This window comes from Cynocephalus volans, chromosome 13 (assembly GCF_027409185.1).
Source record: "Cynocephalus volans isolate mCynVol1 chromosome 13, mCynVol1.pri, whole genome shotgun sequence".
Taxonomy (NCBI): domain Eukaryota; kingdom Metazoa; phylum Chordata; class Mammalia; order Dermoptera; family Cynocephalidae; genus Cynocephalus; species Cynocephalus volans.
The window spans coordinates 13,793,899-13,865,987 of record NC_084472.1 but is presented as its reverse complement, the minus strand read 5'-3'; positions in this window follow the sequence as shown (position 1 = coordinate 13,865,987).

Sequence of the window (72,089 nt, the reverse complement as noted above, 5' to 3'; positions counted from 1 at the left end):
ATTCTTTTGGCACCCTAGAGGGCAGATTTTCAGCAAGTACCACTGGTGAGGCACCTTAGCAACTTCCCTGCCATCCAGAGAGCCATGGCTTTGCCCTTTCCAGTGTGGTCTGGATTTCAGCCTTGGATGGGAGGACCCTTCTGTGGTTATCCTATTTTGTCTTAGGAATACTGTTGGCTCCTTATATTGGCTACTTCTGTGTTCTTAGGAATTCTGTTTAACTCTTATTAGTCAATTCTCCAACATTCCAATTCCACACTAAAAACTCTATGTTAAACTTTTCTTGCTCATATTACTATGTAGTTTCTGTCTCCTGACTGGACCCTGACTGATATGGCATTGACCTTGCAACCTCAATCATCAGTGGCCACCCTGTTTTCCTGTATAAGACTGATTATAATGAGCTCTTTCTTGTGTCTAAATAGCTCTTACCCATTTGAAAAAGACTCAAGGTAAAGAAAGCACCTTTATTCTGAATTATATTATTTCTGGAAATCCAAAACATTTATGGAAAATAGTTTCTGGTTTCTCACTTGAGTAGGAGAATTCTTAATGGAACACAGTCAGAAAAAGTATGGGTCCTGAAGGCAGGAATCTGACCAACTTTTTCCCTTGTCAGCAGGCAGCTGGCACTAGCTTTATTCTTTCTTTTTTCCCATTTTCTCTTTTCTCACTTTTATCCCTGAGTAGCTAAGAAGTGAAAGAACACTATAGGATTGAAATTAGACTATATGGGACCAGGGAGTCTGGAATGAATTATGGCAAACAGAAGATTGCAGTTTTCCAGGCAAATTTGAACTACTCCAATGCAGACATCGGTAAGGTAAACCTCCAGTAAGGCTGCCTGTAAATGAATGTTGCGGCACTTTCCTGGCAAACCAGGGCCAGTTCTCTCCTTTTTCATCTCCATTTCCATATTTCACATACTCCAGATGCTCACTGTCTTCCCATAGATGACATGTTCCATAATCCTCAACAGCATGTGGTCTGCTCTACTTCTTTCTTGACGAATTCGTTCTCCACAATCTTAGTACAGATTTTGACTTAAAGTGTGTTTTATCTGATATAAGTATAGCTACTCCTGCTTGCTTTTGTTTTCCATTTTCATGGAATATCATTTTTTATACCTTCACTTTCAGTCTATATGTGTCTTTATAGTTAAGGTGTGCTTTTTATAGTCATCATATGAATGGGCCTTGTTTTATTATTCATTCAGCCAGCCTATGTCTTTTTAACTGCAGTGTTTAATCCGTTTACATTCAAGGTTATTATTGGCACGTGAAGTCTTACTCCTGTTATTTTGTTACATATTGTTTGTTCTTTTCTCTCTTTTTTATTGTTTGTCTTTGCAGTTCAGTGGTTTTCTGTATTAATAAGGTTTGATTTCTTTCTCTTTCCTGTATGTGTATCTGCTGTACCAGTGAGTTTTATTTTTTTGTATGTTATAATGATGGTAGTTATTGAACTTTTGTTTCCAGATATAGGACTCCCTTAATGATTTCTTGTAGGGCCGGTCTAGTGGTAATGAATTACCTCAGGTTTTGTTTGCCTCTGAAAGACAGCATTTCTGTTTCTGAAGGTTAGCTCTGCTGGGTATAACATTCTTAGCTGGCAGTTTTTTTCTTTCAGTACTTAGAATATATTGTCTCATTCTCTCCTGTCCTGTAGGGTTTCTGCTGAGAAGTCTTATATGTGACTTGACCTCTTATATGTGACTTGACACTTTTCTCTTGCTGTTTTCAGAATTCTTTCTTTGTCTTTATCTTTAGACAGTTTGACTGCAATGTGCCTTGGAGAAGGCATTTTTAGGTTGAATCTATTTGGGGACTTTTGAGCTTCCAGGATTTGAATGCTCCCAAGACTTGGGAAGTTTTCAGCTATTATTTCATCAAACCATTTTTCAACATCTTTTTTGTTTTCTTCTCCTTCTGGAATGCCCATAATGGGAATATTTGCTTGTTTACTAGTATTCCATCAATCTTGTAGGCTTTATCCATTCTTTCTTCTTATTTTTTCTTCCTTTTCTTCTTTTTGTCTTTTTTCAATTTTTTTCTTTTGTCAACCCAGGTTATTTAAAAACAGCTATCCTCAAGATCAGAAATTATTTCTTCTTTTATTCTAGTCTGTTGTTGAGACTCTCAGATGTATTTTTTTATTTCATTTAATAAATTTTTTAATTCCAAGATTTCTGTATGATTTTTTATGATATCTCTCTTTGTTAAATTTCTCACTTAGATCATGAATTGTTCTTCTGCTTATGTTGGATTGTTTATCTGTAATCTCTTATATCTCAGTGAGTTTCCTTAAGATTACTAATTTGAATTTTTTTTCCCAGTAAGTCAGCAATTTCTAGTGCTGGGATTCATTATTGGAGCATACTGTGCTTCTTTGGTGGTGCCATATTTCTTTGTTTTTTCATCTTTCTTGTTTCCTTCATTGATATATGTGCATCTGGTGGAAAAGCCATCTTTTTGAGTTTTATAGAGTGGCTTGGAAAAATACTTTCATCTCCAAATGTGTCCTAGGGTTTAAATTGGCTTTATTCTGTGTAGGTGCAGAAGTGTAGACTCTGTGTAATTTCTTCAGCTGTAATCCACATTTGCTATGTCTACATTTCTTCAGCAGCCTAGATTTGAGAGGTTTGTGGTGGCAGTGGCACAGTTGTGTTGGGGTTGGGCTCACTGAGTTGATTCTCAGGCCAGGGGTGTACAAATGCAAAGGAGGAGTCAGTTGTCTCAGGAAATGGCTCACTGGGCATGGGGTTGCTGTGTTGATTCTCAGGCTGTATTGTGGGTGTGTGGTGTGTCAGGGTCTCTAGAACTGGTATGCCAGTGGCAGGGCCACTGTGTTAATTATCTGGCCAGTGGCAGGCCTCCACGGGCATGTCAGCTGGACTGTTTCTCACTCAAACGTGTGGGCAGGTGATGGCTCATAGACTCGGGATGGGTCTCTCTGGTACATGACAGCTGAGCTCTTTCTCTGAGTTGGGGGCACAGGCACACTTTGGGATGGATAGCTGGGTGTGGGTCTGCTGTGGGCTGGTTGAGTGAGCTACTCCTTGGGGCCAAGTATGAAGCTGTGCTTTCTTTGTCAGTTTGGGAGCAGGTCTGCCAAGGGCAGGGCTGCTGAGCCACTTCTTGCGCAGTGGGTAAAGCCACAGGTTGGGCCTGCTGAGATGGGGGCCAGCCAGTCACTTCTCAGGCAATGGGTGAGACCAGAAGGAGGGCCTGCAGAGAGAGCACCTGGCCATTACTCTTTTGGCTGTGAGTGAGCTTCAGTAGGCAAAATCATCTGCCCACTTCTCTGAGAGGGCTCTGACACACTTTAGCTCTGTTGGCTCAGGGGTGTGTTCTTTAGGGTAGGGACCTTATGAGGTGTTTTTCTGGGCTGGAGGTGCGGGTGCATAAAACTCAGTCAGTTTGGGGGAAAAGGGAGTGGTCTGCCAGAGGCGGGTCTGCCTGTCTGATCTCTGGCTGGGGGTACGGGGATGTGCCAATTCAGAGGCATGTAGTTGGTTTCCCAGTCATGCAGGACTGGAATTACAGCCACTCCTGGCTCTAGACTCTAAGCCACCAGGATCAAAGTGTTGTAGCCTCTCTGTGAGTGCATTGGTATGATGAGGATGCCTTAGGCTGAGGAAACACAGTGGTTATTGGCCCCAGGGCAGAGTGTGCTCTCACGGTGACTCTGGTTTCAAGATGGCACTGTACTCTTTCAGCTTGGATCATGAGGATGGGGGGTGGGGAGTGCCCACTATGCACTCCTGTTCTGAAGCAACGCAGTGCATGTATTCCAGGCAACTCCCCACAGTTAGCTCTGGACTTGCAAGGGCTATGGAATCCTCCTGCAGTAGGAACTACAAGCCTCTGTGATGAGGATGGGGGTTGGCGTGGGCCCTCTGTGTACTCCTGCAAGAGAAAGTTTCTCCTGGGCTGAGCTTGTGGTGGAGATGTGGCATCTGAGGCCACGTGCCTTTGTCTTCTCTCTATGCCACCATTGTGAGCTTCTATGATCCACAGGGTCTTGCCAGTCTCCTGCTGCACTCTCCCACTCTCTCACAGATGCTCCTGTCAACCTTTAGCTGTCTATTAGTTGTTGTGATCCTTTCCTGTGGGTGGAATACACCAGGCATCTCTCATCAGCCATCTTGTCTCTCCTCTGGGACAGCCCCAAATTAACTTTAATTGATATAGGTAGATGTTTTTGAGAAGGGGACCTAATAACATTTTTTGCTCAACCTAAATACCTCCTCCTTCTCCATCATGCCCATGCTATATTTCTGAGGGGAGAACACTGATGAAAAATATTGGTAATTAGCTTGGAGCTGCATGCCCCTAAAACCTTACTAGTTTTACTAGTTACCTGAACAAATAAATGTTATTATATTCCCTTTGAGCGGTGTAAGACCAAAATATCAGGCTTAATCTTTTTGCCAAAAATTGGTAAAAAGAATACTAAAAATTATGGGCTTCTAGTTCATCTTTTGATGTGTGCATTTATTTCTGACAAACATTGCTTTTGATCATCTCATATCTCCTGCAAAGTTGATAGATTCAAGTAATTGTTTCTCTTTCCTTTATGCAATGAGGTAGTTAAAGAGTTAACTAAGCTGCTCAAGCTCATGGCCCATCTAGGCATCAAAAATAGTTAGATTCTTGAGTCTTTCTATTTCATCACACTGTTTTCTATCAGGGGATTTTACTTGGAATTTTTCAAATACATGACCCATTTTAAACTTGCAGGTTGGATTTATGAACTAAGGAAAATAATAATTTACAGGAGAGAGATTTCAAATTCCTATTGATAGGAAGAACTGCCTTAAAGTGGCACAAAAGATCTCAAGAGGGTTTCAAAATCAAATTGCAAGGCTTTTTGAGTCTTCTGAACATCAAATGATTTTCACAAAAAGAACATACTTCTAATCCGAAGGTTAAAGAAAGCAAGGTGAAATGCAAGGACTATTGGCAGAGGCTGTTCTGAAAAATGTGGAAGAACACATAAGCAGAAGAATGGATTCCTTTAGAATATTTTAGTCTATATTTTAATATAACCGTATGATGATTTATCTCCATATTTTGATTTGGAATATGCAAATTAACCAGTAATTAATTTTCTACTGTACATTCTTGTAATTAAGAAGAGTGGTATATATTGAAAAATTAAACAGGAAAAATTTTTAGCACTTTATACATCTGGATTTGTTAGATTAACCCTGTTTGATAGATTTTTTAAAAATTCATTTGATGAGGCAATGTAGGGTGGATGATAAGTTAAGCTTTTTTCAGGCACGGATGAATAAGAAACAATAATTCACTCGTTCATTTATTCATGTATTAATTCTGGAATATCCTTTGCATAGGGAAGAAAAGTAATCATACAATTCATTTCATCAGGCTTTTTATTTTTATATTTCTTTCTTTTCTTAATTATGTATAGATACATATATATGTGTATGTGTATGTGTATATATATATTGCATATATAGTGTGTCTAAAATATATACACATACACGTTTCCTTAAGATCTACCCCAACTTTCCCCTCACACAAAATATATGCAATGTATATACATGTACACACACACACACACACACACACACACACAAAAACACACACACAGAGCTTGTTTTAATTGTAAGAGTAGCAGAGGTCCAGAACAATTTAAATTTCTAACCTTAGCAGACCTGTTATGCCAAGGTCAGGTCACTAATTTGGAAGGAGTAGAACACCCCCTACAGTTGAACTGATGAACTCAAGTATCTTAAATTGCAAAATTTTCCTGGACCCTCTGGGCCTGCAGAAGTAAGATATATTTTTTCCAACTGAAGATTAGTTCTCCCACCTTGTTTGGAGACAGCATAGAGACTTTTGCCTTGCAAGATTACTCACGTCCCTTCAGAATCTACTCACACTTTCCCTCCTAGTCACCAGTGACAAGAAGCACTCAAAGACATTGAGTCACCAAGTTTCTATGAACTCTTCCTAATTAAAGATTAGTACTCCCACATTGTTTAAAGATGATGCAGTCTTTGCCTTGCAAGGCAAACCATGTATCCTTAAGATTTATCCCAACTTTACCCCCATCCACTAGATCCATTACTGGGTCAAGTCACAACATTTTACCCAGCTAGGGAAAGTCTGGGCCTGCTAGGGGCAAAAAAGTACTATTCACCAAAGGAACTGCAGAAATAAACATGTATAAGTGGGCACTGGAACAATATGTTTGGGACTGGATCCTAGGAAGTTGGGTTAAGGAAGACAAAGCATAAGTTGGATAAGAAAGATATCAATATGGGCACATGCTTCAGTAATACAGGATTTAATATACTCGCAAGGACCCCTGGATATAGTACTATACCTTTTAGATTGGCCCTTAGAGACCTCAAATGAGAATTACCCACTCTAAGTCTAATAGAAAAGCCAGAAATGCCATGGCAAATATGGAAGAAGGATTCAGAAGGCCCAAAGAAGTAGGCACACTAAAATGGACATACTACATACGGCCAGAAAACCCACCAATCAGTTGTTTTCCATGAGAATGCCCAGAAAACATTCCAGCCACCAAAGCAATAAGAAGTGTGCCAAAGAGGGATGGACACACATGGTTACCAAGAGGTAGGCCAAGGCTGGCACAGAAGATGTTACAGAACTGGGATCTCTGGTAGAAATGTATTTGCAAGATCCCAGACGTCAGTGCCTAACATGGTAGTGCTTAACTGTCAGAAGCAAGGTGGAATAATTATCATAATGAACAGAAAGTGTGGAGTGATAGCCAGAGGAGTTGAACTATAGAGAGTGCTAGAGATAGTTAATAGAACACAGTATTTCTAGAACAAGACAAATGAAAGCTTAAAGGGTATACATACAAAAATATATAAAATATAACCCCCCCCCAAATTTGAATTAAAATGGGTTTCAGAAGTACAATTTTTGCTAGAGAAGATTAACACAGCCTCAGGTAACCATTGATCTGGTAAGTGCATTTTTTCCCCCCAACCCCTGTCAAGAAAAGAGACTAGAGCAGTTCACATTTGCATGGGAGGGATAACAGTACACATTTATGGTTTTGCCCCAGGGCTATGTTAATTCTCCTGTCTGTCACACCATTGTCTGAAGAGACCTAGACCGAACAGTCTGGACATTTTGCTTAATGTTGCATTTATTGACGACATCATGTTAGTCATATCAGATTAACAATAAGTATTACGTACTTTGGAGGGTTTGCTTTTGTATAGTGGGGGATGAGCCCGACAAAGATTTAGGGGCTCAACAGATCACTGAAATTTTTAGGGGCCCAGCGGAAATCCTTTCCAGAATAAAAGACAAATCATTACATTTTGCACCTCCCAACACTAACAAGGGCTGGTAGGATTTTTTTTTTTTTTTTTTCATTCTGGAGACAGCACATTCCACACTTGGAAATACAGCTTTAATTCTCTTGCCAAGTTACCCAGAAGGATCCCAGTTTTGAATAGGCTCTAGAACAGAAAAGGGTCTGCACTGGGTCCAGGCTGCAATGCCAGAAGTGCTACTGCTTGGACCATACGATCCAGCATTAGAGGTATCTGTGGTGGGAAAAAGACATTGTATGGAGTTTACAGAAAATGCCAAATTGGAGAATACGATGAAGAGAGCTACAGTTCTGGAGCAATACATGCTGTTTGTATCGGACAGTTATCATTTGTTGAACAGTTCATGGAGGGCTATTTGCCCATCCTGAATGTGATTATGGGTCACTTGACCGTGGAACCAGAGATCATAGATCCAGAGCAGCCCATCATGAACTGGGTTCTGTCAGACCCTCCAAATGATAAGGCCAGGCAAATTCAGCAGCAATTCATTGTTGGACGGGAGTGGTACCACTGGGGTCTGGCATGAGCAGTGAGCATTAAATTCTATTTGGCTGAGGTGGGTAATTTTCTTAATGGCAGAACTGAGAAAATACTGGTGCATGCATACAATTTTTAAATTGTAAATTTAAGGAGCTTGAGGAAAGGAATGAAGTGATCTAACAGATTCCCCTTCATGACTGAGACACTTTTTCTTTTAGGTGCTGGCTGTTTTGGGCATTACATTATTTTTAATTTATTTTGAATAGTTTACATAGTACAGGAATTATCTTTTTCTGAAGGCTTGAAAGAACTTATAAGTAAACCAGTGTGGAACTAGGATCTTTTTTAGAGAAAGGTTGATATATATACTAAACAGAATAAATCACTTGAAAATTATCCCTGTGATATAAAAAAAAATTAATGTATGAAAAAGGAAACATAATAAATCTAGTGGGATGGAAGTAAATTGTTCCACAAATTAGGAAAATTTACTGTTTGGAACAAAATCAAATCTTGCTTGAAAAATCTACACTTAATATACTTTCTTCTTGAGTCAAATTTGGTAATATATTTTCACACTTTTGTTAAGTTTTACTAGTTATATAGAGATTGATATATTTGACACTAATTTCTAAATATCTTTTATATCACTTGTATCTTCTTTTATTTCTAACGTATTTAGTTGGGTTGTGATTTTATTTTTCCTTGATCAGATTTGCTAATGTTTGGTCTGTTTTATTGTCACTCACCCTACCTTCCTCCACCCCACACACCTGCTCCAGTCATCCTGCTCTTGGTTTATTAATTACTATATTTTTCTGCTTTCTTAATTATTGATTAACCTTTTATTTTTGTGCTGAGCACTGTACTAAAGATTTTGCCTTTGTCACATTAACTTATTTATTTTCTATCTATTGATTTCATTGGGTTTGTTTTGCTTTTCTTTTTCTTAAATTCTGTGTTGAATACTTAATTTATTTAAAATGACCTTTCCCATAGAATGTTATTCTTTAATAAAATAACATTATGAAGACATTAAGAGTGAATCACTAATCAAATACAGATGTATAGATTTTAAATGAAAAATATTGTTTAGAGCAATACTTAAAACATATCTAGATCTGGGAGCACTTGAGATCTAGCAGGGAGCAGACTTGCTATTTTAATATTAAAATTTTTTTCTTAACCAAAGATTTTTTTAAAATTTCGAATGTAATTTTATATACAATCAATACAAGTTATAAGGGTATGTCTCTTTAACTGGAACTGGGGTGAAAGACTCAGAGGTGTGACAACTGAGTCCTGCTTTTTACTTCACATTGTCATCTCAAAGGGACCTTAATGCTTCTTAGACGTAGTATGATCTCTTTCATCCTTTTTAGTTTACAGATGTGGAAACAGGGAACCAAAAATTTATTTCTTGCTGTATGTTAATTACTACATCCTGTTGCTTAATCTGATCGTGGCTTTCCCTATTCTCTACTTCCTGGTACACTTTCTAATATGCCAAAATACTTGAGGAGCGTCCAGCCAATTTTTGTTGTCTAGTTTGGCAACTTTAGAGATGTTACTATGGCAAATATTACTTAAAGTTCCTTAAAATTTTGCTCATAATTTCTTGAAGAGATAGCATCAATTTGCCATTTAGAACAAGCTCTCTTTGAGCATACTTTGACCACACACCAGTATCCAGTTCCCATGGATTATGATGACAATTCACATTTGCATGAAGGAAGATCATACAATTATCATCATTATGATCATTGTCATCACCATGGTAGTCACTTAAGTATAAGCTGGAGTCCTATGTGGTTTAGTTTTTGTACAGAGTTGCATTCAAAGAAGCACTGTCTTCAACCAAGAGTAATTTAAAAGAAATTTCAATATTTATTTGCATCTCTAGAATAACATTAAAGGGTATTCAATCTACAACCCACAGCAACGTAAACCTCAACACATCTTAAAAGCTGTTTTCCTCTCCTAAAATACCCAGCACCGCATCTGCTCTGGTGTTTCTCACTCTCCCTGAAGTCTGTATAGGTTTTGTGTCTTTATTTTCCCCCCACTTTTCTCTACATTATTACCTTCCACCCCTCTGCACCCACCATTATTCTGAATCTGAATCATAAAAGCCTGAGAATGGAATAAGCAAAGATCAAATTCTTTTCAAGGGAAAGTGAACAAAGAAAGAAATGCAATGAAATAAAAGCAAAGGAAAGAAAAGAAAAGAGAAACAAGCCCTCCTTTCTTTTAAAAGATTCGGTGGGAAAAGCATGGGAAAACTCATGCAGGAATACATTTTGCCCTTATCACTTAAGCAGTTATATACATGTCAGCTCATTCAATCCTCATGGTAACTGTATAAAGTAAATAGTGTTATTACAATTGCTATTTTGTTGTCAGGGTAACTGAGACTTGGAGAGATGAAGCAATGTACTAGGTCACCTCACTTTTAAGCAACTTGCTATACTATTGTATGAAGTTTCCAGATTTCACAAAACTTAACAACAGTTATTTCTTCAATTAGAATATACATTTTGCTTATGACCCATTTTTTTCTCCTGAAATGTAAGCCCTTAGAAGCAGACCTTTGCTTAACATGAATCTTTATCAGGTTTCTTATATTTATACATGAACCATTCTGATGACTTTGTTTTGGAACCTGGCTTCTATCAAAACTTTCTCTTGTTATTCCAAAAATTTAAAACACATTTTTTACAGAATGGTAGAACTGATTCTTTATTCAACTATTGGGATATTTTTACTGATTCTGGTAAATTATATAGAATGAGTTTTTTGGGTTTTTTTTTTTTTTTTAGCAGATAAAATTAGTATGGTGAGGTCCTAGAGGGTGTATCCACCAGCATGAGAGTGTGCTCACACACCTCGGTCATTCTTAAACTAATATTGGAGTGTTGAGAGAGAAAGGCAAGGCTTGGGGAGGAAGCAACAAAGATGCTATCTTGCCGTGGTAAGAGAAAAGAAAATTTATAACTTTCTAAAGAGAGGAAATTACAATTGTAACCTCTGGCACGAAGGAGGAAGAAACATACTCATTGTGGACATGTGAGCAACATGTACATCATGTGTAATAGATGTCATACATTATATACTGTAATTAAGCAGATTTCTTGGCTTGTGAATTAGGGAAGTCTTGTGCAGAGATGCTTGAGAGTGTAGGGCATAGAAAAAGAAATAGGTGCCTGCTTCAATCTGCGTTTCTCAGGACCCTGACATGCACGATGAAATCTGCTTCGGGAATGTGAACAGCAAACTCTTACTATTCCATCCACTACTTATCTAAGTTCATATCAAGAGACTAAACATTCCCATGGATATGGGCAGACAAATTGGAAAATAATTTTTGAAAGGATAAGTTCTATGATGTCTTTACTTCTAGGAATGCTCAGAGTTTTCAGAAGAGCTTTTTTAGTTACTGTGTCTACCAGTCAGAGGCTCTGTGCTCTGAGTGTAATGGGAATGCTCTGTTCTCTGTACACAGTCACTACTGGTCAATCAGTACCTTTCTACATTTACAATTCAGAAGGATAAAGCCCATGTGTACTGGTTTTAGTAAGTGCCTGAAACTGGGTGCATGGTGTTCTCGGTCATCCCCTAGGTCTTTGTAGCTGACTTCATAGGCTGTGAAGGAAATGGGAAAGGCAATTCATATCTGGCTTCCTGCTGCATCCATGTCTGTGTGGTGCTTTACGTACATAATCTCATTACATTCATAAAGACACAGGAAGTAGGTGTTACTATCCCCACCTCTCATATAAAGAATCGAGAGAGTTGATGTGCTTCATTCAGGCTCACACAGATAGTTAAGAGGCCGATTGGAGATGGAATTCAGATTTGCCTGATTCCTCAGCCTTTGCTACCCTAACCTGCGAAATTCCAAAGGATCGATTCTACGTATACATCCTGGGGTGCCTTTCATATGTTAGTATCAAATACTTGTTAAATAGTTGTGGTATTTCTCTAGGGGAAATGATTGAAGGTCAAATATTAAAATTTGATCATATAATTAAACTTCATTTCTATTTATGTGTTTTAATTCGACTAGTTAAAGTAAAATAAGAGCAAAGTATAATTGTTTTCTCCTTTTCTTTTCAATCCTCACAGAACAACAGAGTAAGCAAACAACAAAAAGTAATGTGGGGGGAATGCACAGAACGAACTAACATCAGGTGTAGTTTTCATATATACTTTTAAAAAGTCACAGATACATTCAACAATAATGATGACTGGATTTAAAAGAAAGCATCTGTGGTCCCTTGACTTCTGACCCTGCTGCAAGAGTCCTGGATGTGTCAACCTTACCAATGCAGGGGCTTCCCACCGTCTCCCACCCAGTATTAGAGAAGATAGATCTGTAGTGAGAAGTGAGACTACATCTCAATCAGAAGAGTGCTTTACTTTGTGGGAAAAACTAATCTAAAGGCTGTAGTACTTATTCTCAAGAAATTAGTACTTAAATAACTGACTTGTGTTGGAGTAGAGTGTTGAAAACTTTTCACGTGTTGGCCATTTATTTCCTCTGTGTGTGTGGCTCGGTGGTCGTTGCTGGGCTGGGTGCTTGTGTTCTTCAGTAGAGTACCTGTTAAACATTTTTAACATTTTGCCCATTTATTAAACAGTTGTTCATCTTTTATTATTGATTTATAGTTTCTTATATTTTCTAAATTAATATAAAAATAACTATTATTAATATTAATAAGTAGTTTTTAATATTAACAAAATTAATATTCTATTAAAATTTTTTTATTGGTTATGAATGTTTGTGAGATACAAAGCTGATTGTCACCCCTTGTGCCCGTGATGTGGGGGCCAGATTCATACTGGCTATATACCCATAATCACAAATTGCATTTGTACCCCATGTCCCCCACCCAATTATCCCCAACTTCCCTCCCCCTCTCCCCATCCCCTTCACTCCACTTTGTAGTCCATAGAATGTTCTGTCCCTCTGCAAGTACAACTCACCACTGTGGTCTTTCTTTCCAGGCCTTCTAGGTATTATAGGTATTCTTTGGTGAAATAAGACCTTTACTTGTTAATATCAAACTTTGTCTCTGATTGTGGGTACTTTTTGTTTTCTTTCCATTTTGTACTGGCTTATTTTCTGTTCCCACCACTCAAATTCTGCACTGGAACTAATTTGTTGTCCTTTCCTTACTTCTAAAATGGGGGAACTTCCTGTGGGGACCAGCACTTGAGCCCTGTAGTTGAGTTAAATTGCTGCTTTGCTGCTGATTCCCTGGGAAAGGCTTTTTGTGCAGCTCAGGTTTTAATGGTTGACTTTATAGGAACTTCCAGCTCTCGTGTGATCCAGTGCACCTGGGTTGTGTAGAAACACTGGTCTGGGCCCGAGTCTTTTCATCAAAATGCACCCCATGCAATTCTATATTCCTGACCACTCTCCTGAGTGGTCCTATGCTGATTGCGGGGCAGATCAGCTGTCTTGCTGTGCCCTATTATTCTCCTGATGGCCTGTCTCCCCCACTGCCCATGCTGCAAACACTTCCCATGAGATGGGCCATGCTCCAGTCCCTTGCGATGACTCACCAGCCTCTGAGTGGCTCCTTTTTTTTTCAGTTGTTGTGGTTCCTCAGTCCTATGTGGGTTCACAGGAACCCTATTAGTGGTATTACTGGCCTGGGGGCCACCAAGGCCTCCCTGCTGCCTCCAAGCAACTTCATTCAAAAGGTACAGCTGCAGCTTTTTGCCAGTTCCAGCCTGAAAGCAGCTGGGATTCAAAACAGTTGGAGTGGTTTTTTTCTTTCTCTCATATGGCTTCTCCCAACTTCATGCACTCCATAAGTTTCTCCTCCTCTTCCCCTGAGCTTAGCAACCCCAGCTTGGCTGTTGTTGCTTTTTTATAGCTGTAAATTGGTTGATTTGTGGGAGAGGGTGATGCTGGGGACCTTCTATTCTGCAATTTGACCAGAAGCAATATCTAAATCAGAGTTTGCAGGCCAAATGCAGCCTGCCATCTGTTTTTTATAAATCAAGTTTTATTGAAACACAGCCATATCATCTATTTATGTATTGTCTGTGGTTGGTGGATCTAAAGACTACAGTGTTGAGTAGTTACAATAGAGGCCATATAGTCCACAAAGCCTGGAATAGATAGTTTGGTTGTTCACACAAATAAATTTCTGACCCTTGTTCTAGAATGACATGTTAACAAAATAGTGTTTTACAATCTATAAATATGGTATATCTTTTCATTTAGTATACTTTTCTTTTAAGAATATTTGGTAGTTTTCAGTGTAGAGATATTACACATCTTGTATTAAATTTATAACTAAGTACTTCATGTTTTCTGATGCTATTGTAAATAGCAATGCCCTTCAAATTTAATTATTTTCCAGTTGCTTGCTGTTAACATGTAGAAATACAATTGCTTTCTTATATTCACCTTGTATCCTAAGACCTTGCTAAATTTACTTATTAGTTCTAGTAGTTGTTTGTAGATTCCTTTGAATTTTTCTCATAAAAAGTGGTTTGTGAATAAAGCCAGTTTTACTTTTTTTCCTTTTCAACCTTTATGCTTTTTGTGCTTTGCTCTTTGCCTTATTGCACTGACTAGGACTACCCATACAATCGCTTCAAAGTTATGGAAGTGAACATTCTCATCTTGTTCCTGATGGTCAGGTGAAAAATTATTTATATTTTCCCATTAAGTAAAATGTTAGCATAGTTGCTTCTTTGATGAGGATTTGGGGTTTTTTTTAGTATACCAATTGTATGATTTTGTTCTTTAACATAGTGAATTATATTGAGTCATTTTCAAATAATAAATCAACCTTGCATTCTTAGATAAATACCACTTGGTCGTGTTGTAATGCAGTACACTGATTTGATTTGCTAATTTGTCTATGTCCTTTAGTGCTATTGGACTATAATTTTTTTTTTATAATGCCTCGTCAGGTTTTGTTAGAAGGGTTATGCCGACATCATAAAGTGAGTTGCGAAGTGTTCTCTTTCTGTTTTTCCAAAGAGATCGTGTAAGATTTATCTTGTTTCTTCCTTCAGTGTTTGTTAGAATTCACCAGTGGATCCATTCAAACGTGAAGTTTTCTTTGTGGGAAGATTTTAATTATGGATTCAATTATTTACCTCATATAAGTTAATCACATATTTCTCCGTGTCAATTATGATAAGTCGCAATTGGCAAAAATTTATTTATTTTATTGAAGTTGTTGAATTTATTGGCATGATGTTGTTTAACATATTTCTTTGTTATCATTTTTGTTTTATATGTTGTGATACTCCCTTTTCATTCTTATACCAGCAGTCTGTGATTTCTCCCTTTTTTTCTTCATCAGTATTATTAGGATGTTATTATTTTTATCAGTCTTTTAAAACAGATTGCAACTTCTGAACATGTTTTCTCTGTTCTTTGTCTTTTGGGCATTTAATTTTTTAAATATTTATTTATTTGTTTATTTTTATTTTTGTTTATCAGTATACAGTGTAGTTGATTTTCATGTCCTTTTACCAATTCCCTCTTTTCCACCTCCCTCTCCCTGCCCATCAACATCATATCTGTTTACTTATATTAACAAGTTGAAGGAATTATTGGGATTGTTGTGTCTTCTTCCCCCCCCCATTTATTTGTTTGTATATCTATTTATTTATTTTTATTAGCTCCCACAAATAAGTGCAAACAGGTGGTATTTCTCTTTCTGTGCCTGGCTTATTTTACTTAATATAATTTTCTCTAAGTCCATCCATGTTTCTGAGAATGGTACTATTTCATTTTTTAAAAAATAGCAGAGTAGTATACCATTGTGTAGATATACCACATTTTCCTTATCCACTCATCTGATGATGGGCATTTAGGCTGGTTCCAACTCTTGGCTATTGTAAATAGTGCTGCAATAAACATGGGAATACAGGTATCCCTTTGAGGTGATGATTTCCATTCCTTTGGGTATATACCCAGCAGTGGGATAGCTGGGTCATATGGCAGATCTGTCTGTAATTGTTTGAGGAACCTTCACATCAATTTCCATAAAGGCTGCACCGTTTTGCAGTCCCACCAACAGTGTATGAGAGTTCTTTTTTCTCTGCATCCTCATCAGCATTTATCATTCACAGTCTTTTGGCTATTAGCCTTCCTAACTGGGGTGAGATGATATCTGAAAGTGGTTTTGATTTGCATTTCCTGATTGCTGAGTGATGTTGAGCATTTTTTCACGTGTCTGTTGGCCATTTGTATGTGTTTCTTTGAGAAATGCCTATTCAGCGCCTTTCCCCATTTTTTAATTGGGTTACTTGATTTTTTGCTCTCAAGTTGTTTGAGTTCCTTGTGTATTCTGGATATTACTCCTTTGTCAGATGTATATTTTGCAAATATTTTCTCCCACTCTGTTGTTTGTCTTTTTGCTCTGTTAATTGTTTCTTTTGCTGTGCTCATATCATCCCATTTTTAATTTTTCCTTTGGTTGCCTGTGCTTTTGGGACTGTATTCATAAAGTCTATGCCCAATCCTACTTCCCGAAATATTTCCGTATGGTTTTTTAAAGGATTTTTATAGTTTTTGAATGTATATTTAAGTATTTAATCCATTTTGAGGTGCTTTTGGTATTCAGTGAGAGGTACGGGTCTAGTTTCATTCTTCTACATATGAATGTGCAATTTTCCCAGCACCATTTACTGGAGGCAATCTCTTCCCCAGTGTGTGTTCTTAGTGCCTTTGTCAAAGATCAGATGGGTGTAGGTGTGTGGATTGATTTCTGGATTCTCTATACTGTTCCATTGGTCCGTGTGTCTGTTTTTGTGCCAGTACTATGCTGTTTTGGTTACTGTAGCTTTGTAGTATAAATTTAAATCAGGTTGAATTATGCCTCCAGCTTTATTTTTTTTGCTCAGGAGCTTTGGCTATTTGTGGTCTGTTGTTATTCCATATGAATGTTAGAATTGTTTTTTTTTTTTTCTGTTTCTGAGAAGAATGTCATTGGAATTTTGATGGGGATTGCATTGAATTTGTAGATCATTTTGCATAGTATGGACATTTTCACAATGTTAATTCTTCCAGTTCAAAAGCATGGGATATCTTTCCATCATCCTGTGTCCTCTTTAATTTCTCTCAACAGCGATTTGTAGTTCTTATTGTAGAGATTTTTCACATCCTTGGTTAACTTTATTCCTATGCATTTTATTTATTTATTTATTTATTGGTGACTATTCTAAATGTGCTAGCTTTCTTGATTTCTTTTTCTGCTAGTTCATTCTTGGAGTATAAAAGTGCTACTGTTTTCTGCATATTGATTTTGTATCCTGCTATGTTGCTGATTTCATTTATCAACTGTAAGAGTTTTTTGTAGAGTCTTCGGCTGTTCTATATGTAGGATCATATCATCTGAAAACAGTGACAATTTGACTTCATCTTTTCCAGCCTGAATGCCCTTTATTTCCTCTTCTCTGATTGCTCTGGCTAGTACTTCCAACACTATGTTGAATGGGAGTAGTGAGAGTGGGCATCGTTGTCTTGTTCCTGTTCTTGAGGAAAAGCTTTCAACTTTTCCCTGTTCAGGATGTTATTGGCAGTGGGTTTGTGATATATGGCTTTAATTGTGCTGAGGTACTTTCTTTCTATATGCAATTTATAAAGAGTTTTTATCATGAATGACTGTTGAATTTTGTCAAATGCTTTTTCAGCATCTATGGAGATGATCACATGGTTTTTGTATTTGATTTTGTTGATGTGTTGTATCACGTTTATTGACTGTTATGTGTTTAACCAACCTTGCATCCCTGGGATGAATCACAGTTGATCATGGTGTATAATCTTATCAATGTGTTGCTGTATTATATTAGCTAGTACTTTATTGAGAATTTTTACATCTATATTCATCAAAGATATTGGCCTCTAGTTTTCTTTTTTTGTTGTTTCTTGTCAGGGTTTGGTATCACGGTGATGTTTGCCTCATAGAAAGAGTTTGGGAGAATGGCCTCTGTTCAATATTTTGGAATAGTTTGTAAAGAATTGGTGTTAATTCCTTTTAAAGGTTTGGTAGAATTATGTGGTGATGCCATCTGGTCCTTGGCTTTTTTTTTGTTGGAAGACTTTGATAACAGCCTCAATCTCTTTGATTTTAATTGATCTGTTCAGATTTTCTATGTCTTCTTGGTTTAGTCTTGCTAGTTTGTGTGTGTCCAGAAATTTATCTGTTTACTCCAGATTTTCAAATTTTTTGGCATGTAATTGCTTTCAGTCATTTCTAATGATTCTGTGTATTTCTGAGGTATCAGTTGTAATATCTCCTTTGTAATTTCTAATTTCTGTTATTTGTGTCTTCTCTGTTCTTTTTTTAGGTAGCTTTGCTAATGGCTTCTCAATTTTATTTATCTTCTAAAAAACCAAACTTTTTGTTTCGTTGATCTTTTGTATCATTTGGGGGATTTCTATTTCATTTAGTTCTGCTCTCATCTTAATTATTTCTTTCTGTCTACTAACTTTGAGTTTGGATTGTTCTAGTTTTTGTAGTTCTTTAAGGTGAAGTGTTAGGTTGTTTATTTGCTATCTACCCATTCTTCTGAAGTAAGCATTTATTGCAATAAAATTCCACTTTATTACTGCTTTTGCAGTATCCCACAGGTTTTGGTATGATGTGTCATTATATTCATTAGTTTCAATGAATTTTGTGATGTCTGGTTTAATTTCTTCCTGGACCCATACGTGATTAAGTAGAATGTTGTTTAATTCCATGAGTTCAGTTTGATTGATTTCTAGTTTTAATCCATTGTGGTCTGAAAAAATACTTGGAATAATTCCAATTTTTTTGAATTTGTTGAGACTTGTTTTGTGACCTAACATGTGGGCTAGCCTGGAGAATGTTCCATGTGCTGATGAGAAGAATGAATATTCTGAGGTTGTCGGATGAAATGTCCAATTGGCCTAAAGAATTGTTTAGATCTATGTTTCTCTGTTGATATTTTTGCCTAGATGATCTGCCCAATATTCGGAGTGGGGTGTTCAGGTCCCCTACTATTATGGTATTAGTATCTGTCTCTTTCTTTTGGTCTAATGGTGTTTGCTTTATATATCTGGCTGCTCCAATGTTGGGTACATATATACTTGTGATTGTCATGTCTTCTTGCTGGATAGCTCCCTTTATCATTATATAGTGGCCTTCTTTATCTTTTTTATGATTTTTTATTTAAAGTCTATTTTATATGATATAAGAATAGCTACTCCAGTTTGTTTTTCATTTCTCTTTGTGTGGTATATCTTTCTCCATACTTTCACTCTTAGTATATGTGTGTCTTTACAGGTGAGGTGAGTCTCCTGAAGACAGCATATTGTTGGGTCCATCTTTTTAATCCAATCAGTCAGTTGTGTCATTTGAGTGGGGAATTTAATTTTTTTACATTAAGATTTATTATTGAAAGGTGTTGATTTACTCCTGGCATTTTATTGATTTTTATTTGGATGTTTTAGATATCTTTTGTTCCTTTCTTTCTGATTTACTGTTTTACTGTTTTTCTTCTATGTTTGCTGGCTTCTTGATATGGGAGATAAACTTCTTTTCTCTTTATTGTTTGCATTTTTGTTTTACTGGTGGATTTTGTTCTTTCTTGAGTATTCATGGTAATGAAGGTTGTTTCTCAGGTACCAGCCAAAGTACTCCCTTGAGAATTTCTTGAAAGGCTGATCATGTGACACTGAATTCCTGCAATTTTTGTCTGGGAAATATACTATTTTTCCTTCATCTCAGAAGGATAACATTGTTGAGTAAAGTATTCTTGGCTGACAAATTTTGTCTTTTAGTATTTTGAATATATCATCCCATTCTCTTCTGGCTTTTAGGGTTTGTGATGAAAGGTCTGCTATTAGCCTGACAGGAGCCACCTCTTAGGTGACTTGATGCTTCTCTCTTGCAGCTTTTAAAATTCTCTCTTTGTCTTTGAGCTTTGCTAATTTGACTATAACATGTCTTGGAGAGGACGTTTTTGGTTTGATTATATTTGGGGATCTTTGAGCCTCCTGAATCTAAAGATCTGTATATCTCTCTATACCTGGGAAGTTTTCTGCTGTTGTTTCTTTGAATATGCTCTCAGTGCCTTTTCCTTTTCCTCCTCTCTGGAATACTCATGATTTGGATATTTGAGCACTTAAAGTTGTCTCGTATTTCTCCTAGATTTTTTTCAATTTTTAAAATTATTATTCTTAAAGTTTTGTTTGTCTGCCTGTGTTATTTCAAACAGGCCATCTTCAAGATCAGAAATTCTCTCTCTTCTGCTTGTCCTACCCGGCCATTTAAGCTCTCTGTTGTGTTTTTTATTTCATTGAATGAATCCTTCAGCTCTTCAAGCTGTGCTATATTCTTTTTCAGGGCATTGATTTCTTTGTACACTTCCTCTTTCAGGTCCTATATACTTTTTCTCATTTCATTCTATTGTCTAACTGAGTCTTCTTGTATCTCATTTAGTTTCCTTAGAATTGTCACTTGAAATTCTTTGTCAGTCATTTCAAGGATCTGGTTCTTGAGAGCTATTATATTCCTCTCATGGTGTCATACTTCCTAATTTTTTCATATGTCCAGTATCTCTCTCTTGGTGTTTGGTTCTGGAAGAGAAGTTACTGTAGAGTGGGGTTAGCAGAGAGAGTTACACTTACAAGTTTGTTTTATAATGATTGTTGAATGGATAGTTTTAGTATTAGATACAGGAGATACCATAGCGTAGTCTCTGTGAAGGTATTTTGTCCAAATTCAGTTTTGGAGTTGTGTGAGAATTCTTCTGTGACCTATTCCCTAGGACACTTATTATTTTTTTAATGATGTTGGTGACTCTGTATTGGATTGTCAAGAGATGGGCAACCTTTCAAAGTCTGGGTAGTAGCTTCTTGGAGTCTTGTCACTCTTAGGTTATAGTTGGTGCTCTTGGGCAGGACTGTTGGCACTGTGACTATCTTACCCTGACTTTATTAGGTACACTGGGATATACTAGTACTTCTTGATTTGAATGGGTGACTCTGAAGTGTTTATCTTTTTTCTTTCCTCTTTCTCTGGGCTCCACTGGTGTCAGTCCTTCTGTCTATGCCAATGAGTGGTCACCAGTAAACCAATGAAGTAGCAGTGGCTGCTGTTTTGGCAGCAAGCTGTCTTTATAGCAGCAGTTGCTGTGGTAGAAGCTGTAATGGTCCACCCTGGTGTCTGCAGCAGTGGCAGGGAGTATTGCTGGTGCTTGGTTACCTGTTGCTCTCTCTTGGCCTCTGCAGTGGTGGGGTGGGCATCTCATGGGTGGGGTCTCACCTTGCCAGGGTCCTGCAGAGGGTGCTGGGTCAGTTATGCTCCCTTGGGGCTTCTGCAGTGGTTGGTGGCACTTCATTTATTACTGCTCTTCCTTCATTACTTTTTCCTTTCTACTTTCTTTGGGTTTAATTTCCTTTCTTTTTCTAGTTTCTGAAAAAGAAGCTGTAAATCATCTGATTTACAAACTTTTTTCTTTTCTTCTATGAGTACATGGAAATACCTCATGATAAAAAGTTTCTAATAACAGTCTCTATAACAGGAACCAGGGATTCTTGAAGAAATGGGTGATTGGATTGGGGCAGGAATTATACAAGATGAGCTATCCTGTAGCACCAAAATGTAAGGAAAGTACATAAAACAAAGCTCCCTTTGATGGGGTCTGTCAAAGTCAGACAGGAACCCACTGAAAGAGCTCTCAGTGACCCAGCTGGAACAATCTGAGCAAGTAAATGAATCAAGTAGAACTGGATTCTAACCCAACATATAATATAAATGTCCACGAGTACCTACTAGTATAAACAAATGTTTATGTTTGCAAATAAGTGGAAGAAGAGACAAATATTCCAGAGAGAAAAAAATTTCCAAATAATTTCCATACATACTCCAAACTCAAGGTAGTAGAACATAACTCTCTACTCTTTAAATGTAAGCTATATATGGTGACTTTCTTCTGAAGAGCAGAATATGGATGGGGGAAAAAAAAGATTACCTTTATACTGTAGAAACCTTATGAGCACTACCTTAGTCAGGTGATTAAGGTCAACACATCAGTGAAAATCATGTTGATAATATCTACCCTTGGCATAACGTGATGAAAATGTTACTTTATCTCTGTGATCTTACTCCACCAAAATAATAACCCCAGTGTAATTATGAGAAAAATACTGGACAAATCCCAATTGAGGGATACTCTACATAATACCTGACCTGTACTCCTCAAAATTGCCAAGGTCATAACAAGGATAGTCTGAGGAATTTCCACAGCCAAGAGAAGCCTAAGAAGACACGACAAATAAATGTAATATAATATCTAGGGTGTGCTCCTGGAACAGAAAAAGGGCATTAGGCAAAAACTAAGGAAATCCAGATTAAGTATGGACTTCAGTTAATAATAATGGGTTATATTGCCTCATTAATTGTAACATGTGTATAAAAGATGTTAATAAGATGGGAAATGGCACGGGATATATAGAAACTCTCTCTACTATCTTCACATTTTTTCTGGGAATCCAAACTTTTTAAAATGTTTATTCAAAAACATAGTAAGTCAGAAGATTTTTCCCATATTTCAGATGAGAAAGCAGAGCTTCAGAGAGTTTGAGAAACTTGCCCAAAGTCAGGTAATCAAACAGTAACTGGTGAGTTGGGAGTTTGCTCTATGTCTTTGGACTAAATGTCTTATTTCACCACCTCACATCATGTCTTCTATTCGCCACAACCCATTTTACTTCCTTCTACCCACTGTCAAATTTCTTTTCCTTGTCATTCACAGATCTTCCAATGTTTTCATGCATTTTAGTCCTTTCTGCTATGGAGAAACACCAGAAAATATAAGAATCCAGTTATTGTAATTTGGGTTGTCTCACTTTAAGAAAGTGAGACAAGGAAAGGAAAATGCCAGTAAATTGTGTGTGATGAACAGATGATGCTTCAGGCAACTGGGATCAACCCCACTTGGGATCCTCCCAGATACTATGTGGGGCATGTCTGAGTCATTTCTCTGGGGACAGGGAGGTTGTCATTTATCCACTGGCTCCCTCCTCCAGCAGTTGAAATTTACTCGGTAGGGATTAACATCCCCATACCTGGTTTCACAGTTCTGGAGAAAACCACCATTCAGAAAAGAAGAGAGATTCAGGGTATTGAAGTAGGATGCTCTCAGCCTGCTAGCAGCTAAGTAGCTGCAGGAGAACTCAGGCTGAAGGGATATGGGGTGCAGTCTGCTATACCACACTGAGGAATTTTGGATGTGTGATCCTTACAGACATAGTTACATTCTAATGCAAAGGACATTTTTATTTTTTATTTATTTATTTATTTATTTTTAATTTTTTTTTTCCTTTTTGTGACCGGTAAGGGGATCACAACCCTTGGCTTGGTGTCATCCGCACCGCGCTCAGCCAGTTAGCGCACCGGCCATCCCTACATAGGATCCGAACCCACGGCGGGAGCGCCACTATGCTCCCGGCACCACACTCTCCCGAGTGAGCCACAGGGTCGGCCCCAAAGGACATTTTTTAACACAAAGGCATACATAACAGATTCCAAATTCAAGACTATGTAGAGCAGGTGTTGGTTAACCAAGGTTGGTGGGCCAAACTGTACTCACTGTCCATTTTTGTAAATAACATTTTATGGTAATGTAAATAAAGTTTTATTGTAACAAATTTACTGTAATATTTTTTTCTATATGACTGTCTGTGACTGCTTTCGCACCTACAGTGGCAAAGTTGAGTAGTGTCAGAGACTACATGGCCCAGAAATCCTAAAATATTTACTATCTGGCCATTAAGGGAAGAAGTTTGCTGACCCCTTATGTAGAGCTTAAATGAGAAGAATTTTAGACAGGGAACCCCTCCCTCTGCTGCACTGAATTCTCTACTGTAGGTGACAACTACTTGCCCTTTTAGTACAATAATTGCTGGTCTGTGGGATCATTTGAGCTTTCTGAGAACTGGTGCTGTCTATTATACAGTTGGTAGAAAGTTCCCTATTGCCAGTTTGGATAGTTTCCCTGAAGTGATGATGGAGTACAGATCTCTTGGGGCCCTTTCCAGTTTAAGCTCTGATTTTGGGAAAATGTACTGTGCTGCCAATGAAATGAAAGTATACTCTTGGAAGATCAGTTACTAATCTATAAATATTTCTTCACATTAGGCAGATGCTGCACTCTATGGGGAGGGAAAAAGCACTCTCCATGCAGGCTGAAGTGTCATTTGAGAGTTGAGGAATCTGTTTTGAAAGGAAATTTCAGAAGAACTTGTTACAGGTAATAGATCACAATTTATGGGCTATTTCTCCCTTTATCACCACAAAGAGACAATCTCTAACACTTTACTACCAGTTCTCATTATCTTTGGTTTACTGGAGAAGCCAAATGTGCTGTGCAAATAGGTAAGAATATCCTTTAGCAGGATGATACATTTATAGAATGCTTAGTTATTGAGGCACTCCCACGGCATCAGCTAAATTCAGCCCAATCCAATTGATGCAGAGTAGATATATTAAACCCACATTTCTCAAATTAGGAAACACTCTGCTACCTGAATTGTCAGTGCAAAAACAGAAAGTTCATACAACAGCCACATTATGGCAAGCAAAACTGATGGGGACTCTTTTGTAAAAAAAAATTCTGATTCTTTAGAAGGACGGTATGAAAATATAAAGATACAGGATGATTAAAGGGAAATAAGTAATTCCCCAGGGTTGCATGCTCATGTAATGTGATTTCAGCTTGGAAGTTGTGACTGAGCCATCAACATATAGAGAGTGAAATTCCAAAATGAGGGGTCAAATCAAGATGTCAATTTTCGGAGGTAGTTATTATAGAATGTGTTTCATGACTCTTTGGCTTTGAACCTGTAATAAGGGCATAAAAAAGATAGGCTTCTTTAGTATAGACAGAAGATTTAGTGAGGAAGGTTTAATAGAAAGCCGGTGATTCACAGAGACAGAAAGCGGAATGGTGGTCAACAAGGGTGTGAGAGAGGGGTAATGGTAGATATTGTTAATTAATGCCACTGAATTGTACATTTAAAAACAGTTAAAATGGCAAACTTTGTGTTATATATACTTTACCAAAATTAAAAAAGAGAGAGAGAGAGAATGCTGCTGTTGTACAGTGAGGTCCCCCCTCCGCCAAAGGGAAGAAGCGAGGGTGTGTTTTCCTTACTTCAAGTACAGCGAGGAACCACCTTCTATGTCAATGTCTACTTTATGGTCACACAGATCACTCCAGTCAGTGTGGTAGGAGAGTGCACAAGGACATGCAGAGCAGGTGGTGAGAATAATTGGTCGTCACCTTGAAGACTGACTCCTGGATAGACTTTTGTCTAAAATTGATGGACAGAAAAGTTTTGATTTCTTTAATTTCCATTTTAATACTAGGTAATATTTTCTTATTTTCTGAAATTAAGACTTTAATCAAGATGTAAAATTAGCTTTTGAAGAGCAGGCTTTGAAGATCATTGGAACAACTTTATTCTCCTGACTTCGCAGTGTTATTGCTAGAATTCCTCCTACTTTGCCAAGGTTTTTAGATGAGTAGAAAAAGGGGTGCGAGTATTAGAACCATTCTCTCCTTTTAGTTTTTACACTGATGGTTTGTATCACAACTATTTCCACAGCACATCCTGAGTTACTTCAGGGATTCATACTTCTTGATAGAGAGTACTATGGTCTACTGTTATTGAGCTCCTTCTATGTAGTGAGGCGCTGTGCTAGAGGAGCCAGGTGGCTCTTTACTGCCAGGTACACTCAGGTTACTTCTAAGTCCCAGACTCTCCCTTGCACAGGTTTCTTTTTTCCTAGCACAGGATTTGCTTGCTCTTCTTTCTATGTTAAAGTTGCCATTTCCCACTCTATTTCCTGACGTTCCTCTTTCCTCATTAGAAGTTGCTTTCTACCTCTTTACTTTACCTTAATACGAGCAACTTGAGTCAATTTGTTTTATTTTTTTTCAATATCTAATTACTACCGAGAAATATATTGCAGGTGCTAACAAATAAAGGTAAGTCACCAAGGTACCAGTAATCTTAGGAAATCTTGAGACCTAAAAGTAGTAGAGGTGACTCTCAGTTGGCATTGGAGGTCAGTCAGAAATAACTTTGGATTCCATAGTGATCTGCTGAAGGTAGCTTCAAAGGTCTGGGTAGTCTCTGCTGAGATTCAGTCTGGGAGGTTTAGCACACCTGCTCTGTTTCTTCCAGGCCAGTCCCCCTGGTGTCCCTCTCTGGGTGAACATGGCACTGCGATTTCACCTGGCTTTCCTGGCTGTGCAGTGATTTATTTCTTTTACCTTTACTGGCAGTCCTTTATTTGTTTGTTTGTTTTGCCTAGATATAGAGGCCCTTCTACAGAAAGGCCAGGACATGCATAGATCTTTACTTCTCCCATGCAATTCTGCAAAGATATTTTGGTAATGGTTTTCAAAAAACCCAACTATATATTTACTCATTTATTCATGTCTACATTCATTCATCAATTATTTAATAGACATGTATTATGTATTTATTAATGCAAGAAGGGCTGGACAATCAGTTCAAAAGGAAAAGAAGGTTCAAAGGGAAAAAAGATAGGACACCTGCTCTGGAGAGATTACTTCTTTTTTTTTTAAAAAAGATTCTCTCTCTCTCTCTCTCTCTCTCTCTCTCTCTCACACACACACACACACACACACACACACACACACACACACACACACACACATAAACTTTCATGCACAGAAGCTTACCTTGAATATTTCTTTACTAGATAAAGAGTCACAAGACCTCAAATTGGGCTGATAGAGTTTGAAGCAGAAATCTCGGAGGTGCTAAAAATCAGATCTGGGCTTTGCAGGAAATAATGATAACACAGGAAGTAAAATTTATATTGTAGGTCCTCATTAGCAGCATCTGCTCTTCTAAAATAACCAAATGGAAACATTCTCAGAATGTTAAAGCTAAAATGAGTAGACCCACAAAGGACTGGAAGGGAAATGGACCTTGGAGATAGCCAAGCTTAGTCCTGTTTTACTGAGAATGGAGCTGACCCCAGGAGAGATTAAATAGTGGAGATTGGATTTTGACTCAGCTCTGCCAATTTCTCAGTTTGATATGCTTCTCCTCATGCCTCATCTTTGCTGCTTCTCTTTAGAATAGTCAAGAGAGATTCAAGCCAATGCTACAGAAACTTACTGAGTGCCACTATGTGCCAGGAGTTAGGTGAGAGACTTGACAAGACCTAGTAAGACTTCTTCCTTGCCATCATGGATTTTATAGTCTGGTGGGGAGACTGACATGTACACGCACAATTATGTGATAGGCAGAAAGAGTTAAGTGCCATTAATTAAAAAGCAGACAGAAAGGGCTGGACAATCAGTTCAAAATGAAAAGAAGGTTTAAAGGGAAAAAAAGATAGGGCACCTGCTCTCCCTTCTGTGGGGGGATTCCAGAAACAATTTTTGAGATTAGATCATATTTGAGTGGGAAACTAAACACTCTCCAAAATTGTGGCTGCATTTTGCTTAGTTTCTTGCAGAAAAATGATGCAGCAAGAATTTTGTAGTTCTCTGCAACTTGGCTGTTTAGCTGAAAAGACTCTTAAATAGCCCTTGTGGGCACGTGCTCAGTAATGAGTTTAGAGACTTGAGCCAAGTTGTTATAACAGTCACTTCACACTGTCAGCCATGAAGCAATTAGAAGCTCTTCTTGGCTCTTTCTCGTGTGGCCAGGTCTTATGTATCAAACAAGTATGTTGAGCTTCTCTAAGGACTATGAAATGGGATCAGAGGAAACGATCACAGATGATGACACGTCTTGGACATCTAGAGCTAAGCATTTTTTAAAAAACACAAAATGTGTAATATTTTATATTAAGGATGCATCAGAGGTAATGAATCATTTTTCTATTAACAGTCATTGAAGTGAAACACATGCTTTGTCTGTAAGCTTTTTTTTTTCTTTTAACTTGACGTTTTGGTCAGTTAACAAGTGTGGGGTAAACATATTGCTATTGTTCTGTCGTCAACCTCATTGAACTCAGTTTTCTTTCTTTCTTTCTTATTTTCACTCATTAATTGAGTCACAGCACAGAAGTTAGTGGTCTGATAATGAGAGAGACTGATCTTGACAAGTAAGAAACTTTACTCCTCTGCCTTTAATTCGTTTATACTTAAACTATTCCTAATGTTTTCCACCCATGATGAACTAACACTACTTGTCTGGATTAGGTAGAGCTATGAGCCTCCTATTTTCTCTTCACTTGTTAGTAAAAATAAACAGCATTATATTAGGTAACACGTTAAATATTTTGACTTGTCTTTACATGTGTATTCAAACACTGCTTCTGTTCCAGACTTTGCCTACTGCGCCAATGTAGTGGCAGTTGTGTAAAGCATATGGGATAAAAATAATAGTAACAAATAGTGAATGAACATGTGGTTCCCATGGTCTGAGGGACCAAACATGAGGAATACGTGCAGGAACACCTGCTGACCCTCGTCCCCACACTCATGGTGCTCTCGGGTTGCTTTCAGTGGCCTGAATGGTTAACCTAGGAAGAAGTTGCCCAAGACTCCAGTTTCCTGCAGTCTTCTGTTATGCAAGGAAAGGATACTAAATTACAGAAAACCATTTATCTTAGCTCTACCCAATAGAAATATCATGGGTTACTAAAAAAATCTTAGTAAACTCATTAAAACATAAAAAGAATAGGTGAAATTAATTTTAATGATACATTTTAAACTAGTATATCCAAACACAATATCATGGCATGTAATCTATATAAAATTATCAATGAGTATTTTACATTCTTTTTTCTTTGTTCTAAGTCTTTGAAATTCAGTGTGTGTTTTACACCTAAAGCACATCTCAGTTCAGAAGAGCCATTTTTCAAGTGCTATTCTTCAGAGTATGAGCAGTGTGGGAACTTGCTGAGGTTCCAGTGAGAGTCCTAATGTCAGGAGGAAGGACCAGGCAATGGATGGTAATTTGTCCTGTTAGTTCGTTGCTTTTATTTTTCAAGAGTTAATTCAGCCCAACAGAGCATGGCTGTTCCTGGCTACTTACTAATTTCTTTGTCTTTCTGGTTTTGAATTTTTTTTTTTTTTTTTTTTTTTTTTTTTTTTTTTAGTTTACAAAGAAGAGAAATTTATTGGCTCGTGGTTCTATAGGCTGGGAAGTCCAAGACTGAAGGGCAGGCATCTGGCGAGGGTCTTCTTGCTGCATTATTCCAAGGCAGAAAGGCTAAGAGAGGGCAAGACAAAGCAAGACATCAAAGCCTCAAGCTTTTTTATAATCGTCATTAATCCACCCATGAGACTGGAGCACTCATGACCTAAACACCTCCTATCAGACCCCACCTCCCAACCCTGTTGCACTGGGGATTAAGTTTCCAACACTTGCTTTTTGAGGGACACATTTAAACCATAGCAGCCACTAATGCACAGTCGGGGTGGGGGGTCTGGACAAGGCCTCTCGGAGCTGTGGACGTGCATGGGAGTGAATGATGACCCGGGGGCTGTGCTGAACTGCAAACTGTACGTACACAGCAGCCGCCCTCCTCACCAGCAAAGACAGCACCAAACATTACTAAGTTATGCCTCAGCAATAAAAGAAATCTCACATTTATATTCTATCAACCAGGAATTTTCTCATATACTGGTGAAGAGTATAGTATATAGTACATTAATAAATGTTTTCTCAAGCAAAAATAGGTTCAATTAAGCAGTTACATGAGTTGAACCTTTTCCAATCAACCAACCAAGATGTAGTCATTAGAGTACATGGTGATAAAAACAAAAAATAGCAACAATATATGTTTTCATGTTGTCTACCTCCTATAAATCTTACAATACAATCAAGGTGAAAAATACTCAAAATTAAGGAAAAATAAAAGAAAACCTAATATTTCTACTTATAGGTAGATTCTAAATATCACCACCAGTACACCCTCGTGTACTTTGGCTCATGTTTGTGGTTGGCTGCAATTACACTAAATTGTACATTTGATGAAGGCAGAAACTCCACTTGCCAAGCTCTGATCATGCTAACCTATAGCAGGTGCTTAATAAATGTGTTTGAACTCATAAATGAATTGAAGTGTCTACATCTTGATTCTGCATATTCCACTGTAATATCTATAAGAGACCATTTTCAGGTCTTGGGGACATCTATTTGTCTGACCTCTTCATGAGCCATTCAGCCACTCTGGTACATTTTGCATTATGTTTTCTTTAAAAACAATTGGTTCTTAATCCTTATTCCTCATCTCTTGGCCTTTACTCCTTCAACTTTCTCTACTCCTCACCTCTTCTTCCTTCCTCATTTCTACCCCCTCCTCCCCTACGTCATCTGCTCAGAACCACACCTTTGCCTTTGAAACTGAAAACCTTTCCTACCACTAACACCTCTCCAGATCCACCCGTAACTCCAGCTTCGACTTGTCCCCTGCCTCTGCTTTAGTTTTAATTCCCATGCCCACTCCACAATAATCTCTGATCAAACCCAGACTAGCTGGGTTCACCACACACATGTGGCAGAATATAGGTCCCTTCTGTGCAGTTCTCAAGTGAGTCAGTCGAAGGCATTACTATCACAAACAGTTCCTTATTCTCAAATGGACTATGATTCAAAAGGCTATTTGTAAGGTAGTTATTGGGCACTTAGAATCCATTTTCCTAAGGGAACGATGTTACAAATTGTGGTTGGATCCCAGACCCTGTTAATGCCTATTTAGCCCAGTCACTAAAATTTATACTGCAGCCTCTTATTTTAATAAAAAACCAATTACTGAACGTTACAATGGACTTAGCTGTTATGAAGGGCATAGGGAGTTGGTGCTGGGGGTTTCATTCCCAGAAAGATAAGAAACATTCCAAAATCCTTAATTAGAATTTGCCTTTTAGGCATTAATATCAAACTATGTATCTCCAGCTTTTCATTCATGTTCTACAATTTTACTTTCCTTCACAATTAAAAACACATATGATTTAACACCAAAAGTGAGTGACTGCAACTGATGACCGTCAATTTTTGCCATCTTTGTCTTTGGTAGTCACTGGCCCTGGAATTTGATAGTCTTGGGTCAAATCACTACAAACAACGTGACCTCAGTCAAGCTATTTAAACATTTTACTGTGTCAGTTTTCTTGCCTGTAAAATAGAGCTAATAATAAATACTATGACTCTTGTAAAGTTGAGGGTCAGATATAACGTATGTAAAGTGTGCAGCACAGTGTCTGGTACATAATAGGTGTTCAATTAATAAGAGTAGTTGTTCAAACCAGCAGAGGAACAGTTAATCTATCAGATGGAGAGAACAAATCTATGGTTATTAGAGGGGGGAAGGGGAGGGGGAACAGGGAGGGGGAAGGGGAAGGAAAGGGGGAAAAGGGGAGATTGCATAAGGGACATAAAGAATAAGTATGATTTGGAATGAATACACTAATAAAGAATAAATTTTTAAAAATATGAGTGTTTCTATTACATGTGGTATGAGAAAGTCTTATCACAAATAGGCTTTTATGTGAGTAGAGTTTGGTGGGTGCAGATTGGGTTTGTAGTTATCCTCAGGCAGACTGTGATAAAGTCTATTTGAAAAGAAACTTACACCTAAGAAGTGGTTGCCAATCCTGTCCAACAATGCCTCCTTAATATAGAAAGCATTTATAACTTTACCCTTTACTCTACTGAAATAAAATTCATAGATAGTACAGCTTACCAACACCTAAAATATTTTTATTTTTATTTATTTATTTTTTTATTGTCATTTGACTGCAGAAATACTGTGCATTTATTCATTGATTCAACAATATTAATATAGCAGTGCTGTATGTGGATTTTTGAAATTTCAGAGTATTCATTACCACAAATTTTGCTTGATTTTTTTGTAGGTTTTTACACTATGCTAGTATTTGTGGTGCCTATAGAATGGGCTCCCCTCCCAAAAACAAATAGGGTAATTTTTTAGTAGTTCTCTAGGGCAAAAGCATTAATCAACAAATGGCATTCCCTTTTTAAAAATCAATATAATGTTCTAATATAATGGGAAAATACTAGGGAAGAAATTTATAATAAAAAAATATTAAAAAAAATATTTTGTAGCATCTTTATTGAATGTTCATTAATGTATTAAAAGTTGAATAAATAATGACATCCATGTTATGGAATTTTCTACAACTGTTTTGTTTTCTGGATTTTGTTTTATTGAAGTATGATTGATTATATGTATATAAACCTGTGTGCAACATGTGATGATCAAATCAATATTATTAGTGTAATCATTATGGTAAATTGTAATTATTCTTTTTGCATCTTACCCAATTTCTATCCAAATTCCCCCTCCACCCCTCACACCTTTAGTAACCATAGATTTGTTCTCTTCTTCTGTTGTGCCTACTTTCTTTCTTTCCTTCTTTCTAATTTCCATCCCTCTTTTTTAGCACCCACTTATGAGTTTGATATAATCCCGTTTATTTTTTCTTTTGTTGCTTGTGTTCTTGGGGTCTTATTTCTAAAGTCTTTGCCCAGTACTACTTACTGAAGTGTTTCACATATGTTTTCTTTTAGTAGTTTTATGGTTTCAGGTCTTATATTGAAGTCTTTATTCTATTTTGAGTTGATTTTGGTATATGGTGAGAGGTACAGGTCTAGTTTCATTCTTCTGTATGTGGATGTCCAATTTTCCCAGCACCGTTTATTGAAGAGGTAGTCTTTTCCCCAATGTATGTTCTTGTTGCCTTTGTCAAAGATCAGTTGGCTGTAAGTATGTGGGCTGATTTCCAGGTTCTCTGCTCTGTTCCATTGGTCCAAGTGTCTGTTTTTATGCAAGTACCATGCTGTTTTGTTTACTATAGCTTTGTAGTATAATTTGAAGTAGGGTAGTAGGGTAGTATTACGCCTCTGGCTTTTTTTTTTCTTACGATTGCTTTGGCTATTTGTGGTTTTTTGCTGTTCCATGTGAATGTTAGGGTTGTTTATTCTACTTCTGTGAAGAATGACATTGGTATTGTGATGGAGATCGCATTGAATCTGTAGATTGCTTTGAGTAGTATGGATATTTTCACAATGTTAATTCTTCAAATCCAAGAGCATGGAATGTCTTCCCACTTTTGTGTGCCCTCTTTAATTTCTTTCAGTAGTGTTTTGTAGTTCTCTTTGTAGAAATCTTTCACCTCCTTGGTTAAATTGATTCCTAGGTGTGTGTGTGTGTGTGTGTGTGTGTGTGTGTGTGTGTGTGTGACTTTGTAAATGGGCTTGCTTTCTTGATTTCTTTTTCTGCTAGCTCATTACTGAAGTATAAAAATGCTACTGATTTTTGGATGTTGATTTTGTATCCTGCAACTTTACTGAAGTTGTTAATGAGCTCTAAGAGTTTCTTGGTAGAGTCTTTAGGTTTTTCTCTATATAAGATCAGGTCATCTGCAAACAGGGACAGTTTGACTTCACCCTTTCCAATCTGGATGCCCTGAATTTCTTTCTCTTGCCTGATTGCTCTGGCTAGTACTTATAGTACTAGTATAAGAGTGTTGAGAGTGGGCATCCTTGTCTTGTTCCTGTTCTTAAGGCCATTCAGGATGATATAGGTGGTGGGTTTGTTATATATGGCTTTTATTGTGGTAATATACTCTCCTTCTATACCTAATTTGCTGAAAGCCTTTATCATGAAGCAGTTGAATTTCATCACATGCTTTTTCTGCATCTATTGAGATAATCGTATGGTTTTTGTCCTTGGTTCTTTGAAATGGTGTATTACATTTATTGACTTGCATATGTTGAACCACCCTTGCATCCCTGCAATGAATCCCACTTGATCATGGTGTGTAATGTTTTTGATGTGTTACTGTATTCTGATTGCTAATATTTTGTCGAGGATTTTTGTGTCTGTGTTCATCAAGGATATTGGCCTGTAACTTTCTATTCCTTTTTCTTTTTTCTTTCTTTCTTTCTTTCTTTCTTTCTTTCTTTCTTTCTTTCTTTCTTTCTTTCTTTCTTTCTCTCTCCTTTCTTTCTTTCTTTCTTTCTTTCTTTCTTTCTTTCTTTCTTTCTTTCTTTCTTTCTTTCTTTCTTTCTTTCTTTCTTTCTTTCCTTCTTTCCTTCCTTCCTTCCTTCCTTCCTTCCTTCCTTCCTTTCTTTCTTTTTTGTTGGTATCTTTGGATTTGGTATCAAGGTGATGCTGGCCTCCTTACAGAATTAGTTTGGAAGAGTGACCTCTGCTTCAATTTTTTCGAAAAGATTGAGGAGAATTGGTATTAATTCCTCTTTAAAGTCTGGTAGATTTCAGCAGTAAAGCCATCCGGTCCTGGGCTTTCCTTGGGAGACTACTGATTACTGATTCAATCTCATTGCTTATTATTGGTCTGTTCGGGTTTTCTATTTCTTCTTGGTTCAGTCTTGGTAGTTTATGTGTCCAGAAATTTATCCATTTCCTCCAGGTTTTCATATGTGTTGGCAGATAGTTGTTTGTAATAGTCTCCAATGTTTCTTTGTATTTCTGTGGTATTGGTTGGAATGTTCCTTTTTCATTTCTGATTTTTTTAATTTGGGTTTTCTCTCCTTTTTTTTAACCAAGCTATTGGCTTGTGTATTTTATTTATCTTCTCAAAAAAAACACACTTTTTGTTTCATTGATCTTTTGTATCATTTTTAGGGTCTTTATTTCATTTAGTTCTGGACTGATCTTAATTATTCTTTTCTGTCTACTACTTTTAGGATTGGAATATTCTTGTTTTTCTAGTTCCTTAAGGTGTAGTGTTAGGTTGTTTATTTGAAGTCTCTCTATTAGTTTGATGTAAGTGTTTATTACAATAAGTTTCCCTCTTAGCATTACTTTTGCAGTATCCCACAGGTTTGGGTATGATGTGCCATTATTTTTGTTAGTTTCAAGAAAGTTTTTGATTTCCTGTTTAATTTCTTCTTGGACCCACAGGTAATTCAGGAGACTGTTGCTTAGTTTCCATGCATTTGTATAGTTTCCAGAGTTTCACTTGTTATTGATTTCCAGTTTTAATCTGTTGTGATCTGAAAAGATACTTGGAGATTTCAATTTTTAAAAATTTGTTGTGACGTGATTTGTGACATAACATGTGGTCTATCCTGGAGAACATTTCATGTACTGATGAGAAGAATGTATATTCTGTAGCAGTTGGATGAAATGTCCTGTGGATATCTGCCATTCTAATTGGTCTGAGGTATAGTTTAAATCCTGTGTTTCTCTGTTGATTTGCTGCCCAGATGATCTACCCAGTGCTGAGAGAGAAGTGTTCAGGTCCCCCTTGGTATTGAGGTCTATCTCTTTCCTTAGATTAATTAAGAGTGTTAGCTTTATATATCTGGGTGCTCCAGTGTTGAGTGCATACATATTTATGATTGTTATGTCTTCTTGCTGAATAGATCCCTTTATCATTATATATGGCCTTCTTTGCCTCTTTTTACATTCAGGGTTGTTATTGATATGTATTGTTTTACTCCTGTCAATTTATTGCTTTTTGTTTAGATATCTTAAATATCTTTTCTTCCTTTCTACCCCTTTTATTAGTCATCTTCAATGTTTGTTGGGCTTTTGAGGTGGTATGATTTAGTTTCTTTCTCTTTCTTTTTTGTGTTTTTGTTTTAACAACAGATTTTTCTCTTTCTTCTGTGTATGTGATAGTGATTATTGTTTTTAAGATTCCAGATGTAGGACTCCTTTGAGAATTTCTTATAGGGTTTGTTGTGTTATAGGTAACTACCATAGTTTTTGTTTGTCTCAAAACTACACTATTTCTTCCTCATTTCTGAAGGATAGCCTTGCTGGGTATGGAAATCTTGGCTGGCAATTTTATTCTTTTACTTTTTTTGTATTTTTTAAAATTCTCAATATACATTGTAGTTGATTTTCATGACCCATTCCTCTTTCCCCCTTCCTTTCTCCCCTACTCCTACCTCCACATCATATCTGTTCACTTGTCTTAAAAAGTTCAAGGAATTGTGATTTTTGTGACTTCTTCCCCATCTTTATTTGTTTTTGTGTTTGTTTATTTATTTTTAGCTCCCACCAATAAGTAAGAACATGTGATATTTCTCTTTCTGTGCCTGACTTGTTTCACTTAATATAATTTTCTCTAAGTCTATCCATGTTGTTGTGAATCGTAATATTTTGTTCTTTTTTATAGCAGAGTAGAATTCCATTGTGTAATTCCATTGTGTAATTCACCATTTCCTTATCCACTCATCTGTTGATGGACATTTGGGCTGGTTCCAACTCTTGGCTATTCTAAATCATCGGCATGATGATTTCCATTCCTCTGGGTATATTCCAAGCAGGGGAATAGGTGGTTCATATGGTAGATGTATCTGTAATTGTTTGAGAAACCTCCATACCATTTTCCATAAAGCCTGCACCATTTTGCAGTCCCACCAACAATGTACGAGACTGCAACATCACCAGCATTTATCATTCTCAGTCTTTCTGATATTAGCCATCCTAACTGAGGTGAAATTGTATCTCAAAGTAGTTTTTATCTGCATTTCCCGAATGCTGAGTGATGTTGAGCACATTTTCATGTGTCTGTTGGCCATTTGTATATCTTCCTTTGAGAAATGCCTATTCAGCTCTTTTGCCCATTTTTAATTAGGTTATTATTATTATTATTATTTTTGCTGTAAGTTGTTTGAGTTCCTTGTATATTCTGGATATTAATCCTTTGTCAGATGTATATTTTGCAAATATTTTCTCCTACTCTGTTGGTTGTCTTTTCACTCTGTTGATTGTTTCCTTTGCTGTGCAGAAGATTTTAAGTTTGATATAATCCCATTTATTTATTTTTCCTTTAGTTGCCTATGCTTTTGGAGTCATATTCAAGAGGTCTGTGGCCACTCCTTCCTGGGGTGTGTCCCCTGTGTTTTCTTTAAGGAGTTTTATTGTTTCAGGATGTATATGTAATTCTTTAGTCCATTTTGAGTTGTTTTTTGTATATGGTGAGAGGTACAGGTCTAGTTTCATTCTCCTATGTAAGAATATCTGGTTTTCCCAGCACTGTTTGCTGAAGAGTCAGTCTCTTCCCCTTTGTGAGGACTTGCTGCCTTTGTCAAAGATCAGATGGTTGTAGGTGTATGGGTTGGTTTCTGGGTTCTCTATTCTATTCCATTGATCTATGTGTCTGTTTTTATGCCAGTACCATGCTGTTTTGGTTATTATACCTTTGTAATATAGTTTGAAGTCAGGTAGTGTTAAGTCTTCAGCTTTGTTTTTGTTCCTCAGGATTGCTTTGGCTATGTGTGGTCTCTTGTTATTCAATATCTGGATAGTTTTTTCCATTTCTGAGAAAAATGTCACCGGAATTTTGATGGGGATTACATTGAATCTGTAGAAGACTTTGGGTAATATGGACATTTCCACAATGTTAATTCTTCTGATCAGAGTGCATGGGACATCTTTCCATCTTCTTGTGTCATCTTTAATTTCTCTCAAGAGTGGTATGTAGTTCTCTTCACAGAGATTTATCACATCTTTGGTTAACTTTTTTACTAAGTATTTTATTATTTTGGTGGCTACCGTAAAGGGACTAGCTTTCTTGATTTCTTTTTCTGCTTGGTCATTGTTGTAGTATAGAAATACTACTGATTTTTGTGTGTTGCTTTTGTATACTGCAACTTTGCTGAAATCATATATCAACACTAGGAGTTTTTTTGTAGAGGCTTTAGGCTGTTCAATATATAGGATCATATCATCTGCAAACAGGGACAGTTTGACTTCATCTTTTCCAACCTGGATGCCCTTTATTTCCTTTTCTTCTCTGATTCTTCTGGCTAGTACTTCCAACACTCTGTTGAATAGGAGTGATGAGAGTGGGTGTCCTTATCTTGTTCCTGTTCTTAAGGGAAAAGCTTTCAGCTTTTCCCCATTCAGGATGATATTGGAAGTGGGCCTATCATATATGGCTTTAATTGTGTTGAGATACTTTCCATCTATACCTAACTTGTAGAGAGTCTTAACCATGAATGAATGTTTGATTTTGTCAAATGCTTTTCAGCATCTATAGAGATGATCATATGGTTTTTGTCTTTGCTTTTATTGATGTGGTGTTTCACATTTATTTATTTGTGTATGTTGAACCAACCTTGCATCCCTGGGATGAATCCCACTTGATCATGGTGGATAATTTTGCATATGTTTTGTTGTATTCTGTTAGCCAGTATTTTATTGAGGATTTTTGCATCTATATTCATCAAGGATATTGGCCTGTAGTTTTCTATTTTTGTTGTGTTTTTGTCTGGTTTTGGTATCTGGTGATGTTTGCCTCATAGAATGAATTTGGGAGAATGGCCTCTGTTTCAATCTTTTTGAGTAGTTTATAGAAAATTGGTATCAGTCCCTCTTTGAAGGTTTGGTTGAACTCTGCAGTGAACCCATTCGGTCCTGGGCTTTTCTTTGTTGGGATCCTTCTGATAACAGCTTCAACCTCTTTTTTTGTTATTGGTTTTTTCAGGTTTTCTACATATTCTTGGTTCAGTTTTGGTAGTTTGTATGTGTCCAGAAATTTATCCATTTCCACCAGATTTTCAAATTTGTTGGCATATATTTCTTTATAGCAGTCTCTAATGATTCCTTGTATTTCAGAGGTATCAGTTGTAATATCACCTTTTTCATTTCTAATTTTTATTTGGGTCTTCTGTCTTTTCTTATTTAGCCTTCCTAAAGGTCTGTCAATTTTATTTATTTTTCAAAAAGGCAACATTTTGTCTTAGTGATCTTTTGCATCATTTTCAGGTTTCTATTTCATTTAGTTCTGCTCTGATCTTAATTATTTCTTTTTGTCTACTAACTTTGGGTTTGGATTGTTCTTGTTTTTCTAGTTCTTTAAGGTGAAGTGTTAGGTTGTTTATTTGTCATTACTCCAGTCTTCTGAAGTAAGAGTTTAATGTGATAAATTTCCCCCCTAGTACTGCTTTTGCAGTATCCCACAGGTTTTGGTATGATGTGTCATTATTTTCATTGGTTTCAAGAAATTTTTTTATTTCCTGTTTAATTTCTTCTTGGACCTGTATGTCATTAAGTAGAATGTTTTTTAATTTCCATATGTTTGTATAGTTTCCAGAGTTCAGTTTGTTATTGATTTCTCATTTTAATCCCTTTTGATCTGAAAAAATACATGGAATAATTCCAATTTTTTAAAAATTTAACTTGCTTTGTCATGTTACATGTGGTCTATTCTGGAGAATGTTACATGAGCTGATGAGAAGAATGAATATTCTGAGTTTGTTGAATGGAATGTTCTGTAGATATCTGCCAAGTCCAATTGGTCTAAAGTGTTGTTTAGTTCTTGTGTTTCTCTATTGATTTTTTGCCTAGATGATCTGTCCAATGTTGAGAGTGGGGTGTTCAGGTCCCCTGCTCTTATGATGTTAGTGTTTATCTCATTCTTTAGATCTAGTAGTGTTTGCTTTATAAAACTGGCTTCTCTGACATTGGGTGCATATATATTTATGATTGTTATGTCTTCTTGATGGATAGATCCTTTTGTCATTATATAGTGGCCTTCTTTATCTCTTTTTATGGTTTTTGCTTTAACGTCTATTTTATCTGATATAAGAGTAGCTACTCCAGCTCGTTTTCATTTCTGTTTGCATGGTATATCTTTTTCCATCCTTTCACTTTTAGTCTGTGTTTCTTTACAGATGTGGTGAGTCTTGAAGGCAGCATATTGTTGGGCCCATCTTTTTAATCCTGTCAGTCAGTCTGTGTCTTTTGAGCGGGGACTTTAATCCCTTTACGTTTAGAGTTATTATTGAGAGGTGTTGATTTACTCCTAGCACTTTATTGATTTTTGTTTAGATGTCTTAAGTATCTTTTGTACCTTACTCTCTGATTTTCTGTTTGTCTTCTGTGTTTGTTGGTTTCTTGTGGTGGTAGATAAGCTATTTTTTCTCTTTATTATTTGCATTATTTTTTACTGGTAGGTTCTGTTCTTTCTTGAGTATTCATGGCAGTGATGGTTGTTTTTCAGGTATCAAACCCAGTGCCCATTTGAGACTTTCTTGTCAAGTTGGTCATGTGATTGTGAACTCCTGCAGTGTTTTTGTTTGTTTGTTTGTTTGTTTGTTTGTTTGTCTGAGAATATACTATTTGTGCTTCATTTCAGAAGGACAGCCTTGCTGGGTAAAGAATTCTTGGCTGGCAATTTTTGCCCTTTAGTATTTTGAATATATCATCCCATTCTTTTCTGGCTTTTAGTGTTTCAAATGAAAAGTCTGATGCTAGTCTGATTGGGGCTCCCTTATAGGTGACTTGTTGCTTCTCTTTTGAAGCTTTTAAGATTCTCTCTTTGTCTTTGAGTTTTGCCAGTTTGACTATAACATGTCTTGGAGAGGACCTTTTGGGGTTGGATGTATTTGGGGATCTTTGGGCCTCTTGAATCTGAAGATCTGTGACTTTCCTTATACCTGGGAAGTTTTCTGCTATTATTTCACTGAATATATTTTCAATGCCATTTCCTTTTTCCTCCCCTTCTGAAATACCCATGGTTTGGATATTTGAGCACTTAAGTTTGTCTGTTATCTCTCTTAGGTTTTCTTCAATTTTTTAAATTCCTTTTTCTTGTCTGCCTGTGTTTATTCATACAGCGCCTTGAGGTCAGAAATTCTCTCTTCTGCTTGTTCCAGCCTTCTAGTTAGACCCTCTGTTGTGTTTTTTATTTCATTGAATGAATCCTTCAGTTCCACAAGCTCTGCTACATTCTTTTACAGGGCTTTGGTTTCTTTGTACATTTCTTCTTTTAGATCCTGTATATTTTTCCTCGTTTCATCGTGTTGTCTGAGTTTTCTTGTATCTCATTTAGTTTCCTTAGAATTTTCACTCGAAATTTCTTGTCACTCATTTCAAGGACTTTCTCTTCTAAAAGATCTAGAGCTTGAGAGTTATTATTTCCTTTGGTGGTGATGTGCTTTCTTGATTTTTCTTATTTCTGGTATCTTTCCTTTGATGTTTAGTCATTGTGGCAAGGGATTTCACAGTCCACTGGTTTGACACTATTGTCTGGCTAGGATGTTGCTGAGGCTGCCAATTTGGTATGGCTGCCTCAGTGTCTGCTCGGTTGGCCACTAGTGCCTTGGGTGTGTGGTCACCTTGGGTCTTGGGCCTCTCTGGAGAGCCACCTCTGTGGTCAGCATGCAGTCAGCAGGGCTGGGGATGGAGTCGGGTGGCGGTGGCAAGGCCCGCCTGCTGGGTTGTACGCTGGCACTGTAGGGCGCATGGTCTCTGAGTATCTTCCACTTCTCTGGCTGGATGTCTCCCTGTTCTGTACACAGTCAGCCAGGCTGGGGATGGTGCTGGGTGGCAGCCACAAGGTCTACCTCCTGGGTCACGTGCCGGCACCACAGGGCTTGTGGTCTCTGTGGATCTTCCACTTCTCTGGCTGGACACCTCTCTGCTCCATGTGCACTCGGCCGGGCCAGGCCAGGGATGGAGTCGGGCGGTGGCGGCGAGGATTACCTGCTGGGTTGCGCACTGGCACCATAGGGCGCACATCTCTGCAGATCTTCCACTTCTCTGGCTGGACATCTCCCTGTTTCGCACACACTCGGCCAGGCTGGGGATGGTGCTAGGTGGTGGCCGCCAGGTCTACCTGCTGGGTTGCACACTGGCACCATAGGTTACGTGGTCTCTGCAGAGCTTCTGCCTCCCCTGCTGGATGTCTCCCTGCTCCGTGCACACTCAGCCAGGCTGGGGATGGAGTCGGGTGGCAGCAGCGAGGCCCACCTGCTGGGTTGCGCGCTGGCAACTTTGGACGCATGGTCTCTGCGGATCTTCCACTTCTCTGGCTGGACATCTCCCTGTTCCATGCACACTCAGCCAGGCTGGGGATGGTGCTAGGTGGCAGCTGTGAGGCCTACCTGCTGGGTCACGTGCCGGCACTGCAGGGTGTGTGGTCTCTGCGGAGCTTCCACTTCTCTGACCGGATGCCTCTCTGCTGTGCGCGCACTCGGCTGGGCCAGGCCAGGGATGGAGCTGGGTGGTGACGGCGAGGCCTACCTGCTGGGTTGTGCACCGGCACCGCAGGGCGTGTGGTCTCTGCAGAGCTTCTGCCTCCCCTGCTGGATGTATCCCTAAAATCTTTCCTCAGATCATGCAGACTTTCAACTCCAGTGTGAAAGGGGTGGAGGTCAAAACTGGAGAGGCTGTCATCGGTGCTAAACTTAGTGAAGCCCCACTGCTCCTTAGCTGATCCGTCCACTGGAAAAGTGTATAATAATCTATGCCGAGATGAAAAAAATGGAAAAAACTCTACCTGTTACAAAAGTAGTACAAAATCTGTTCTGAAATTTTGGTAAGAGAAACATGCCAAGGCTGGTGAATTTGAGTAAGGAAATAAGAAGGAAGTAGTGTGTACTCATATCATTCTTACCTTTTCATGACATCTAAAAATCATGTTGTGTTAAGCTCCTGAGGGGTTATTTTAAAATGCCTATTTATTGTACAGTTTTTTCATATATAGAATATTTATTTGGCATTTAAAATAATTTCCTCAAGCTTACTTTCCACTAAGTGTGGCTCAGGTCAGAGGGTTTTAAGCAGGGATGTGCCTCGGAAGCACCTGGAGAGATTTTTAAATTGCAGATTCCCAGGATCACCCCTCAGGCTCAGAGGAAAAATCAAGTTTAGGAGTTCTCTGTCAGTGTTATAATCTCTGACCTGCTCCTCTCAATTTACCCAGGGCACTGGTCCACCAAGGAGAGCAAATGTAGGTCAGGTTGACATGAGTTCATAGCTATGCTGCTGAGTTTATCAGAAGAGGAGAAAACATTAGGCACAATCGACCAGATAAGCCATGTTAGACAAATCCCACTGCTGTGCTTCAGGATTAATTAGAGGAGCAGAAAAGTTATTAGCTACAGTAGTAACCAAGGGAGACCATGGTTAGAATGGATGTCCGAAAGGATTGTGTAAAGGAAGATCAAAGAAAATCTGTCAGAAAATACAGTAGCATCGGGATTGAACATTAGGTTGGAGGGCTGATATAAACCTGAACTGTGTGGAGCAGTTCTATGTAGATTGTGTGTGCCAGCCAGGAAGTATGTTAACTAGCATTAAGAGAGGCCACAGGCATAAAAGAGTTATGAAGGTCATTGAACAGAAAGAATATCAAAGGAAATACTTGATACCTGTGTTCTCATCTGTGAATAATACTGATTTCCCTCAGCATTGTGAAGAAAAATTGTGAGAAAAACTTATTTTAGGGCCGAGCCTGTGGCGCACTCGGGCGAGTGCGGCGCTGGGAGCGCAGCGACGCTCCCGCCGCAGGTTCGGATCCTATATAGGAATGGCCGGTGCACTCACTGGCTGAGTGCCGGTCACGAAAAAGACAAAAAAAAAAAAAAAAAGAAAAAAAAAAAAGAAGTAAAATGCCTATTTATTGTACAGTTTTTAAAAATGTATATAGAATATTTATTTGGCATTTAAAATAGTTTTCTCAAGCTTGCTTTCCACTAAGTGCGGCTCAGGTCAGGGCGTTTTAAGCAGGGATGTGCCTCAGAAGCAACTGGAGAGATTTTTAAATTGTAGATTCCCAGGATCGTCCCCACACCCCTGAGTCAGAAACCTTAAGAAACAAGGCCTGGAAATCTGTGTTTTTAGAGCTCTAAAAATTCCTTAGGTGGTTCTAATGTGGCATTGGCTTTGGAAAACATGATTTTAGACAATGTTCTTGCTAGAACCTACCACAGTTTTTTTTTTCCTCCACAGAAGACTGCTGCCCTCTTGAGTACATTTTCAAACCAGTAAAATTTTAAAAACAGGATAATTTTAAAAAAATCATGTTATTCTCCTGGGTAAAATTCTCTAGTAACTTCTCAAGGCATTTAGAATAAAATCCAAGTCCCAAATATTCTGGCCCAGGCCTCCATCTCCAATGTCTTTCACTACTCACTTATGTCTTGTCCTTTAGGGCTGTTCTAAAAAAATACCTTAAACTGGGTAAATCATAAACAGCAGAAATTTATTCCTTAGAGTCCTGAGGCTGGGAAGCCCAAGATCAGGGCACCAACAGATTTGGTGATTGACAAGGCTTTGGTCTCTGCTTCAAAGATGGTGCCTTCTAGCTGTGGTATCTCTTGGTAGAAAGAATGAACAAGCTCTTTCAGGCCCTTTTAATAAGGTCTGCCCTTATGATCTAATCACTTCCCAAAGGCTCCTGTATCCTAATACCATCACCTTGGGGGTTAATTTGGGGGGACACAAACATTCAGACCATAGCACTTACTCTTCACACACTTGCCCCTATTTTTCTGTTCTTGGACAAGCCAAGTTTGTTCTTTCTCTCTTTTTGGTGCTTTTCTTCTTTCTTCCTAGACTACAATTCTCTGAGATCTTTGCAAGTTGGATCCTTGTTTGGATCTCAGCTCAAATGCTGGTTTCTCAGAAAGACCTTCCCTCACCAGTCCCTACTCTGTTTCTCACTAGCCTATCACTTTATTTTTTTCAAAGCATTTATTACCATCTGAAATTACCTTATTTTCTTTGTATATTATATAGCTCCCTCAGTTAGAATATTAAATATTACATTTGTTCTGAGTAAAAGGCTCCAATAACACAGCACACTGTGGATCTCTAGTATGTATTTAAAAGTTAGATTAAAAAAAAGTTCAAAAAATATTACATGAACAAAAATAGCAAGTTTTAACCTTGAAAGGACAGCTAACAAATAGTCTTGTCTTTCAACCGTTTAGAGTCCAAAGGTCCGCTTCAGGAAAATCTGTCCTATACTTAGTATTAGAGGCACTAATACTTTAGTGAGTTGAAGAAGGCATAATTAAATAAATTGAATCTAATAGTGTCTTACGTCCTTGGGGAATAACAGCAGAGTTAAGTTTTCAGGATTAGTTTCCTCTTGAAAATTCTCATGCTGGAGAGTGATCACTTGAATGCAATTTGGATTCCGCTATGAGCAGAATAGAACAGGAACTGGTAATCAGAGGAAATTGTGTGTGTTTGTGTGAAAGAAAACAATGAAACAAAAAGAAAAAGTAAAACAAGAGACTTTCATGCTTCTGCAATTCTTTGGTCACAGATTCTTCTTTATTTAATTTATAAAATTAGTCATTTTATTGAAAATAATGTTAAGCCATGGAAATACAATAACCTGCGAGCAAAACAAAGGTGTTGCTATTTTTTGATATTGACAAACCTAATAGTATGCACCAGAACAGCACACAGGGAAATAGCATTTGTGTGTTATGAATGGTTGTTGCCTGTGCTGTATTGGGAATATTTTTAATAGTGACCCTAGTTGTATAAATATATACAGTTTGAATTTTTGTGTCTTTGTGTTAAACTGGTAAAGATAAAGCTTTAATAAATAGCCCTAACACTCGTATTTTATGCATTATAAACATTTGGTTTAGAAATAACAGTGTATATTTTCTTTGTGATCTCTTTAACTAATTTTTAAAGCATGAGTTTAATTTAATATTTTGACTGGATTAGCTTGTTTCTGCCAGATAAAAGTTCACAGTCTAATGCAGCATAGCATCGAAATAAAGGAGATGGAAGGAACTTATTTTTATTCAAGAACAAAACTGTAAAGGACTAAGATCAGCTTGAAGATGATCACATGGTTCTTAATGGCATGCAACATGCACCTATGGGTTCAATAAATATGCCTCCATTTTCTGTGACAGACAAATAAGTTTTAAAATGTAAATTTGACAATTTGAAATTTTCATTCGATAAGCTGATGCTTAAATTTTTCTAAGCTGAGGTCTTAACGTGCCAGAAATTAGCTCTTTCCTTTTTGTATATAACTACTAATATGTTTGAGGTTATTTTTTTATTTATATTTTTATTTTTTCAATACACTATGCAAATATTTTCTGTGGCCCTTTACCAATTTCTCCCTAATCCTCCCTCACACTGCCTTTTTCCTACCTGTGGTGGCCTCAGCTATGTTCTCTCCTTTTGAAAGTTCAAGGAACTATTGTAATTGTTGTATCTTTCTTTTCTTCCTTCATTGATAGTTTTTTGTGTCCATCTCCCATTTATGAGTGAGGATATATGGTATTTCTCTTTCTATGCCTAGCTTATTTCACTTAACATGACTTTCTCTAAGTTCATCCATGTTGCCACAATTGGCAGAATTTCATTATTTTTTGTGGCCGAGTAGTATTCCATTGAGAATATATACCACATTTTCCTTATCCAGCCATCTGTTTATGGACATTTAGGTTGGTTCCAACTCCTGGCTATTGCAAACAGAGCTGCAATAAAGATGGGAGTGCAGGTGTCCCTCTGACATGATGATTTCCATTCCTTTGAGTATACACCCAGCAGTGGGATTGCTGGGTCATATGGCAGTTCTATCTGTAGTTGTCTGAGGAACCTCCATACTGTTTTCCAAAATGGCTGCACTAATCTACAGTCACACCAGCAGTGTAGGAGAGTTCCCCTTTCTCCACATCCTTGCGAGTATTTGTTATTCTTTGTCTTTTTGACAATGGCCTTCTAACTGGCCTGACATGATATGTCAATGTGGTATTGATTTGCATTTCCCTGATACTTAGTGATGTTGAGCATTTTTTTCATGTGTTTGTTGGCCATTTGTGTATCTTTCTTTGATGAATACCTATTCAGCTCCTTTGCCCGTTTTTTAACTGAGTTACTTGTTTTTTTACTGTTAGGTTGTTTGAGTTCCTTTATATTCTGGATATTAATCCCTTGTCAGATACATAGTTTGCAAATATTTTCTCCGTTTCGCTGTGTTAACTATTTCTTTTGCTGTGCTGAAGCTTTTTAGTTTGATATAATCCCATTTGCTTATTTTTGTTGTTGTTACCTGTGCTTTTGGGGTCTTGTTCATAAAGTCTTTGTCTATTCCTACTTCCTGAAGTGTTTCCCCTATGTTTTCTTTTAGGGGTTTTATAGTTTCAGGACATATATTTAAGTCTTCAATCCATTTAGAGGTGATTTCAGTATATGGCAAGAGGCATGGGTCTAGTTTTATTCTTATATATATATGGATATCCAGTTTTCCCAGCATCATTTACTGAAGAGGCAGTCTTTCTCCCAATGCATGTTCTTAATGCCTTTGACAAAGATCACTTGGCTGTAAACAGGTGGATTGATTTCTGGGTTCTCTATTCAGTTCCATTGGTCTCTGTGTCTGTTTTTATGCCAGTGCCATGCTGTTTTGGGTACTAAAACTTTATAGTATAATTTGAAGCCAGGTAGTGTAATGCCTCTCACTTATTTATTTTATTTTATTTTTTTTTGCTTAGGAGTGCTTTTGCTATTTGGGGTCTTCTGTTGTTCCATATGAATGTTAGAATGGTTTTTTTCTATTTCTGTGAAGAATGTCATTGATATTTTGATGGGGATTTCATTGAACCTGTAGATCACTTAGGTAGTGTGGACATTTTCTCAATATTAATTTTTCCAATCTGAGAGCATGCAGCTTCCTTCAATCTTTATGCCCTCTTTAATTTCTTTTGGCAGAGATTTGTAGTTCTCATCATAGAGATCTTTTACCTCCTTGGTTAAATTGATTCCTAGGTATTTATTTTTTTGGTGACTATTGTAAATGGGCTTGCTTTCTTGATTTCTTTTCCTGCTATTTCATTTTGTAGTATAAAGATGCTACTGATTTTGGCATATTGATTTTGTATCCTGCAACTTTACTGAAATTGTTCATCCGCTCAAAGACTTTTTCATAGAGTCCTTAGGTTTTTCTATAGATAGGATCATGTCCTTGCAAACGTGGACAGTTTGACTTTGTCTTTTCCAATCTGAACCTTTTATTTCCTTCTCTTGCCTGATTGCTCTGATTAGTACTTCTAATACTATGTTAAATATGAATGTTGACAGTGGGCATCATTGTCTTGTTCCTGTTCTTAAGGGAAAAGCTGAAGATGATATAGGGGGCAGGTTTGTCATATATGGCTTTTCTTGTGCTGAGGTACTTTCCTTCTATACCTAATTTGCTGAGAGTCTTTTTATCATGAAGTGATGTTGAATTTTGTTGAAGGATTTTTCTGCATCTATTGAGATAATCCTATGGCTTTTGTCCTTGATTTTGTTGATATGGTATATCACATTTATTGTCTTGTGTATGTTGAACCATCCTCGCATCCCTGGGATGAATCCTACTTGATCATGGTGTATATTTTTTGATGTGTTACTATATTCTGATTGCTAGTATTTTGTTGAGGATTTTTTGCATTTATGTTCATCAGAGATATTGGCCTATAGTTTTCTTTTATTGTCGTATCTTTGTCTGGTTTTAGTATCAGTGTGATGCTAGCTTCATAAAATGAGTTTGGAAGAATGGCCTCTGTTTCAAATTTTGGAATAGTGTGAAGAGAAGTGATATTAATTCTTCTTTAAAGGTTTGATAGAATTCAACAGTAAAGCCATCTGGTTTGGGCTTGTCTTTGTTGGGAGACTGCTGATTACTACTTCAATCTCATTGCTTGTTATTGGTCTGTTCAGGTTTTCTATTTCTTCTTGCTTCCGTCTTGGTAGTTTGTGTGTTCAGAGATTTATGCGTTTCCTCCAGGTTTTCAAATTTGTTGGTGTATAATTGTTTGTAATAGTCTCTAATGATTTTTTGTATTCTGTGGTATTGGTTGTAATGTCTCCTTTTTCATATCTAATTTTTGTTATTTGGGTCTTCTCTCTCTCTTTTTTTTTTAGTTGGTCTAGTTAATAGTTTATCTATTTTGCTTATCTTCTAGATAAAACAACTTTTGGTTTCACTTTTGTATCATTTTGAGGGTCTTTATTTCATTTGTTTCTGCTCTGATTTTTAACTATTTCATTCTGTCTACTAATTTTGGGGTTGTATTGTTTTTATTTTTTAGTTCTTTGAGGTGTAACATTATGTTGTTTATTTGAAATCTTCCTATTCTTTTGATGTACATGTTTACTGCAATAAAATTCCCTCTAAATACACTTTTTGCAGTATCCAGCAGGTTTGGGTGTGATGTGTCTTTGCTTTTATTAGTTTCAAGAAATTTTTTGATTTCCTGTTTAATTTCATCTTGGACCCATAGGTTTTTCAGGAGTATGTTGGTTCATATCCATGTATGTGCACAGTTTCCAGAGTTTTGCTTATTATTGATTTCTAACTTTAATCCATTGTCTGAAAGGGTATTTTAAAAGATCTCAATTTTACAAAATTCATTGAGGCTTGATTTGGACCTAACTTGTGGTCTATCCTGCAGAGTGTTCCATGTGCTGATGAGAAGAATGTATATTCTTTAGTTGTTGGATGAAATGTTCTGTAGATATCTGCCAGATCCAATTATTCTAAAGTGTAGTTTAAATCCTGTATTTCTTTGTTGACTTGTTGCCTAGATGATCTTTTCATTGCAGGAGAGAGGGGTCCGTGCATTGAGATAGTCCATTCATTGCTTTACAGGTGAGGTAAGTCTCTTGACGACAGCACTTAGTTGGGTCTAGCTTTTTAATCCACAGGCTGCATCTTTTGAGTGGGGAGTTTAATCCATTAAGATTTAGGATTGCTATTGAAAGACATTTTCTTATTCCTGGCATTTTATCAATTTTCATTTGGATTTTAAAATATCTTTTATTCCTTTCTTCCCCTTTTATTGTTGTAATTAATGTTTGTTGGGTTTCTGAGGTGTAATATTTAGTTTCTTTCTCTTTCTCATTTGCATTTTTGTTCCACCAGTGGCTTTTGTTCTTTCTTGTGTATTTGTGGTAATGATTATAGTTTTTCAGATTCTAGATGCAGGACTCCCTTGAGGATTTCTTGCAGGGCTGTGTGATGGGATAAACTCACACACTTTTTATTTGTCTGGAGTTACACTATCTTTTGACAGATTTTTATCAAAATATAATTGATTATACATATTTGTGGGGTACAGATTTGAATATCAGTACCTGTGTATGGTATGTAATGATCAAAAAATGATAATTAGTATAATCATGTTTATAACATATAATCAATCTTTTTGACCCTTAACCAATTTCTAACTAACTCCCTTCCCCCACTCTTTCCCACCTCTAATAACCACAGTTTTTTGAAAATTCAATGTATTGTTGTGATTCTACCTCTCTTTCTTTCTTTTTGCTAATTAATTAATTAATTTATTTATTAGCTTTCAATTATGAGTGAGGATATTCAGTATTTCTCTTTCTGTACCTGGATTATTTCACTCAAAATAATTTTCTCTAAGTTCATCCATGTTGCTGTAGAATTTCTTTCTTTTTTAATGGCTAAGTAGTATTCCATTGTGAGTGTGTGTGTGTGTGTGTGTGTGTGTACACATGACATTTTCCTTATTCAATTGCCTGTTGATGGACATTTAGGTTGTTTCCAACTCTAAATAGAGCTGTGATAAATACAGGAGTGCAGGTGTCCCTTTGACATTGTTATTTCCATTCCATTGCAGTGGGATTGCTGAATCGTATGGTAGAATCCACTATTTCCCCCTAATTTCCTAATGATAGCCTTGCTGTGTATAATATTCTTGGCTGGCAATTTTTTGCTTTTAGTAATTTGGATATGTCTTCCCATTTTCTTCTGGCCTGTATAGTTTCTGTTGAGAATCTGCTGTTAGTCTGATAACATCCCCCTTTTACATGACTTGATGCTTTTGCTGCTTTTAGGATTCTTTCTTTGTCTCTGAGCTTTGCCAGTTTGATTATAATGTGTCTTGGAGAGGATCTTTTTGGATTGAATCTGTTTGGGGAGCTTTGAGCCTCCTGGATCTGAATGTCTGTGTCTCTTCCTATCCCTGGGAAGTTTTCTGATATTGTTTCATTGAATGGGTTTTCAATGTCTTTTCTTTTTTCCTCTCCTTCTCAACACTAATGATCCAAATATTTGTGTGCTTAAGGTTGTTTGCTAGCTCTCTTAGGTTTTATTTTCATTCTTTTTTTCTTTTTGTCTGTCTTGGTTATCTTGAAAATAACTATCTTTGAGATCAGAAATTCTCTCTTCTGCTTGTTCTAGCCTGTTGTTGAACTCTCAGTTGTGTTTTTTTATTTCATTGAATGACTCTTTCAGTTCCATGAGTTCTGCTATGTTTTTTCTAAGGTATTAATCTCTTTGTAAATTTCTTCCTTCTTATCCTGGATTTTTTTCCCTTTTGTTGTCTAACTGAGTCTTGTATATATCGCTGAGTTTCCTTAAGATTGTTACTCAGAATTCTTTTTCAGTCACTTTAAGGGTTATTGCTCTATCGGGCCTGGTGTTTGAGAATTACTTTATTCTTTCAGTGGTATCACATTTTCTTGGTTTTTCATATTTCTAGTATCTCTGCTTTGATGTCTGGTCATCTGGTAGAGAAGATCTTCTATTACTGTGGAGTGTGCTTTGAGAAGAGAGACATCTTTTTCCGGTCTCTGCTTGTGACTCTCCTTGTGTTAGGTAGGCTGCCTGCATGGTGGCTGTGACTGCCAATGTGGCAGTGAGCTGCCCTTGCTACAGCAGTGGCTATGGCAGTGGTGATGGTGAACCACCAATGTGAAAGTGGTGTTTTCAGCATGTTGCTGCCTTATGCCAGGCTCGAGATGCCATGGCTCCTGCCTAGAACCCTATGTGTGCACCTTCCTTCTCCTGGGTGGTGGGGGCTTCCCACAGCTCTTGCCTAGGACACTGCACATTCTCTTGCCTTCTTCCAGGTGTTGGGGACTGCCCATAGCTCCTGCCTAGGACCCCATGTGTGCTCTTGCCTTCTTCCAGGTGGTAGTGGTTGCCTCTCTGTGGCTTCTAATTTCATTCTGCCCCACCTCTTATCTCTCTGACCTGCTCTCTGTATTAGTATATATTTTTATTTTCTGCATTCTTCATGCTCTGGCACCTGGAGCCTTACTTACCAGGGAGAAATTACCCTTCCCAAGGCTAACCAGTACTCAAAGATAGCAAGTGACTCACCTGTGAGCATTCCTATTATATGCAAACCAACCAACCCTGAGCCCATATTCCTGTCCCTTCACCTCCTCTATCAGGCTCTTATACTCCAAGCCAATATTCCTCTGTTCTAATCACCCCAGGACCAGGTACCAGATAACTTGTGATAGCCCCTATACTCTAGGGCCCACTGACATTATTTAAACTAGAAAAATCCCAAGCCTTCTTACCTGCCTCTCCTGTTGCTTCCTGTGGAAATAACAATCAAGGCTTTGTCCACGCTTCCCTCCCACTCCTGTCTTGTGACTGTCCCATGTGACCCTGAATGACAAAACATGCACTTTCATCTTGGAAACTGAGAAACTGTCTTTTCAATGGCAGTCATCTCTTGATCCGTTAGCTTCACTGTACCTGAATAATAATAAAATCTACATTATAAATCACTCTTCTCTTCCCTTACTCCTTTCTGGCCACACTGTTCTACATATTGTTTCTCAAACACATCATCACACTCTTACCGTGGGGCCTTTCCTTTAAATGTTTTGCCTTCCCAGAAAGTTCCGCCAGTTTTTTGCTTGGCTAAATTTCTAATATCCTTCCAGTTCGCTCATAGCTCACCTTCTCAATAAGGCCTGAACTCAGAGATCTCATTCATTCCTTCACCTTCCTGCCCATTCCAGCACTCCTAATCTTCTTTCCCATACATTTTCCTGTTTCTTCTGTGTCACCTAGTGTATTATAAAATTAATTTTTTGTTATTTAAATTATTTGTTATCTGCCTCATTCATTCTGGGATTAAGTTCCTTCAGGTCAGGAATCTTTGGCTGTGCTCATAGATGTATCTAAGCACCTATGTCAGTTCCTGGTGTGTAGGAGACACACACACCAAGACATAGACGGGACCATAAATAATCATTGTATGAATGGATGAACAAATAAATGAACTTATTGCGTGTAGACATTAGTGACTTCTTTGTAGCCCACCCAAACTTTCAACTTCATGAAGAAAGTGGTTGGGGTGTGTTAAATTCACAGTTATTTTTTTTTTAAACTATAGCTGATTTTAAATCAATTTTATTGAAGCATAATTTATTTATTTATTTTTTTAATTTTTATTTTTTGTCTTTTTTTGGTGACCGGTACTCAGGCAGTGAGTGCACCGGCCATCCCTATATAGGATCCGAACCCGCGGCGGGAGCGTCGCCGCGCTCCCAGTGCCGCACTCTCCCGAGTGCGCCACGGGCTCGGCCCTGAAGCATAATTTAAATACAATAAAATTCACTCCCTTAAAGTGTACAGTTTGATGAATTTTAACACTCCTACATCATCCTGTAACCACCACTACAATCAAGATATAGAACATTTTTGTCATTTCAAAAAGATTCCTTCTAAGGGGCTGGCCTGTGGCTCACTTGGGAGAGCGTGGTGCTGACAACACCAAGTCAAGGGTTAAGATCCCCTTCCCAGTCATCTTAAAAAAAAAAAAGATTCCTCCTGCTCCTTCACAATTAATTCTTTCTGCTCACTCTTAGTCCCTGGATTTTATTTCTATCCTTCTGCATGGGCTTCTCAGAATCTTAAATAAATGGAATTAAACAGTATTTGGTATAGTGTGTCTTGGTTCTTTCATTCAGCCTAATTCTTTTGAGATTCATCTATATTGTTATATGCATCAATAGTCCGTTTCTTTTTATTGTTGAATAATATTTCGTTTGAAGGAGATAAATTCAATTTTAATGAGGCACACAACTTATTTGTCTATTTTCTAGTTGATGGCTATTTTTTCCAGTTTTTGGCAATTATGAGTTAAGTTTCTGTGAATATTTACATATAAGTCTTTGTGTGGACATATTTCTCTTGGATAAATACCAAGGAGTGGAATTGCTGGACCTTAAGGTAAGTATAAGTATATGTTTAACCTGATAAGAAACTGCCAAACTTTTCCAAAGTGGCTGTGTCTTTGCGAATTCCCAGTGCCAATACGTGACAGTTCCAATTGCTCAACATCCTCACCAATATTTGGTATTTTTAATTTTAGCCATTCTAGTGGATGTAGTTCATTGTAGCTTTAATGTGCATTTTTCTAGTGATTAATAATAATGAGCATCTTTTCTTATGCTTATTTTCCATTTGCCTATCTTTTATAGTGAAGTGTCTAGTTCTTTTCCAGTGTTTTATTGGGCTGTTTTCTTTTAAATGAGTTGTAAGACTTCATTACATATTCTAGATAAAATTCCTTTATCAGACATTTATTTTGCCAGCCTGTGGCTTTTCATTTTCTTAGCAATGTCCTTCAAGGAATAGAATTTTTTATTTTGTTGTTCAGTCTATCACTTTTTTCTTTTATAATTTGTGCTTCTTGTGTCCTAAGACCTAACCCAAAGTCGTAAAGATTTTCCGTAGAACTTTTATGGTTTTAACTTTTATATGTGGGTCCGTAATCCATTTTAGATTAATTTTTGTATATGGTGGGAGGTAAGGTTTAAGGTTCTTTTTCTTTTTTTGCATTTGAATATCAAATTTTTCCAATAACATTTGTTGAAAAGACTATATATTTTTTCTAATGAATTGTATTTGCACCTTTGTTAAAAATCAACTGACCACATATGTGTGAACCTATTTCTGGACATTGTATTCTTTTCCATCAACTCTTGATTACTGCAGCTATATAGTAAGTCTTTAAATCAGGTAGTATAAGTTTATCAATTTTATTCTTGCTTTTCTTCAATGCATAGGCTATTCTAGGTCTTTGTTATCTCCAAATAAATTTTAGATCTATGGTGTCAGTTTCTGAAAAAAAGTAAGTTGCAAATTTTACTGGGATTTTGTGGACCCTATAGATTAACAGATAAATTTGAGGAGAATTAATATCTTAATAATATTGAATCTTTTGTTGTATTAATGGGACATATCTCTTCATTTACTTAGGTTTTCTTTATTTTTTCCTCAACAATGTTCAGTGGTTTTCAATATACAGGTCTTACACACTTCTTGTTAGCTTTCTTCCTATTTTTTATTTTAAAAAAGTTATTGTCCATAATATTTTTCAAATTTAAATGTCCAATTACTTGTTGCTAGTACACAGAAATACTACATCTGTGTGAATATTTTTTGTATAGTAACTTGTATCTTACAAACTTGATAAAAACTATTGTTTCATTTCCTCCTTTATAATCTATATGTTAATTTTCTTTGCCTTATTGAATTGGCTAAGACTGACAATGTATTGTTGAATGGAAGTGTTGGATTCATACATCCTTGCCTTTGCTTTGTTAATGATCTTAGGGAACAACCTTTATATGTGGGTTAAGGTCAGACTCAAAGGCACAGTTGGAAAATCACAATCGGATTAGGAAAGCCCTAAAGCTCTTTCTGCACACATGCTTCTATACATCTATTTTCATGGGTTGACATGTTGAGTCCTACCCAGGCTGCATTGAAACCAGTTAGGTCAAAGAGCAATTGAGAGCATTAAAGATATTGTACTAATGTCTATCAAGTCTTTTAAAAAACATATTGTCCAATTGCAAATTAAGATTAACAAATTATATTTAATAGGAAAAAGAACATAATATTAAAAAGTGAGCTATTAGTTCTACTTAGTTTACTACCTGCCTCTGTTCAGCTCATGAAGTCCAGCTCACCAAGGCAACTGAGTCCAGGTGACAGGTATAATCTGAAGGAAACTTACCAGGCTCACAAAGGCTGCCCCTAGAAAGACCCCAACACAGCTGATTGCAATGTTCGCAAGTGACTTATTTAGGATCATGTGCCTATACCTACACTGGCAACATCCTAGGCAGCAAATTATTTGAGTTAAATGAATTATTATCTTTAACAACCAAAATGCTTGTTTCTAATAGAAAAGAGCTTTGTTTGGATTTCCTACAGGCAATACGATGTGTTTTTTTTTAATTATTAATAAAATTTGGGGGATCTATAGAGACCCACGAACATTTTTTTTTTTTTTTGTCTTTTTTTTTTGTGACTGGTAAGGGGATCGCAACCTTTGGCTTGGTGTCGTCCACACCGCGCTCAGCCAGTGAGCGCATGGGCCATCCCTATATAGGATCCGAACCCACGGCAGGAGCACTGCTGCACTCCCAGTGCTGCACTCTCCCAAGTGCACCATGGGGTCGGCACACCCCATGAACATTTTGTAAACATTTTGAATAATGATTTCTAGAAGAAGCCAGTGCAAATGTTCTGGCAGTTAAAATTATTTAAGGGTTTTGGCATTTTTTGGGAAAAATATATAGTTAGTAAGGCTTTAAAAATACATATGCACTTTTAACAATGTAAGTGTGGTGATGTGTGTGTGACTGACTGACTGAATCAGAGCTCTCATAATCCTGATCTCTTAGAAAGATCTGATATTACAAGTGTTGAAGAAAACTACTTCTAATAAATCAGAAGATTTATTAGAATGGAGATTGCAGGCTTAGCTCTTTGTCCAAACACTATATGTTTGAATATACATGTCAAAACCTACTCTTCGGGAAGTAAAAGGAAATGACTTCAAGCTGTTTTCACAGTTTTTTTGTTTGCCATTTTCTGCTCTTTTGGTTGGAAATGTTTGTTTTGTTGTTCCCAGACATGTCTTTAATTACTGTCATGTTTCATCTTTGAGTATATTTATTGACCTAAAATAAGAAGTCCTCAGCTGGGAAAATGTTTAGTGCCAAGTGTCAGAAGCAGAGAATTACCAACTACTGTAAAAATCAAGTCTCTGGATATCTGCTTAAGTGGGGAGAGGATCTCACTGTAGCAGCTGCTGCTCCTGACCTGGACATTCAGGGACAGAAGTCCCAAAGGAGTTCTACTCTTCAACTTGCTTCATAGCCAAAGCGATCCATGGCTTTCATTGTTAAAACATTTATTAGTCATGGCACAGATGCATCTTGAAGAGATGAATTTTAAATATTAAGCCCTGTATCCTGCAGAGTACATGTGTTTGTGTGAAGAGAAGAACACACTTATAAGGCCTGTCCCATGGATATTTCCTTCTAGCTACAATGACCAAAAAAAGTAGAAAGAGAAGTTGAGCTATGGATAGCTATGTTCTAAATAAGGTAATACAAGCAAGTGAAGACAACTTTTTCCCCAGGTTATAATGCCTCCATGACTTTCTTCCTGTTATAGATAGTTTAATTTCTACTTTAGTAAATAACTTTCAGTTGGATTGGTAAAGCATGAAAAGAAATCATAACTGATGTAAGGAATAAATGTTGTTATTTGATTTTTGGACAACAAGGGAGATGTAAAGGAAGACCAGGAAATGAAATAGTCTTTAGCCTCCCAAACTACCCCGCAAAGTAAAAACAATATGTTTTTATATAAATGTAACATTAAAAAAGACTTGTTGTCCTTGCTTCCATAATTCTACGTTTCCATGAACTTTCTGAAGTATCCTTGCATGGTTTGGTGGAGACAGTGAAAGAGAAAAGTCAGTCTGTTTCAAGGAATACAGGTGAGTGAGTAGCTAGGAGTTGTGGAGCTCTAGGAAGACTAGAAAGAGGAAAAAGTAATATTTGAAGTAGATCTTGAAGTTTAAGTAGGAATTCAATTGGAAAAAAAAAAAAAAACCTTGGGAGAAGCACTACCACCTGAGGAAAGCATACAAACAGAGGCAGAGGTTTCTCTCTTTTCTCTCTTCCTATGAGTTACTGAGCTTGAAATTTGAGTTCTGAAAGCTGTTGTTTCAATCCGGTGCATAAGCCATTCTTCGTCTTTTCATTTAGGCAAATGTACCCTTTTCTTTACAGAGAATATACTAATGTAAATAATTGGGCACTTATGAGACTTATTTACCTCATGCTCTAATTATTTTGTTTCTTTTCCATATGAGGGAGACAATAGCCCAGTCTAGCAATTCTGAGGAGAAATGCCTCTAAGTGGCTGCAAATTATATAATGAGTATGTTGTAAATGTAACTCAAATGATTAGAACTTGAGTTAAGGTTGCTTCTTGAAATTCAATATCCAGGAAGTTTCTACAGAATTTGCAGGAGGAAGTTGTTCAAATATCCCCGTGGTGAGGCTTTATAATGTATAATTCAAGAGAAACTGGTGTATATAGTTTCGGAACCTGCTGCTGAATTGGCAGGCCAAAACAATTAGGAACAGGCACCTCCAACAAGTGTATAAATCAAGATAAATCACAGAGAGACTGGAGCTCATATGCCAGTATGGGAAAATATGAAATATCTGCTGAGACTATTTTTTAAATTCCAGTTTGGCATACAATTCTTAGCCATTCTATTCCACACTAAAGCTTTACGTAATATGTAAGTATAAGCATATAATTGTCCATCACAAATAAGTTCATTTTAAGAAGACACAACAATCACAATAATTCCTTGAACTTTTTAAGACAAGCGAACAGGTATGATGTGGCGGAGGAGGGAAAAGAGGGAAGGGGAAGAGGAATGCATAAAAGGTCATGAAAATCCACTACAATGTATATTGAGAAGTTTAAGTAAAAACAAACAAAAAACAAAAAAACAAATAAGTCCAGTTATTCAATGACCAGACGTGCTTTGCTCTCGCCTCATCTCCATGACCCTTAAGCAGGTGTTAATAATAAAATAAGTAAAATGAATTTTCTGTGTCACTTAACACAACACACATTGTTCCTTACTTTGGAAAAATAGTCATTTAGAACCCACTTTAAAATTTTATTTACAATTTTCAGATATTTGGAGCAGATTAATTTCCTATACTTAAAGCTACATTAACTTGGCCTTCATGTTCATTGCTTCTCTCTTCCAAAATGAGGAATCTCATTTGCAGACATCTTCCAAGCCAGTGACTAATGCAATAGAAAAGAGACCGAAGAGATGAAGAAGATCAGGTTCCTGCCTCAATGCACTTAAGAGTCCAACCAGGAGAAGATAAGCATGAGCTTTGTAGCTGGTAAGGACAATATCAGTGCTATCACAAGCAGTGTGCTGTGGGAACATGGAGCAAGGATTATTGAGTCTGATGAGTAAGGATCAGAAAAGGCTTCAGGGAGGAGAGGTCTTTTTTAAAAATTGAGGATGGATGTGTTTTCAGCTGATGATAAGGGGGAAGGAGATATGCCAGGCTGCCAAGATAGCTTGATTTAAGAACAGAGGGCTAAATGAATAGGTGATATTTAGAAAACAGTGAGTAATACAATCTCAGTCAAAGGCTGTATGTACCCAGAAAGCTATTATATCTCTTTAAAAAATTATAGAGATGTAGCTTGCTAATGTATCAGAAAGGACCTTGAATACATTTCTAAGAAATGTAAACTTTAAATGTGAATGCCCTAAATTAACTGCATAAACCTGGAGTGCAATGTTAATGATCATCTGGCAATCGGTAACTTATTCTATATGAAAAAGTTTGTATTTTATGATTTAGAAGACGATTTAGGTCAATAAGACCAAGACCCAAAAACCAACACCAAAAACCAATGTTCAAGTAACTGACTATAACAAGAGGCTATCCAGTGTGTGTTATGGGGTTTTAAGGGTGTTTATAAGGCAATAAAGGCTTAAGAAAATTCACTACAATAAACTCTACATTGACATTTTAATGTATAGATCTCATATCTCCTCCTACTAAGAGTCATGTACTTAAAAAGAGCTCTGAGGCATCATTCATTAATGAGATTTAATGAAATTGGTGGCTTCAATGCTTAGATGCACCAGGAACTTAAATTTAGAGATCTAATAATCAAAAATAGCTAAAATTTCCTCCCTCTTAGAAGGTATTAATACACCCATGGCAAAACTTTGATGTTCATAGATTCATTCATTCCTTTCTCTTAGAATTTTTCCAGCATATATCTATATTGGAAAGTGCACACAAATGAAAAAAGGGTAGTAAGGTGGGTAGATACTTTGCCTGACTAGTTCTAACCTAACTCTGTGCCTATGGCAAGAACTGTATGTTTTATGTAATAGCTTTGTTGCAAATGACAGAAAGACAACACAAAATTGCATAATTTTAAAAGGGCTTGGTAACAAAGTCAAGGAAGTGGTACAGAAGGAGCTAGGTTCTGGGAGGACTGGATCCAGAACATTAGACATCATTAGGGCTCACTCTTTCTCCTTTCATTCACTTCTTATCTCTGCTTTTTTCCCATTGGTTTAGATAAACTATTCTTTCATAGCTGGAATCATATCCACAAGCAACCCGAAGCTAATACATTTACAGAAGGGTTTCTTGACCTCAGGGCTATGGAAATTTGGGGCTGAATAATTCTTGGGGGGATCTGTTCTGTGCAATGCAGAATATTAAGCAACCTTTCTGGGTTCTATTCACTAGATGCAAGTAGTACCTTCCCCTTCCAACCCACCCCAGCTATGACAACAAAAATATTTCCAATCATTGCCAAATGTCACTTGGGGAAATGTCCCCAGTTGTGAACCATTGCCTTACAGGCTTAATGTCAGAAAAGAAGGAGAGCTCATCCACAGAACTTTCCTCTAGAAAAATTCAACAGAATGATTTTGGTCCTGTGTGATCCACATACTCACCTTTAACCACATTTTTTAACTAGGAAAGTGAGTTATCACGATCGGCACAGCCCAGTCAAATGCAATATCAATCAGAGCTCTTAGCAGGGCCATCAGCTTACAAAACTCCAGAGGACACTATCCACATAATATTATATGCATATTGTTGTAGACTGTTAATTAGTAATAACAAAAATGATTAGAATCAAGGGAGTGAATCATGGAGATTAAAAGAAAATATGGCAAAGCAGGATGGAAAATTAGTAGAGCTATATTTTATGGCTGTATTCACAATAAGCACAGCACAGAGGCAGTCTACCATTGGAGAAATTTGAAGGCTATAGTGCATTAGAAGTAACAATAGCAAGAACAAAACATAAACCTAACTCAACTACTGACCACATTTGTCATAATCCCCAGATTAATGGCCTGAGAAAGAACAAGCATTCCCATTTCAGGGAAAAATTATTGTCTACTTCAATTTCTAGAATTCTTTTACTAGATTTATTTTAATAAAATCATTGTCAAGAGATAAAATAAGTAATAGAATCAGACACAGAGATGACACAGATATTGAAATTATCATGGCTTATAAACCTATACTATAAGAAAGGTTAAGCAAAGTTCTTCAGACAAAAGGAGTACGATACAAAGTGGAAATTTTTATCTATTGAAAGAAATGAAGATTAACAAAAATGATAAAAAATATGGATCAATATAAAAATAAATTTATTATTTTTACTTTTTAATCTGAAACAATTGAAAAAATATGAAAAACAAAATACACAACCAAAAAATGAAAATAAAATACAATGCATAAATATACTAAGATTCTAAAGCAAAAATATAAATCTATTTGAGGGTTTATAAAATGGGTAGAAGTAAAGTGTATGACAACAAAAGACAGGGGGGTAAATAAAGAAGTATATAATTATGAAGTTCTTTCACTATGCATAAAGTTGTATGCTATTTTTTGAAAGTAGACTTTGACAGGTTACAAATTTATATTGTAAAACCTAAAGCAACCACTAAGAAATAAAACAATCCAAAATAAGAGAGGAAAGGAAGAAAAAAGGAACAAACAACAGAAAGGACAAATAAAAAAGTAAGAACAAGTGAAAGATAAACCAAGCATGTCAATAGTTATATTGAGTAAATGATCTAAAAATTTCAACTAAAAGACAAGAATTGTCAAATTGGATTTAAAACAAAAACACAACTCAACTATATTCTATATAAAAGAAATCCACTTTAAATTTAAATATATAGATAGGCTAAAGTAAAAGACTAGGGAAAGATACAGCATGAGAACACAAATCAGAAGAAAAGTGGAAAGGTTGTTTTGCTATCAGACAAAGCAGACTCAGAACAATGAATATTATCATAGTTATAATAAAACATTACATAACAATAAAGAAGTAAACTGATTTTTAATCTTTTAAAAAGTGTGTATGCATCTAATAACAAGGCTTTGAATACATAAAGGAAAAACTGAACTAAAACGAGACATAAACAAATTCATAATTATAGTTAGAGAATTTATCCTTTAAGTTGTTAATAATAATATAAGAATAAATAGATCAAAATAATCAGTAAAATATAGGAGACATACACATAAAACACACATTATTTTTAAGTCTGTATGGAATATCCACCAACATAGACCACAATCAGGGTTATAATGCAACTCCCAATAAATATAAAAGGGTGGAAACAATACAAAATATGTCTTCTGACAACAGTAGAATTAAACTGGAAATGAAAAACAGAAAAAAATATTCCTAAATATTAAGAAATTAAACACCATGCTTCTAAATAACTAATGCTTCAAAGAAGAAATTATGAGAGAAATGGACAATATTTTGAATTAAATGAAAATAAAAACACAGCATACAAAAATTTGTGTTTTTCTCAGCTACATTTGTGCTGAGAAACATATATAGCCTACATATTTTTTAGAGAAGAAATATCTCAAAACAATGATCTAAACTTTCACTCTTAAGTAGACAAAAGGGTAATCAAAGTTAACACAAACTGGACAGAAATAAAGGAAGTCATAGATAAATTTTTTAAAAAGCAAAAAATAGAAAATAAAAAAAGTAACGAAGAAAAATTAATAGTAAAAACCCTGGCTCTTTGAAAACACCAATAAATTGATAAACCTCTAGCCAGAATGGTCAATAGAAAAAAACAAAAGAAGAAAAGACACTAAAGACCAGTATTCAGAGTGAAAGACTGAACATCACTACAGGATAATAAATAAATGTAATAAAAAATCCTTGCCAATAAATTCCTTAACTAGGTGAAATATAAAACTTCTTCAGAACCTAAATGAAATGTAAAACTTCCTCAAAAGACATAAATTACCAAAGCTCACTCGATAAACATAGAGAACCCAAACAGTCCTACATCTACTAAGGAAAACAATTTTGTAATTAGAAACTTTCCCACAAGGAAAATTCCAGGTCACTGGTGAATTTTACCAAACATTTAAAAAGGAAATAATACCAAATCTACTCTTACAGAAAATAAAGTGGAGGAAACACTTCCAAATTTATTTCTATGAGACGAGCATTATCCATACATTAAGAAATCCAAAGCCATTAGAAGAAAAAAAGAAACACTACAATATCCCTCATGAACATAGACACGAGAAATCAAACAAAATACTTAGCAAAATGAATCTAGTAGTATATAAAAAGGATAATCTATTAGGACCAGATAAGGTTAATCCTAGGAATGCAAGTTGCTCCAATATTTAAAAAATCTATCAATGCAATTCACATCTCAACAGATACAAACAATAATTATATCAAGAAATTAGAAAAAAATCAACATCCATTGAAAACTAAAACTCTTAGGAAACCAAGAACGAATAAGACCTTCCTTATCGTGATGAAGCGTGTCCAGGAAAAATTAATATACAGGGTTATGCTTTATAGTGAAAGGATACAATCGACAAAATGAAATGGCAATTTAGAGATAGGAAAAAATTTGCACACTGTATGATTTTATTAAGAGGTTAATATTCAAATTTTCTAAGGAACTCACACAACTCAGCCACAGAAAAACAAATAACCCAGTTTAAAAATGGGCAAAAGATCTGAATAGACATATCTTAATCACTTTTAAGTGTACAGCTCAGTGGTATAAAGAAAATTCAAATTGTTGTGCAACCATCAAACACCATCACTTTCCACAACATTTTTCATCTTGTAAACCTGAAACTCTATACCCATTAAACAACTCCCCATTACCACCCTTTTTAGTCCCTGGAAACCACCATTTTACTTTTTTTCTCTATGATATTGACTACTTTTAAGTGCTTAATGTAAGGGGTAGTTGACCTTCTGACTGGTTTATTTCACTTAGCAAACTATTCTCAAGTTTTGTTTATGTTGTCACTTGTAGCAGGATTTCCTTCCCTTTTAAGACATAATATTCTATTGTGTATATCACATTTTATCTACCTGTTTATCTTTCAATGGACATATAAGTTGTTTCTATGTATGGGCTATTACGTGATAAACATAGGAGTGCAAATATATTTTCAAGATCCTGATTTCAATTCTTCTGGATAAATACTAAGAAGCAGGATTGTTAAATCATATGGTACTTCTTTTAAAAAATTTTTGAGAAACCTCCATAGTGTTTTCCATAGTGGCTGCACCATTTTACAGTCTTACAAACTGTGTACGTGGTTCTAATTTCTTCACATTCTTGTCAATGCTTGTTTATTTTTTTGTTAATAGGCTTACTATGAGCTGTGAGGTAATATCTCATTGTAGTTTTGATTTTCACTTCCCTGATGATTAGTGATGTTGAGTATCTTTCCATATACCTGTTGGCCACTTTCATGTTTTCTTTGAAGATGTCTATTCAAGTCCTTTGCCCACTTTTTAGTCATGTTATATTTATTTGCTATTGAGTTATAGGAGTTCCTTATATATTTTGGATAATAACCTCTCATATATGGCTTGCAATTATTTTATTCCAATCTGTAGGTCTCCTTTTTAGTCTGTGAATTGTTTTCTTTGCTGTGCAGAAGGTTTTCAGTTTGATGTAGTCCTTCTTGTCTATTTTTGCTCTTGCTGTCTGTGCTTTTGATGTCATATCCAAGAAAATACTGTCTAGACTAATGTTGTAAATATTTTCCCCTGAATTTTTCTAGGAATTTTACAGTTTGGGGCCCTAAGTTTAAGTCTTTAACCAATTTTGAGTTAATTTGTATATGTGATGTTAGATAAGGTTCCCACTTCATTGTTTTCTCTGTGAGTATCCAATTTTTCCTGCACTTGTTGAAAATACTGTCTTTTCCAAATTGAATGGTCTTGGCTCATGTGGAAATTCATTTGACTATAGATGTGAGAGTTTATTTATGCACTTTTTATTCTGTTTATTCATCTGTATTTCTGTCTTTATGCCTGCACCACCCTGTTTTGATTACTGTAGTTTTGTAGTAAGTTTTGAAATCAGGAAGTATGAGTACTCCAGCTTAGTTCTTTTCCAAAATTGTTTTTGCTATCTGGGGTCCCTTGAGATTTCCTGTGAATAATAGGATAGATTTTTCCATCTACCTAAAGAAATATTATTGGAATTTTGATAGAAATAGCCTTGAATCTGTACATCACTCTCAATACTACATCATCTTAACAATACTAAGTCATCCAATCCATAAACATGAATGTCTCTCCATTTAGTTATGTCCTCCTTAATTCTCTCAGAAATATTTTGTAGATTTCTTTGTACAAGTCTTTCACCTGCTTGACTAAGTTAATTTCTAAATAGTTTATCATTTTTGATGCTATTGTAAATATAATTATCAATTTCCTTTTTAGATTGTTCATTGGTAGTGTATAAAATGCAACTGATTTTTGGGTGTGTTGACTTTCTATCCTGCTTCTTTCTAGAATTTAGTTCTAACAATTTTTGTATGTGGAATCTTTAGGGTTTTCTACATATAACATAATATCATCTCTGAACAGAGACGATTTTGATTCTTCTCTTCTAATTTGGATGACTTTTATTTATTTTCTTGCATAATTGTTCTGGCTAGAACTTCTAGTATTATGTTGAGTAGAGGTGCTGAAAGTGGGTTTCCTTGTTTTGTTCCTTATATGACAGAAAAATATTTTAGTTTTTTTGCCATTGAGCATAATGTTCACTGTGGGCTTTTCATTTATAGATTTGATTATATTGAGGTAGTTTTCCTTCCATTCAGTTTTTTTTTTAATCATAAAATGGTGTTGAATTCCATCACTTTTTTTTTTGCATTAATTGAAGTTATCATTTGCTTTCTGCCCCCTCATTCTGTTGATGTAATTTTGTTTGTTGACCCATCCTTACATTCCAGGAATAAATCCAACTCAGTTATGGTGTATAATATGTTGCTATATTTTTAAAATGTGTTGTTGAATTTAGTTTGCTAGTATTTTGTTGAAGATTTTTGTATCATTGTTTTTAAAGGATATTTGTTTGTGGTTTTCTTTTGTTGTAGTGTGTGTCTGGCTTTGGTATCAGGGTAATGCTGGCCTCAAAGAATGAGTTAGACAGTGTTTCCTCCTTTATAGATTCTTAAAAAATTTGTAGATTGGTGCTATGGCTTGAATGTGTCTCTTAAATTTTGCGTGTTGATAGCTTAATTCCAAAATTCATGTTGATCGGAGATGAGGACTTCAGGAGGTAATTAGGAATAGATAAGATCATCAGGGTGGGGACCCCATGATATCAATGTGGCTTTATAAGAAGAGAAAGAGAGACCCAAGCTAGCACACTTGCTGTTGTCCTGTGATGCTTCCCCCATGTGTGTCACAGCATGAAGGCCCTTACATGTCAGCATCATGCTCTTAGACTTCCCAGCCTTCAGAACATGCACTAAATAATCCTATATTCTTTATCAATTATCCAGTTTGTGGTACTCAGTTTATAGAAGCAGAAAGTGAACTAAGACAATTGGTACTAGTTCTTTAAATGTCTGATGTAATTCACCAGTGAAGCCATCAGGCCGAGGGCTTTTTTTTGCCAGATGTTTATGGATGTCAAAAAATTACATCTTTATACATTGTGTGTCCAGAGCATGAACTATTTTTTTAAATGCATTAGTTTCTCAAATTACATGGAAAACAGAATGTGTAGTTACAAACCAAAATTACAAATAATAACACCTTTTTAAAATTGCTCACGTACTTATGTTTACTGTGATCTTTATTTCTTCATACAGCTTTGAGTTACTATCTAGCATCATTTCATTTCACCCTGCAGGACTCCTTTTAGAATTTATTGTAGGGTATATCTAGTAGTAACAAACTCAGCTTTTGATCATCTGGAAATATCTCAATTTCTCCCTCATTTATGAAGAACAGTTCTGCCACATATAGGATTGTTCACTGATAGAATTTTTTCTTTTAGCACATTAAATACATCAGGCCACTGCCTCTGGCCTTCAATGTTTTTGATGAGAAATAAACTGATAATCTTAAAGAGGATTTTCTTTAACAAGCCACTTTTCTCCTGCTACTTTCAAGACTCTCTGTTTGTCTTTCAGAAGTTTGATTATAATGTGATTAGATATAGATCTCTTTGAGTTCATACTGCTTGGAGTTTGTTGAACTTTCTAGATATTTATGTTCATGTCTTTCATCAAATTTAAGACATTTTTGGCCATTATTTCTTCAACATTTTTTCTACATGTTTCTATTCCCTTCTCCTCCTCCTCATTCTCTCCTTCTTCTCTTCTTCCTCTTGAATGTTCACAATGCACATGTTGGTCCACTTCATGGTGTCCTATAAGTTCCTAAGGCTCTGTTTACTTTTCTTTAATACCTTTTTTTCTGTTTCTCAGAGTCAATAATTTCAATTGTCTTGTCTTCAAGTTCACTGATTCTTTTTTCTGCTGGTTCAAATCTGCCTTTGAATCACTCTAGTAAAATTTTTAGTTTCTGTTATCGTACTTTTCAGCTCCAGAATTTCTTTTTGGTTTCCTTTTATGTTTTTTAAAACTCCTTATCGATATTTACATTTTGTTCACACATCTTTTTTTTAAATTTAGTTTTTATTTTTATTTTTTGTTTTTTTAAAATAAATTATTTTTTATCTTTATTTGGAAACAATTGACAAATAGAAATTGTGTATATTTAAGATGGACATCTTGATGTTTTGAAATGCATATGCATTGTGAAAATGATTACCACAATCAAGCCAGGTAATATATCCACCACCTCACAGTTACCTTTTTTGCCATACATCTTTTTTTTTTTTTTAACCTTCTCCACATTATCCATTAGTTCTTTGAGTATCATTAAGTCAGTTGTTTTAATGTCTCTTCTAGCAGATCTGTCATCATATTTTTCTCAGGCACTATTTCTTTTGATTTATTTTTCATTTGAGTGGACTATATGGGTTTTTTTTAATGCCTTGTGATTTTTTTTGTTGAAAATTGGATATTTGAATCTAATAATGTAGTAATTATGGAAATTAGATTACTTTCCTTCCTCAGGGTTTGCTTTCTTTTATTATTTGTATAGGTTGTCTCTGTGCTGAGCATCATCCTGAGGTGTAAATATAAGGTGTTTTTCAGATGTTTTTTGAGCATGTGCCTTTCCCTGTGCATACGTGGTGACTTTCTAACTTCCCCTGTATATATGTTTGCATTTGAATGTTCTGGTCTCTAATCTCTGTCTCCCTAAAAATGAAAAAAAGAAAAATAATAAAGGGGGAAAAAGGAAGTGGACAAAAGAAAATTCTAGGGATAAAATAGGAAAAAGTGGGAAAGGAAAAAGGGGAGTGAAGAGTGTGTAAGAATGTGAGGAGATGCACAACAATGACTTCCTACCTTTGTGTTTTCACCTACATTATCAGAATTAGTAACTAGTGATTGGAATGCAAATCCCCAATATTTGGAGGACAGAGTTCTTATTGCCCACCCTGGCTCCCACAAGCTATGTACAGCTGCTCCAGGAACACATGTACATCTACCAACCATGGGGTTGGGGGAGAGAAATGGGTTGACACTGCTGAGTTAAGAGCTGAAATTGACTAAACTTAACCATAATTTACTGCCCAAACCTTCTTCTAGGAATTGCAAATCTTCCATAGACTGTAAAGTTCTAAAATAGTTACATCAGATAGATTCTACTAGTGTAATTGTGGAAAGGTGAATTCCTGGTGCTTCCTACTCTGCCATCTTCCTAGAATCTCCTCTCTGACTTTTATATATTGAGTTGTCTATTTCTGTCTTCAATTGCAGAAGTTTTTACTTTGTGTATTTTGGGGCTCTGTTGTTAGGTGCATATATGTTTATAATTATATCTTCTTGATGGATTGACCCTTTTATAATTATAAAGTGTTCCTCTTTGTCTAAGTTAACAATTTTTGTCTTAAAGCCTGTTGTTTTGTCTGATATCAGCAAAGCTACTGAAGTCCTCTTTTGGTACACCTTTTTTCATTTTTTACTTTCAATCTATTTGTGTCTTTGAATCTAAAGTGTGTCTCCTATTGACAGCATTTTAAAAAATTTGGTTCTTTTAATTTTGATTGAAATGCTTAATTCATTTACATTTAATAATTAGTGATAAGAGAGGATTTTTTCTGCCACTTTCTATTGGTTATTTGTGTTTAATTTTTTTTTAATTGTTGTTGTTCTTCTATTTCTCTGTAATTGTCTTTTTTTAAAGAGTAATTTTTATTGAACCATTTTAATTCCATGATGTAGTGGTTGCATTGGTGATTACAATAAATATATTACCTTATGACATTACAGTCCATGTAATATCAACTTAACAGTATATAGACTATACTGTATTGCTTCCTCCAACTCCAACTGTATCTATGAAAAGATGGAAACAGTGGAATATTTATCAGTAAACAACAATATCAAGTTGAAACTTGTTTAAGAATTTGAGCAGAAGGAATGAGAAGACAAAGCATTATAGAGTATCTATTTATCATAACACTATTTTTTCCCAAATTCAAGACAATATATAGGAATTTAAGTTTTACCTAGACTTTTAAATCTACCATTCTGTTTTGAGTTTATTTTGCTTCACACATTCTCTCTCTCTCTCATTCGTTTTATTTTATCTGAGCAATTTTTCAACCTTTTACTGTATCTTTTTGAGCAGTGTTAATCTCCATCCTTTTATAACCTGCCATTTTTTACTTCCCCTGCTCACAATAGGCACCTTCCTTCTTCCTCAGCAAAGAGGAAGCTTGGCCCAGACCAATGGTGGGAAATAATCAATGTGTATTCCTCTGGGTATTTAAGTTTCTGTTCCATGAGAATAATGAACACAATACTACCAATTCAGTCATTATTTCATTTTTCGATAAGCACTTACCTTATTGTAAGTGATCAGAGTTACTTTTTATGCTACATTTCTTTAGAAAGCAGAAATTTGTTATAGAATAATTCATTTTCTTTCTAAGAGATTATGCCTAATTCAATTTAAAGAGATTCTGTAATAGGATATAGGTTGAAAGCCAATGCATTGTTCAGAGATTTCAAGGTGAACAGCTGAAAACCAGACCCAGTTGAGCTGCTTTAGAAAACAACATGAAGAAGTAAATGTGAACCCATAAAGTTATGATATCATAGAGCTGAAATACAAGGAAATATGTGACATACTTACATGAAAGGGGAAACTAGCATTGTATAAAATTATTTAAAGAGAATTGATTATACTGAAGTGCTTTTTCCTCCCAATATTTCTCTTAAACATGAATGAACTCAGTGGATCTCAAAAATCACTCAACAGTTGTTCTTGCCCCTGGGTGAATTTTTCTTTTTGGAATTTTGAAAGAATAAATGTTTAGAAAATGTCATTGATGGGCTGTTCGGGGTAGCTTTTTTTATTTTTTATTTTTGACAGAGGAGAGTGGGGCACTGAGACTGACTGTTTCATCAATCTAGAATTTGGTAGGAATAAAATGCTGCCTAAATAAAAATATAAGCAACTATCTTATTACCTACATGTAGTTTTGTAAGCAGCCCTAGGATTGTGTGTGTGTGTGCATGTGTGTGTGTAAGGGAGGAGGTAGGGGAAAGAACACAGTGTGTGAAAGACAAAATGATGATTTTAAGTTGCTTTACTCTCCTAAAAACCCTCTTATCTTCAGTTTAAAGGAGACTGTCTGAAAGCTGACCCTGACCTTGATGTGCAATCTGCCACGTATCCCCTGCCCAGCAAAGCTGTCTCCCACGTGAAATGATTTATAATCATGGCTGAATACTTTAGGCCAGTATCAGTGTAAGTGGAAATATTTGAGTCCTTTCAGCCACTAATTTCTAATTAGATTCTAGCTGACACTCTGAAACAGGAGAGTCACTGTTTTTGCTTTTGTGCTGTCCAGCCTAATTAATGAACAGACTCTTTCATAAGTAAATTAATGGAAGTTGTCTCATTACCCAAAGTTATTTCAGGCATGGCTATATTGCACCTCATTAGAGAAACATGAATGGAGGCAGTTTTCAATTAGAGCACAAAACCCATGTATAGTGTGGGTCTCATTTTTTTAGACTAGTTTGTTTTTCTTGTGTTTCCAGAAAGGATTCTTATCTTTTATTCCTCTGCCTATGGTCCCATGTGTGATGAAAAAGGCTTTAAATAAAATTGGTGTTGATTTTCTACTGGATTTATAATCAGTGCAACCCTAGATCTGCCACTTAATAAATATGTAATCTTAGTGAATTTACTTAAAGTCTCTGAGGATCACTTTTTCATTTGAAAAATTGTGAATAAAATCTTGATACTTTCAATGCTGTATAAGGTTGAGAGAATGCACACAAAAGCACTCGACAGTCCTCATTTCTTGCTCTTCATGTGCACATCCCTCCTTCGTGGTACTCCTTCTTTCCCTGACTTCTGTGGTTCTGTTCTGTTCAGGTCCTTCTTTCTTCTATGCATTCCCTCTTAATTCAGTTTGAATCAATGACTCATCCTTGACTTCCTTGGCTTCAGCTAGCTGTAGCCCTAACTTCTCTTTATAGTCATGATCACATCCTGATCTTACCATCCCCGTGAGCTTCTCCCAAGTAAACACTTATCCACCATTATTTCAACTTCTGATCAGAACCTTCTATTTTTTTTTTATGTTCTCTTTAACATACAATACTTCACTTGTTCATTTGATCATTTGAAATTTTATGGTTTTATGTATCGATTAGTGAAGAAATAACCCTTCTTCCAACCCCCTCACCTGATAGACATTTAGACCAAGCCAAGAAAAGGGGATTCCTATACCAAGAAATTAAGCAAATAATCTGGAAATACCAGGGTAGGTATTACTCCAGAGTAAAGTCATACACATTGTGGCATTTGGATGATCTCTGCAGGCTATTTGAAAGATGCATTCTTTGGCTCTGCTTAATTACATTTTTTTTGACTTGTTTTTGTTGTAATTAATTCTTGTTATTAAAGCAATTTAAAAAATACCAGAGAAATTTTTGGTAGGCAGAATTTTGACCACCATGATCTCTGTCCTCTGGTGTTATTCCATGATTGTGCCACCTTATATGACAAAAAAATAATAATCTTGGTGAACCTAATCTAACTAAATAAACCCTTTAAAAGAAGTGAATTTTCTCAGGTTGGTGGTAGAAGAACAAGTCATAAGGATTCAAAGCACAAGAAGGATTTAATATCCTGGATTGAAGGTGGAGATAGATGTGACACAGAATGCAAGTGGCCTCTGAAAGCTGAAAGAAACCTCCACATGACAGACAGCAAGGATCTCTGTCCCTCAACCAAAAGGAATAAATTCTGCCAACAAACAGTGAGCTTGAAAGAGGACCCAAGACATCAGCCACAGGCCTCATCGAAACCTTGACTTCAGCCCAGTGAGACCGTCAGCAGAGAATCCAGTCATACCATGCCCAGACTTCTGACATAGAGAATTATGAACTCATAAATAGGTGTTATTTTAATCTACTCATTTTGTGGTAATTTATTACAG